We start from the raw sequence: 70,919 nt of genomic DNA on the forward strand, positions 1-70,919 counted from the left end.
GAATAATTTCTTTGATTTCATCATACATTTCTTCAATTTCTTCGTCATCTGCAAAGCTAGTTGGCATATAAACTTGTACTACTGTAGTAAGCATGGGCTTCATGTCTATCTTGGCCACAATAATGCGTTCACTATGCTGTTCATAGTAGCTTACCTGCACTCCTATTTTTTTATTCATTATTAAACCTACTCCTGCATTACCCCTATTTGATTTTGTATTTATAATTCTGTATTCGCCTGACCAAAAGTCTTGTTCCTCCTGCCATCGAACTTCACTAATTCCCACTATATCTAACTTTAACCTATCCATTCCCCTTTTTAAATTTTCAAACCTACCTGCCCGATTAAGGGATCTGACTTTCCACGCTCCGATCCATAGAACACCAGTTTTCTTTCTCCTGATGACGACGTCCTCTTGAGTAGTCCCCGCCCGGAGATCCGAATGGGGGACAATTTTACCTCCGGAATATTTTACCCAAGAGGACGCCATTATCATTTAACCATACAGTAAAGCTGCATGCCCTCGGGAAAAATTACGGCCGTAGTTTCCCCTTGCTTTCAGCCGTTCACAGTACCAGCACAGCAAGGCCGGTTTGGTTAGTGTTGCAAGGCCAGATCAGTCAGTCATCCAGACTGTTGCCCCTGCAACTACTGGAAAGGCTGCTTCCCCTCTTCAGGAACCACACGTTTGTCTGGCCCCTCAACAGATACCCCTCCATTGTGGTTGCACCTACAGTACGGCTATCTGTATCGCTGAGTACATAGGTATCCCAAAAATACTGTAATCATTGGCGGGCACTTAAGTCAGCCAATAATGAATTGAGATAATTACACTTTTGTTAATGGTGGGCGTTATAAGGCATCCTGTAAAAAACTACTAAATGCCTTCTGTGAAAACTATCTAGAGTACATAGTTTAGGACCCCATTCATAATGGAAATATATTGGATTTAATGGTAGCAAACAGACCTGACATCTTTGAGGATGTCCACACTGGTATCAGTGACCACGAGGCAGTTATAGCTACAATAATTACCAAAGTACAGAGGACAACTAAAACAAGTAGAAAGATTTATATGTTCACTAAACTAAATAAAGAGGAACCAGTGTCATATCTCAATGAGGAACTTGAAACCTTAAGCTCAGGAGTCACAGCTGAATCCTGTCAACTCAAAAAAACTCTTGATGCAACAATTTGTAGGGATTTTAAATGGAACGCTCACAAATGTACTGGACTCGCATTCAAGAGGACTGGGGTTTACTCCACATGCAGCCATCCTGACTTGGGTTTTCCGTCATTGTCCCTTGTCAATATGGCGTTTACTGGGATATTTCCTTTGATTACGTCATGGATGACTTCCTGCCCTATTCTCACCTTATCCCTTCCTATTTTGTTAATGTTTTATATCTATATATTTTTCTGTAATGTTTCTGACATGTCTGATACTACTGTACTAAATGTTCTATGGATGAATAAATAAAATCCATTCAGTCACAGGAGAAGTAGATGGCGGGATGTGGTTCATGGGCAGAATACTACGGAAATGCAATTAGTTTACAAAGGAGATGGATTACAAAACACTTGTGCGACTCATCCTCTAATATTGTTCAAGTTGTTGGAACCATATCAAATTGGTAAAAGAAGATATTAAAAGTATGCAAAGGGCATCACTTATGGTCACAGTTTCGTTTGGGGTAGTGCCTTGGAGATGCTGAAAGAAATGAGCTGGCAAACTCTTTCAGGTGAACGCAAACTATACCATGAAAGCCTATTTAGAGCTTTTCTTTTGGGTCAGGCAAGAAGACGAATGTCAGTTGTGGGCAAACTTGTTAACAAAATCATCTCTTTTTTTTATATAATTGTAATTTTATTTCCTTGCTCCCTTTCTTCTTCTGCCTCCGTTCAGCAAATCCAAACTCCATGACGGTTCATAGGAAGACGACGTACTACAGAGAAACATTGGAAACTGCGACTAATGTATCAAATAGTGCGGCAGAAACTCGGGTTAAAACTACTCTATCAGTCACCTTGCTGGTAAATTGCATTTTCTCTTAATTTTTACGGCTTCTGTCAGACAGCGATGTAGGCCTATTCATACTTTTCATAACATGTTGATGAATTCAGTTTTAAGTCTCACAAGAATCAGGATATAGATTTGCACAAGTTCTTTAATCTTCTACGCTTTGTGTGAGACCCGTAATTATTGTAGTTACTTGCGCTGTCGAAGTTGGTGTTTACTTTTTACTGTGACCTTGAAACTAATCTCCGTACACCGAGATAACTAATAGGACGATAATGAAACGCAATAAAGCTCTTTTTAAACGAATGGTATACTGCTGTTCATCTCACTCACAATTGAACAATGATTCGTTCGTTTGCAGCTTGCACGTTTTAGCAAACCCCTTACGAATAATTCTGAATGATATTTTTAAATGCTGTCAATTGAGAATGATGAATACGTCTAATGAAAAGTGAGAGATAACAGGGTCCAAGGTTCAATTCTTCTAAACCGTTTACAGTAGTCTAAAGACAGCCTGAGGCAGACGCCGCGTCAGTAAAATGATCATTGCTTCTTGAGATTCGGCCGAGATGTACACCAATGGGATGGATTTTTATTTGGGTAAATACTAAATAAGCAACTTTCCATGTTGGCAACACTTCATTGTCATGGCGTGTGTATATCCAGACGTTTGGGGAGAAAGGTAGCAGGCGGCATTGTTTAGAGTGAGCAAAATTAAGCAATTTAAGATCAGCATTATTGTGACGTGTATATGTTTGTGGTGAATGGAGTTGTTAAGTAACAATATGAACAGCTGTTACAGAATATTTTACTAAATGTTTATTTGTGTGTTGTAGGATAGTTATTCGTTACGGATCGACACTACGATATGTACAATTTGCGGACACTTTCTCTGTTCCTCAGTTCATTTCTCACATTAAACTAGTCTACGTAACTACCGTCAGTTTCTTTTAATTGTTATAATGGCTATTTGAAACAGCAGTGGCCAAAGATACGACAGCTTTGTGTTTGTTTAATATTTGAGCAGTTTGCTGTCCGTTAATATTCCTTATTGACACTCATCATGCCCCAGTCCTCCGGACCATATAGGAAAATAGTACAATTTTGAAACTAATGACATATGGGATGCATGTACGTGCGAATTGGGTTTTCAAAGACTAACCAGGAAGTTAAAAAACCTCGTTACTGCCCAGCGTACAACTGGCGCTCTGAGACACTGGGTAATACCAAAACAATAACATAGCATATTGTGCTGTTGCAGTCAGTGAGAAAGACGTAGACATGTATTTTGTACGCGAATCCAAACTGACATGTCACGTTTGAAGTGTGTTTTCCACAACATGTCTGTTCAGTGTAGTAGACGCACAATGTGTGTCTGGTTTCAGAATTTATCAGTTGTAAGAAATCATGTTTTATACTTCGAGCAAATACGGAGTGTTGTACTCTGTGCTAGTATACTTTCATGTGCTTTGAGTGAAATGGCAAAGGAATGATCCTTCTCTTGAAAAGTATTTGTGGTTTGCGATTGCAAATTAAGAGGATGTTGTGCTTGTCACAGACTGTTGCAGTACAAGTGCACAAGAATTGTGCTTTTATGTCTTTTCTAGAACAGTAGTGGAAATTGACATTTCCTTCAAAATCAGTAATGTTTGTCAGTTACCGGAATAATAATAATAATCCAATGTATCCATTTTGTCTTTAAGTTCTCTCTCTGACATCTGACCCCCTGTGACAAAGTATTTTTATGGTGGAAGTGATTGAGTCAAATTTCATGCATTTGATTCGATTTATTTAGTTCCCCCGTATCTCATCAAACATGCTCTTACATGGATAACAGGACATGAAAAATTTACAATTATGTACCTGCTAATAAAATATTCTTATGTATAAATCACAAAACAAGGATAATGTAATGTAGTCAAATTAAATCATGTGGTGCTGAGGGAATTAGATTAGGAAATGAGACACTTAAAGTAGTAGATGAGTTTTGCTGTTTGGGCAGCAAAATAACTGATGATGGTCAAAGTGGAGAGGATGTAAAATGTAGACTGGCAGTGACAAGGAAAGTGTTGCTGAAGAAGAGAATTTTGTAACATCCAGTATAGATTTAAGCATCAGGAAGTCTTTGTGTGGAGTGTAGCCATGTATGGAAGTGAAACATGGACGATAAGCAGTTTAGACAAGAAGAGAATAGAAGCATTTGAAATGTGGTGCTACAGAACAATTCTGAAGATTAGATGGGTAGATTATGTAACTGATGAGGAGGAACTGAATAGAATTGGGGAGAAGAGGAATTTATGGCACAACTTGACTAGAAGAAGGGATCAGTTGGTAGGACATGTTCTGAGGCATCAAGGGATCACCAATTTAGTATTGGAGGGATGTGTGCAAGGTAAACATCGTAGAGGGAGACCAAGAGATGAATACAGTAAGCAGATTCAGAAGGATTTAGGTTGCAGTAGTTACTTGGAGATGATGAGGCTTGCAGCATGGAGACCTGCATCAAACCAGTCTTTTGACTAAGGAACACAACAACAACTTGTGTAACATGAAACCATACTCGTAACAATAGTCATAATATACTGTAATAGGATAAAAATGAATACAGTTTGTTTTCCCAATTAGCACTTGGGCCACTATGATGAAGGAAATAAGCCGCTGTATTTTGAATGCTGATGATTCAAGTATTCGTATAAAAACTCTTGCTAATTAGCATTTTTTGAATTTGTGGAATTTTGATGGTCTTTTGATTTTCCTTAGTAGTTTATGAAACAGAATTTTAGGCTGATAGAGATAGATTGCTTTTCTGTAAATTTCTGTATGAAAATCATTTTTGTTTCTTGTTTTATAGTTGTGGACTTGACTGTATAACACAAAATGTTACTGGTGTGCCTTGCGAAAACATATACCTTACATGAATGTGGATACATGATAGGGTCATGATTTTTATTTCATTTAAAAAAATTATGTGATTCTCTATGTGTCGTCCCTTTTATTATTCTTATTGCTCTCTTTTGAAGCATAAATGTGTGTTTCACCAGATTGGTATTCTTCCAAAATATGGTGTCATAACATAATATCCTAGGTATGAGAGCAAAGTACGAACATAACACTGGATTCTAAGAACATATCAATGCAGACTTAATTTTTCTGTATGTTTCTGCAGCATTAATTTTTCATTGAGCGATACTGCTTCAAATTTAGTATTGGGGGGGGGGGGGGGGGTGCTGTGTCTTACAAGGTCCAAGCTGTACTGTGAGATTGGTTCCTAGTTCATTTGTTAGGTGTCTGAAGTTTATCTAAGGTTTTTTTTTTTTTCCCACACTTTTTTGCTATCCCTAAACCATATGTTTGTTTTCTTCTGCAGCTACTGTGACTCTCTCACGTAGGTCAGCTTCATTCATAGCTGTAGCAAACGTACTGGTGCCATCAGGCCAAACTGTTAAGCACTCTGAGGCAGATTGCTGTTTACAGAATTGCTTTTTGTAGAGAAATATGATGTACTTAGCTCATCTAGGAGGTGGTATTCAGTCCCTAGTTTTTCGTGTTGAAGTACAGATGCAAAGAAAAACATTTCTGCATCTCTTCAGTACTGAGGTTTACTACAAAAAAATCAGAACACTTTAAATGAACTGAGGACATGGGAACTGTACCAACAATAACAACAACCTGTGGCCAATAGACCTGTTAAAGCAATAATGAGACTGCGATCCCAGAGGACATCATAGTTATAATCTTCCAACGATCATTACTGTGCATATTGTTCTCTGTTGGTGAAGATGTTCATGTAACAAGCAAATCTTTCTTCTTCTTAGGCAGTATGTGAGTTGTTCTAGGAAACTCTGACTGTTCCTTACATCATGAGCTAGGCTCTCCAGAAGCCGATGGCCTACTTGCATCACTGTTTCCAGTGATGAAGGATTGTTTACCTCTGGGAGTACTTTTCCCTCGTGTGTCCACTGTCATATCTTGCTTGAAAGTAAATTAGGAATGGCAGTTAACCCTTTATGGGATGTTACACCTGTGCTCGAATTGCTATAGGGGTCTTAACAGGCCACCTAATATGGATCAGACTCCTATTGTAGCTGATCAATTTGGTAATGGATGCTACTGAGTTTTGCAGCTGGCATCAACATGTAGACTGTCGCTGGCCATCTTGGGGTTTATAAGACAACTTCTTCTTCAACTCATTCATTCATTCACTCTGTTCTGCTGGCAGCTTGTTATTAAAGAAGCCCACTGAGTAGTGAACACCTTTGTGTACAATCCTTACGAAATACAGTCAGAGTGCGTGTCACGTTTCCATCTAGTGTTCACTGAATGAGTGTTGCAGTTTCTTCTGAATGAGTCAATATTGTCAACAATAAAACCCGTAGTGGAATATACACTCCTGGAAATGGAAAGAAGAACACATTGACACCGGTGTGTCAGACCCACCGTACTTGCTCCGGACACTGCGAGAGGGCTGTACAAGCAATGATCACACGCACGGCACAGCGGACTCACCAGGAACCACGGTGTTGGCCGTCGAATGGCGCTAGCTGCGCAGCATTTGTGCACCGCCACCGTCAGTGTCAGCCAGTTTGCCGTGGCATACGGAGCTCCATCGCAGTCTTTAACACTGGTAGCATGCCGCGACAGCGTGGACGTAAACTGTATGTGCAGTTGACGGACTTTGAGCGAGGGCGTATAGTGGGCATGCGGGAGGCCGGGTGGACGTACCGCCGAACTGCTCAACACGTGGGGCGTGAGGTCTCCACAGTACATCGATGTTGTCGCCAGTGGTCGGCGGAAGGTGCACGTGCCCATCGACCTGGGACCGGACCGCAGCGACGCACAGATGCACGCCAAGACCGTAGGATCCTACGCAGTGCCGTAGGGGACCGCACCGCCACTTCCCAGCAAATTAGGGACACTGTTGCTCCTGGGGTATCGGCGAGGACCATTCGCAACCGTCTCCATGAAGCTGGGCTACGGTCCCGCACACCGTTAGGCCGTCTTCCGCTCACGCCCCAACATCGTGCAGCCCGCCTCCAGTGGTGTCGCGACAGGCGTGAATGGAGGGACGAATGGAGACGTGTCGTCTTCAGCGATGAGAGTCGCTTCTGCCTTGGTGCCAATGATGGTCGTATGCGTGTTTGGCGCCGTGCAGGTGAGCGCCACAATCAGGACTGCATACGACCGAGGCACACAGGGCCGACACCCGGCATCATGGTGTGGGGAGCGATCTCCTACACTGGCCGTACACCACTGGTGATCGTCGAGGGGACACTGAATAGTGCACGGTACATCCAAACCGTCATCGAACCCATCGTTCTACCATTCCTAGACCGGCAAGGGAACTTGCTGTTCCAACAGGACAATGCACGTCCGCATGTATCCCGTGCCACCCAACGTGCTCTAGAAGGTGTAAGGCAACTACCCTGGCCAGCAAGTTCTCCGGATCTGTCCCCCATTGAGCATGTTTGGGACTGGATGAAGCGTCGTCTCACGTGGTCTGCACGTCCAGCACGAACGCTGGTCCAACTCAGGCGCCAGGTGGAAATGGCATGGCAAGCCGTTCCACAGGACTACATCCAGCATCTCTACGATCGTCTCCATGGGAGAATAGCAGCCTGCATTGCTGCGAAAGGTGGATATACACTGTACTAGTGCCGACATTGTGCATGCTCTGTTGCCTGTGTCTATGTGCCTGTGGTTCTGTCAGTGTGATCATGTGATGTATCTGACCCCAGGAATGTGTCAATAAAGTTTCCCCTTCCTGGGACAATGAATTCACGGTGTTCTTATTTCAATTTCCAGGAGTGTATTTACACCGTGAGCCGAGTTAGAATTCTGAGACACTTGAGCAATGGTCTACTGGAAGTTCGCGAACTGTTTGATTGCCCTTTTTGGGTATAAGAATATTGTTAGCGAGTGTTGTAGTTTCCCAGGATGTAACACCATATGAGACAATAGAGTGAAAGAAACCAGTGTAAACAAGCTGTTGTGTTTCATTGGCAGAAACATGGGAGACAGACCTTATAGTGAAGGTAGCGGCAATTGGTTTCAGCACCAGATTTGGAACTTGATATTTCCAAGAAAAAAGACGCAAAGGAATTAAAGTAGTGGTCATTAAACTTTTTTGCTTTAGAGCCAGTGTAGCAGGGTGACACGTTGCACTGCATATGGGAGGGGGGATTGGTACCTTAAACGGGTATTCAATTTTCAGCAAACCATGGCTATTGATAGAAGTTTAGCAGTTATTCGATTTGAATCTACATATTATAAGGTATCACACTGAATATTTTTCAGCGAAAAAGAAAATAATATATTGGTACTAAACATATTTTTCTGAAAGTTTACATGGTGTCCAGTTTTTCCTACCTAAGGGGATAACATGGCCAGTGCCATCGCAATATGATTATGTGTTTGTCTTTGTGAATTCCGGGCACATTTTCTAGGCATCTTCATGCCCTAGTATTGGGAAGGATAACAAGTGGCTGCAGTATACAGTTTATAACCAGAATATTTTATTAGGCCCTGTATAACAGAACAGATACACTTTTAAGTTATATAATGCAATTAATTCAAAATTGTCACAAAGGGGCAGAATGGTGGATGATAACTTTGTATATAAAAGGGATTAGAAGTCAGTTTTATCTGTTGTATTAAACGAGTTTTTCTTAACTAACTGTTATTGGGGTAGATACCTGACATGTAGTGTTGCCACTTTTCACGGTCAAATGCCATATTGGCATTAGTGATCCACAGAAGAAACCATCAACATGGAAAAAAATAAGAAGGAACTACGTTTATAGGCCAAAAGACATTGTTTAAACATTGATATTGCAAAAAATTATTACTCTCCCTGCATGTGAGGGAACAAGAATAATATAAATGACTTATTTACATCAGACGACTAAAAACAAAACAGTTTGTACTAAAAAGTAACAGAACAAGCTTCCATTATCAATATCACTGATAGCAGTGCCGATGTTTGTTAGAACTAATTTGACCGCTTCTCGGCAAGCAGCAGTGCTGTTCAGAGCAAAAAATATGCACTGGCCACTTTTCCAGTCCTCGACACTTTACCACACTTTCCCCTACCGATTTAACATTATTTGGTAACCTACATAAATTTGTTTATTGTTATAATTAATAACAGTAACTGCCATATGGGGAATGATCGCAAATTTTTACTAAATGTTTCGAATATCATTTTTCTTTTACTCACTGTATTTTAACAGCCTTAATTTGATTTGAGATTACTTGCTACAGACATATACCACGTTTGAAGGTGACCATCTCTATAACACACATTTATGAATCCATATTTGACGTTTATACCATAGCAGCTGATCGGTGCTAGTTGAGCGTTCTCGTGAGTTGCCAGCTTTGGAAGATGAACAAAATATTCCGACTCTCACTCCAGTTAACTGCGCAGAAGCCGTGCTGGGCACCACTCTGTCCCTGATGTAAGTGCCCAATTTTATGTAGCTCATGGCTGAATTCACCAGCTTTAATTAAAATGAAGCACATATTAAAATATTACTCTCTCTGTAAGTATTTTTGTTTGTTACTCAGCAAGAAAAATACCCTCTTGGGGAGCTCTTGACATTCGTTGATGTTTTTGGATTGTGCCATTTGTGCTAGAAGCATATCATTAAAAAATATGTCTGAGAAACACACACACACACACACACACACACACACACACACACACACGTCAGGCTGCAAGTGGCCTGCAGTTTGATGACCACTGAAGTAGAGGCATTAGCTTCCAGTGGGCATTGATTTACAGGGTTATTCTAAATGATGGACCCATTTTCAAAAATTCGTATATATTCAAGTACAAATCCAAACTGAACAGGCTTTATACCAATGAAAAGAAGAAGTTTCAGAGTTTCTGGCAGGTGGCGGCGGGCGAGCGGTGATGGTTTCAGAAGCAGCCGGTAGAGTTTGCGTGGCAATAGGGCCGTCATTCCATTTCACTGTCAATTGTCAGTGAGATGGCAACTGTGGAGCACAAGATTTTCTGCGTTCTCGAGTTTGCAAAAAGTGAGTAGCAGATTGCAGTGCAGTGGTCATTTCGTACCAATTTCGATATTTGACCAGCAACTCGCTAAAGCATTTGCCGTTGGTTTAAGCAATTTAAACAGACAGGGAGTGTGTATAAAGAAAAAGCACAGTCTGTCCGTGTGTGTGTCAGATTCAAGAAAGTTTTGTGCGCAGTCCCTGTAAGTCTACCAATAGAGCCATTTGAGAACTTGGAATACCTCAACCAACTGTATGGAAAGTTCTGAAAAGGCGTTTGCTGTACAAGCCCTGCCGATAACAATTTGTGCAGGCTCTCAACCCTAATGACAGAGAGAAGTGTCTCGCATTTTGTGGTTGTGTGCCAGCAAAGATGGAGGATGACGCATTTCTACAGTGTGTAATTTTTAGCGATGAAGTAGTGACGTTCCACCTTAGTGGAAAAGTCGAGAGACGCAATGTTTGCATATGGGGCTTGGAAAATCCACATTCACCATTGCAACACAAAAGAGACTCACCGAAGATCAATGTGTTCTGTATCGTATCCCGTACAAAGGTTTATGGACCATTTTTCCTTGTGTAAAGAACTGTAATGGTAATCACGTATGTGGACATGTTGGAACTGTGGCTGTTCCCTCAAGTAATGGAAGCTTCCCAGGTCTTCATTTTCCAACAGGATGGAGCTCCGCCCCATTGGCACCGTGATGTACGAGGCTTTTTGAATGACTCCGTTCCTCAGTGCAGGGGACTTGAGGACCTGGCTCTGCACTTCTGGCCACCGAGATCTCCTGAACTGACACCCTGCTACTATTTCTTACAGGGTTATGTGAAGGAAGCTGTTTATGTCCCACCCCTACTGACAACTCTGAATGATCTGCAGAACCGGATCACTGCTGCTGTGCACTCGGTAACAGCAGATACGTTTTCGCGTGTGTGGGACGAGTTTGGCTACAGCGTCGATGTTTGCCGTCAGCCGACGGTGGCTACATTGAACATTTATAACATTACCACATTTCTAATTATTAAATAATTATTAAAAACTAATTAATTACAAATTATTAAATTGATATAAAAGATTATGAAAGAACTTTGAAACTTCTTTTTTCCATTGGTATAAAGCTTGTTCATTTTGGATTTGTACTTGAATAAATATGTAGTTTTGAAAATGAGTCCAGCACTTAGAATAACTCTGTATATCAATGGGACAAGTTGAAAAGTTATTGCAGACTGGGCTTGAACCCGGGTCTCCTACTTACTAGGCAGATGGGCTGACCACTACACCATCCAGACACACTGGTCACCACAACTGCACGGACTACCCTAGCACGACTCCCATTTCACTCAAATTCTTGACTTATACAGCACACTGTGGATGTAGTGTCCCCTGGTCATTAGCCCCATTACTCTCGGCATCTTGCCAATCACGTAACAATTTGAGCTTAGTGTGTGACTTCACTGAACACTTACAGGAATAGGCAAGACGCCACGAGTAAAGGCTAATGAGCAGCAGTGTGTGGTAAAGTTGAGAATTTGAGTCTCTTGTGAGATTGCTGGGATAGTCAGTGCAGTTGTGGTGACCACTATGTCCAGATGGCGTAGTGATCAGAGCATCTGCGTAATAAGCAGGAGACCTGGGTTCAAATCCCGGTCCAGCACAAATTTTCAACTTGCCCCACTGATATAAATCGCTGTCCACTGGGAGCTAATGTCTTTAATTCCTTTGTGTTGTGATTCATAGTGGATGCAGGATCAAAGTGGTGTCTGTCTCTTCGGACATGTCGGAAAGAACTGACAGCCATGTATACGTGACTTCCAAGAAAGCCTTCTATCTACCCACAATCGTAATAGGTTAAAATAGTTGATTTCTATGACAGTTCGTCCACCTTTTGAAAATAAAATTTCAGTTTTACAAGAGTTCGATGTCAGAAACTGTATGCATTAAAGTTTGTCACAGTTAAGTGTTAATGTAACAATATCATGAAAAGGAAAGTTGCTACTCGCCATATAGTGGAGATGCTGAGTCAGAGACAGGCACAACAAAAAGACTGTCACAAATAAAACTTACGGCCATTAAGGCCTTCACACACACACTCAAACGCAAATGAAACTCTCCCCCTCCCCCTCCCCCCCTTCCTCCCTCTCTCCCTGTGTGTGTGTGTGTGTGTGTGTGTGTGTGTGTGTGTGTGTGTGTGTAGTCTATTGTTGATGAAGCCTTAGTGGCCAGAAGCTTTATTTGTGACAGTCTTTTTGTTGTGCCTATCTGCGACTCAGCATCTCCACTATATGGTGAGTAGCAACTTTCCTTTTCATAATATTGTTACATTCCATCCTGGATTTCCCATTGCTTGATTAAGTGTTAATGTGTTCTCTGAATGTGACATGCCAGTGTTACTGACTCCCTATTAACTACAGAATTTGTATTACGTTCCACATCTTTCACACTAAGACATGTCATCTGCAAAGAGTACACTCTTATGTAACATGTACACCTACCAAAATGTCTTTGATAGCAACAAATTCTCCACAATAGTTCAAGAGCGTTTCCTCACGGTTGTGCCTGAGGGCTTACCAGTGACACTATCTGCATAGGAGGTGCACGCAACCCGCGGGCAGTGTCTGCGCCCACCCAGTACCATGGCGCAGTCGGTGTGAGCCACGGGGCAATCGTCGGCAGTAGTGCCATGATGGATGTCAGCAACTCCAGCACTGGCAGCGCGATCGACATGAAGATGGAGCCGTCTAGCCCCACGGAACGCGAGCTGCGCTACCCGTTCTCCCGGAGTAGCAGTGCGGGCTCCATACACACATTATCGTCCTCCAACCACAATTCTGGTGAGTAGACACTTAGTTTTCTCATACCTGGTTGGCTGAAACTCAAAGTCTCTGTTGTAGAGATGGCCTGATCTCTAGTTTAGCGTGAGGTATAATTATGTTTGAAAAGTGATGGATAGTTAAGTCTGATGGTGTGCTTTCAGATCTTCAGCTGATCTGCTGGTAATGACAGCTCTGCTGGACACCAAAAGCACATCATTAAAATATTTTTACATTGTGTGCAACATAACATATTGAACATTTGTTCCGGAAAGGCATTCTTATTTTAAACAATTTGGATTTTGGAAAGAAAAACCTAACTTAAACAACTATATTCAACACGATAGAGTTATTAAGAATCAATAAATTGAAAATTATGGTCAAAGTTAAGTAAATACTATAGGTGTGCAGTGCTTTAGATCAAATGTTTGCAATGAATCATTATGTCAAGTTGAAGGCAGCCAATTGGAGGATGGTATGGGATAACTAGTGACAAGCTCCTACAGGGGCAATGTGTGTTTCCTGGATGTCCTTTCATTTTGACACTATGGTTATTTAATGACAGTGTGAAATATGAATCTTGCTTGTGCTGAGTAACTAATCTATAATATAACCCAAGATCTAGTTCAGGCTGGGAGGCAATAGTTAGGTTGTGAATTGGCAATGTATGTGAATGCGAAAAAAGTGTGAATGGGAAATCGTGATTGTGGTGGGGTATTTGGTAACATTTTTGCTTTGTTTAATACCATCTTTTTCACTGTTCAGCAAACTAATTTTTTTATTTTTTTCCCCATTTGTTGACACTTTCTTATTTGCCCACTGGTTTTCTATATTTCCAGTTCCTCACAGTTTTTTCTGCTACTCATCAATCTTTGCAGTACAGTTAAGGGCTATATCTTTTCTATAATTTTCTGGCCATTCTTTCAGTGTTCAATTTGTCTGTGCAGAGAAAACAATCACCTTGCTCTGACCTTTCTTCTCTCAAGTGAACCAGTTAGAGTCATCTCTAGTGTTTTCAGTAATCTCATAATGCACACTGGCTCCTGTACTTCAGTTCATAAATTCCTGTTGCAAACATCCTTTCACCATAGCCAAACAACTACTCCACATACTTTTCCTTATTTCTACCTAACCTTTGGTATTGCTCCAAGAGGTGGAGACCTCAGTATTTCACCATTCAGCCAATCCCTCCTTAAATTCCAGACTTAAAATTTGTAGCCCTTATGCACCTTGTTCTTGACCATTACTTTGCCTTTGCCAGCAAACACACCCACCATGATTGTTAATGACTAAAGTACTTAAACATATATGTATCTCCAAAAATATTACAGCTAAAATAGTAAAACTTGAGACTATTATGTAAAACATAAAGCTTGATATTCTGTGCAGTTTTTGTTTGAAAATGCGCATTGACGTACATTTTGTGGTGATACGAATTATTAATTACCATTGTTTCTGTAATGTACCATTTCTTGTAAACTAATCCAGCAATAAAACTGAAATTTAACAGTTTACATCTGCATTAGACGATAATAAAACATGTGGAACAGATTTTTGCTGAAGGTCATAGTTGCTTTGAAAAGATTTTATTTAAATTTCTGACAACATTGCTGTACCTCTAGTGACTAATGCTGTCCATATCCATAATCTTTGTTCTCTTCCTGGAGTCATCTCTTCCCCTGCCGTCTTTGCCTACCCAACTTTTGCATTTATTATACTGCTGCCTGAGCTTTGTCCAGTTATACTTCATAGATGCTTCCGAGTATCTTAAGTATGAATCCATCTGCATGGAACCTAGTCTCTGCAGGCACTTAGTCCTGCATACATTTCCACTATTAAACACTAAACTGGCATCACATGGGAACTGTTTTCATAACAACAGAGGACACTGTCGTCATACAATCCAGGGTCCTTTGACCCACAGTTGCCACATGCACATGAAACTTTAATCATATGGATAAGTATTTCTAAGTCAGTTAACCTAAATCCACTGGGGAACTCATCTTTGGCACTGTACACAGTGTCATCAGTTCCTTCACTTATTTTCTTCTTCGATGAACTCTGTGACTTTGTCGAAAATTGTTCTTCACATTTAAGAGCAGCGTGTGCAAACTGTTATTTAAATTTCCTGTATGAAATTCAACATTTCCTCATTTTTTTTTGAATATAGTTCTACAATTATGACCCATTTAGAGCAAAACAGGTTGATATATGCAAAACTAACAACTGAAAAAAGTTTGTAGCATGTACTGTTAAAAAACACACATTGTAAACAAAGGAACAAGTAAAGATTTCTCACCACTGTCTAGACTCTCCTGTAATTCGTTTAGATTGTGTGAACGAAAAATTAAAACACACAAAAATTTATAGCTTGGTGATGGTGTGGATCCCTGTGTACAAAGATGGGGTGTAACAGACGCAGATGCCCAGACAGACATTTTTAAAACATGTTTCTAGCCAGAATCCAATTATATGAAACTTTGCAGTGTTATTCTTAAAGAATCAGTCTAATAAATTAAAAAAAATAATTGCAATTTTGCCTTCTATGTGGCCTTAAAATCATCTGCTTAAACTAGAGCAAAATGCCTCGCATTACCTAAAGAAGCTATCCAGCTGTTTAGTCATATACTTGAGCTATTTGGCAGTTTTACTCTTAAGAGAAGTAGATAACCATGTACCAAATATGACTTAATTCTGAAATGGTCAGCTTAGGCTTCACCAAAATATCAGTGAACTTACACATTGTGGCCCTGACACAGTTTACAGAAGAATGGAAAACTGGTAGAAGCCGACTGCATCATAGATCAACTTGAGTTGCAGAGAAATGTTGGATCACACGAGGGAATACTGAATTGCAGAGTAAATGATGACTAACTGAAACCCTCAGCTGCCGACAGGTGTTGTTGATATACCTCGATGTAGACAGCTGAAAATGTGCGCCCCGACCGGGACTCGAACCCGGGATCTCCTGCTTACATGGCAGACGCTCTATCCTTCTGAGCCACCGAGGACACAGATGAATAGCGCGACTGGAGGGACTTATCCCTTGCACGCTTCCCGTGAGACTCACATTCCCAACTGTCCGCAATTCCACATATGTAAAGCACCTTATAGACATTTACTCATCTACTCATTACTCGCGCACGCTTTGGCGATTCCCGTAAGAGTTTGGGCAACCTGTGCGCATTCGCACAGACGAAGGTCAATGGCAGGGTAGCCTTTAACTATATATATGAAGACAGTAACTGTTCTTGAAAGAATAAATGATGAATAACTGAAACCCTCAGCTGCCGACAGGTGTTGTTGATATACCTCGATGTGGACAGCTGAAAATGTGCGCCCTGCCCGGGACTCGAACCCGGGATCTCCTGCTTATATGGCAGAGGCTCTATCCATCTGAGCCACCGAGGACACAGATGAATAGCGTGACTGCAGGGACTTATCCCTTGCACGCTTCCCGCGAGACTCACATTCCCAGCTGTCCACAATTCTACATATGTAAAGTACCATATAGATATTTGCCCATCTACTCATTACTCGCGCACGCTTTGGCGATTCCTGTAAGAGTTTGGGCAACCTGTGCGCATTTGCTGAGGGTTTCAGTTGGCTCTTCTGCTAACACAAAAATAAGTACACAAACAAAAGGTACAGAGCTTTGCCAGCTTTTGGAAGGAAAGCCATATCCCCATACACACAATCCTTCTATCCATCCCAAGAACCAACCAGGAAGAAGTGCCCCTGTTGTCACCAAATACCACCCAGAACTGGAATGACTGAACAATGTCCTTTGTTAGGGCTTTTGATATGTCATCATGCCCTGAAATGAGGGACATCCTACCCAAGATACATCCGTCCCCTCCAAAGTGGTGTTCCGCCATCCACCCAACCTCCACAACATCCTAGTCCATCGATGTGCCACTCAAACCCCCAGTCCCCTGCCATACGGATCATACCCTTGCGGAAGACCCAGATGCAAGACCTGCTCAATCCACCCACCCAGCACCACCTGCCCCAGTCCCATCATAGGCTGGCTACCTGTTCACCTAGAATAATGAAATTTGGCAAGAAGCGAAGTTACGCAGTACAAGTAAAGGGTAAAAAAATCCAAAAATTGTTAAATTCTAAAATTGTATCATGTAAAAATATCTTTTTGCCGTTGGAACTTAGATTACAGTCACCATCCAGCAGAAGTTTAATAGAAAAAATTACTGCATGCAAACTAAAAATGCAAGTTGTAGTCATGTTTTGGTAAGTAAATAAAAATATTTAATTAAATTTTTGCTCTACTGTAAGCTCTTTGCTTTCCACGTTTTGGGAAGTAGAAGTATGGACCAAAGCAAGAAAAAATGTCCAGTAGACATTTGCTCTAAAATGCATACCGTAAAAGTTATAAGCAATTGTTCATTAGAAGAGTTGTGTTTCCAAGTAGCGAAGAGGAGCACATGCTCATAGCTCTTAATGTATGAATTTTAGAGCACACATGTTTACTGGACTTTTTTCTTGTTTTGGTCCACATTACCATTTCCCAAAATATGGAAAGCAAAGAGCTTTCAATAGAAGAGATTTACTTCACAGTATCGAAGACGAAAAATTGCTTAAGGTATGCAATTTTGACCCTGTGTTTACTGAGACTTTTTGCTTCTAATATCATATACTTTCAACTGTATGCGTTTACGCCATTAATTATGATACACCCTGTATAAACTGAAGTCTGCTGCTATCTTATTTTTGTATGTCTGAGGTACTCTCAGGAATGACTATGAAGATTTTAATGTGGCTTTGGAGTTTCGAGGACCAACATGTTGCTAGTATCAATATCAACAACAGGCAAAAATTGTTGAGAGTCTCGATTTTTAAGGATGGTTGACCTATCTGTATTCAGAATTAAGTTTGAATGGAACCCTCGGAGCTCGAGTTCTATGCTCATTTGGCCAGTTTGTACTTCATTTGTGTATCGGCAGTAATACCCATTTCACCTCCAGAAGGTAATCACTGCCCTGCAAGTCTCTCTCATTATGTATTAATATAATAGAGGGAAACATTCCACGTGGCAAAAATGTATCTAAAAACAAAGATGATGTGACTTACCAAACTCCCTTAAAACCCACATCCTTTCGTCTTTCCCTCACCTTCCCTCTTTCCTGATGAAGCAACCGTTTGTTGCGAAAGCTTGAATTTTGTTTGTATGTTTGTGTGTCTATCGACCTGCCAGCACTTTCGTTTGGTAAGTCACATTATCTTTGTTTTCATTATGTATTAGCTTTTTTTTACCCCCTTTGATGCAACAGACAATATAAAATGTAAGATGTTGAAGCAGTAAAAGCTATGGTGTGTGTGTGTGTGTGTGTGTGTGTGTGTGTGTGTGTGTGTGTGTGTGTGTGTGTGTGTGTTTTGTCTCTTTGTCAGGCCTTATTAGTACAGAAAGGCGTGGAGACAATAGACAATACACATGATGATAAGATATATGCCACAGAACAGATGGCTGAGGGCTAATATCTGCTCATCCCGGTCCTTTGCTTTTTGTTCTGTTAAAAATGTGGTGATCATATCACAGTCTTACAACTGCCAGTTTGTTTCCTTGTATCTTTGACACGGTTCAATAGGTTACAGACAGTTTGACAACAAGCTTGAAGAACACAACTTTTCCTTGAATTGCCTTCCTTTAAAATGGTGTTCAGAGTTTGAAATTGACTTTTATTTAGAATTCAGCATCAATGTAATTTTCTGCTTCTCTTAAGAGAACTACCCAACAAGATCCTGATGTAACACCAGATCAGACTGCAAAATAGAATAACTTCCTTCTCTGTATCACCCTCATAAAAGTCACATGCAAGAATGGAAAAGGAAGAGCTTTACAATCTGAAGCAGAAGGCACCTAGCAAACTAAGAGTATTCCAGAGTTTTCGTGGTATATGTGAACAACTCAGCTCTCAAAGAAATGGAAAAAAAAGATAGAGGTTCAGGATTTGATGAGATACAACAAGAGTTCCTCATCAGTTGTGGAAACAAAACTCATAAGTGGCTTGCAAGCTTTGTCTATATTATGCTGTCGACTAACCTTCCAAAAACCTCCAAAAGAACAAAAAATCCTAGTTATACTGAAACCTGGCAAACCAGTGAGTAAAGCTGTTTGCTATCATCCAGTCACCCTCTTAAGCTGCTGCTACAAACTATTAGAAAGGCTTGTTCTTAACAGAATCTGTCCATAAGATGTGTGAAGTTACTTCTGTTGAACAAGCAGGATTCGGACCTAACAAATGCTGTACAGACCAAGTACTTAACTTCCGCAAACACACATAAGCTGGATTTCAAAGAACTCTTAAAACATCAGTGACTCTTGTTGATCTTACAGCTGTCTACAATACAGTCGGGAACCAAGGACTCCTGTACAAACTCACCAAACTATAATTAGTTTCATAAACAACATATTACCTGAGGGGTACTTCCAACTGATCCTCTTCAGTTGATTAAGCAGACACAAGAAACTTTTGTCTTCCCTGAGGTTCAGTATTGGGACCAGTGCTATTAAACTTGCATACATCTGATCTCCATGAAATAATCAAGGAAGTTCATTTATACAACAATCTGTCTTTGGCCTACCTTGAAGCTGATGTAGAGATACTCCCTGAAGATCCAAGTACAATGCATGATTGCCTCAAAAGTGGAGATTGGCACTAAACCCAACAAAGACTGAAATTAGCTGCTTTCATCTTAAGAGTGGCCAATGCCAAGGTAAATGTCACTTTTAATGGTTAAAGCTAAATGTCACCTTTAATGGTCACGTCCTCCACCACCAAGATTTCCCAAAATATTTAGAAGTAACTCTTGTCCTACAAGAAACACAGAAAACACTGCAGCATCGTACAGAAGGTGAGTGGTACCTCATGGAGTGCGGGAGCTACAGCTTTAGACTGTTCTTCCTGAGGACTTAGTCTACTCTCCTGCCAAATACTGTTCGCCGGTGTGGCTTAACAGTTTACATGTGAGAAAAGTCTATGTTCAGTTAAATGTAGCGATGAGTGCAATAATAGGCTGCATCATATTTACTCTTCTTCCCTGGTTAACACCTCATGTGGCCACAAGATATTCAGATACAGACTGCCCTTTTCATGGAATATAAAAAAATTAATTAAAATTCACCAGCTTCCAATCCACTCTTGACATGCCTGCACTTAGAATCAGCCTCTTAAAATCCTGGCAGTTACCTATGATATTGGCAGAATTGCTGCAAAGAATGGATTTTCAACATGAGCAGGAAGTGGTCAGAAACTTGGGTTAGCATTGCTCATGTGGAATATCAGACCTTGTGAGACTTGGTACGAGACCAACTGGCATGGAATTACCGTGACATGTTTGGAAGTTAATTAACAGGATTTGTACATGCTGTGGTGCCTGTGTGAAAGTCTCCATTGATGTGTCTTGATCTTCTCAGTGTGACTGTGGAAGTGAACATCAGATGACAATGCACTTTCAACAAATTGTAGCAGATTAGCTTACCCTGGAAATATAGATTTGTTACAGTGGAAGCACTCCAACAGATTAAAAACTTAGGTATTAATTTGTAGATTTATTGTTTTAGTTATATTTATTTTGTAAAATTATACAGTTCATCTAAGATAGTTGCAGATCAGTATTTATTGCCACATGCTAAGTACGCAGTCAATTACATTAATATGACCACTGCCCATGTTTGATGTCAAAGAGCAATATCCACTCACAGATGGCAGGTCACTAGCAGTGGAAGGTATAAAAAGCTCGTTGGGGGGGAATGCGGAAAAAGTGTGCAGTCATTGTTGTAATGTTGTGATGGGGTGATTTGTTTGACATCCAAAAGGCATGATCATTGGCTTTTGGACTAAGGGTGGGAGGATTTCCAAAATGGCTAAGTTTGTCAACTCTCTGTATAGGGACACGGTTAAAGTGTACTGTACTTGATAAAATGGCACTATCCAAAATGGGCACTGCGGCAACTATGGTGCACCGAGGGCCATAGAACACAAGGGTGAATGATGGCTGTGGACATGTGTTCGGATGAATAGACATCAAAGTGTTTAGTAACAGACTGTCCAGATGAACTGAGGGGCTACCAGCGTGTTTCCTCAATGACCGTTCAGTCAATGTTGCTGCATATATCCGCCTCCGCAGCAGTCACCTGATTTGTGCACCTGTGCTGACCTCTGTTCTTCAGCGGCAAAGGCCGAATGAAAATAATCTTTCTGGCCTTTTATTATCCTACATGAGCAAATTTTTTTAATAGAATTATTTTATAGAATTTTAACACACAGCGTATTTATGCGACCAGGAACTTACCTTCAGTCCTCAGGTTTCATGCTAATTAATATTGATTCAGCTAAAATTGTACCTTTATGAGGAAGTTGTTCCACTGATCAGTCTTTATCTGTGCCTAGCTGCCATTAGTGTGTGTTATCAGAAAGCACAATTGCTACCCGTCCACGGGTCTGATAATATAACAGCTGGCGAAGCACGAAGTAGCTACTCTGCTCCTCCAGCGGCAGATAGCGAAGTGTGTGGTGGCGAGCACGGGATGGAGACCGGAGAGAGTGGATTGCACTATCAGCCGTTTATAGGGGATGCTTGGCTCCACTGGCGGCACAATGGGAACGGGCGTCGCGGGTCTGACGAACCGTGGCTGCACTGGATAGGCGAGAGTGGGTGGAGGAAGCAGTCTGAGGGTATTTCACTCATTACTGTGTGTGTGTGTGTGTGTGTGTGTGTGTGTGTGTGTGTGTGTGTGTGTGTGTTTTGATACCTGTGCTATGCGATCCTATTCCAGGTGCAGTGGGTGGTTGTAAAGTCTGAATTGTTGTCATGGTCTTCAGTATGAAGATGCAGCTTTCAATGCTAGTCTGTCCTGTACAAGCCTCATCATTTCTGGATAACTACTTGACTGTTTGGAATGACAAAGTGTCACCTAATACTTCATTCGTTTCGCTTAAATTTATGTCAGAGTTTCTGATATGGTACTAGTCAGTGCTTGTTTCAATGAACTGTAAAGAACATTCACAAAAATACTGTAGAAGAAGTCCAATATAGCTGTGTTAACCTTTCCACTACCTCTTTCTACATAAATGTGATGCTGCAAGCAATCTCCGAAAATTATAATAAATTAGTATCTAATCATGCTATTCGAGCATCTCTTGCATTTTCAAGTGACACTTTACCTCAATGCTTGTTTCTTCAGTCAGTTCATAAGAGCAGATTTCCTTTTTCTTGTTTCCTCCTCCCCCCCCCCCCCCCCCCAAAAAAAAAAAAAGAAGAAGAAAGGAGCAGTTTACATATTAGATATTTTCCTCTTTTAAATCCCAACGTTTGTTAAAATAATAAGATCTGATTAATAGAAACCATACTTACACAAAAACTCAATTTTATTTATCATTATTTACAAGTTAAATAGTTCACTAATTAAAAAATTAAAATCCATCTGTCAAGTATAACCTCAAATCAAATAAAGTGATATCAGTTGGAGCTTCATACATTCTTGTAATTGTGCTATTTCTTCACAGTTTGCAGTACAAGTATGTTCTACTTGTAACAGAAGTCAGATTGAACCTTGTTGCACTAACAGCTCATTTTCTTTGATTTCGTCAGTTGAATCCTTGTCTTAAGAAAGGGTCATACTGCAACCTACATCCATCTGAATCTGCTTATGGTACTCGAGGATGCCCCCCCCACCCACCTCTTACAGTTTATCCCGCCTATACTTCCATTGCTAAATTATACATCAGTGTGTTTCCTTGATGGCTCAGGATTTATCAACCAGCCATTATTTTGGTCCAGCAGTGCCATAAATTTCTTTTCTCTCCAGTTTGATTCAGTATATCTTCATTAGTTATGTGATTGACCCAAACAATCTTTAGCATTCTTCGGTAGAGTCACATTTCAAAAGCTCCTGTTCTGTTCTCATCCGAACTGTTTATCATCCACATTTCACTTACGTGCAAAGCTATATTCCAAAGAAATACCGTCCAAAAAGTCATCATAGCACTTGAATTGATATTTGATGGTAAACTTAGCAATACTTCCCAGTTGGTAAATATGTATGGGAATTGTTGTAAACTCCTTCCCCGTCAGTAGGCTCACACAAAAGAGAAAGAAAACTTGCTGGCTTTTGCCCTCAGCCACACCACATTTTGTGCTACAGTTTGGCTGTCCGCAGCTTGTGGTCTAGTGACTTGCAGTGCTGCCTCTGGATCACGGGGTCCCAGGTTCGATTCCCGGCCGGGTTGGGGATTTTTCTCTGCCCGGGGACTGGGCATTTGTGTTTTCCTCATCATTTCATCATCATCATCATCATCATCATCATCATCATTGTGGTGTCACCGCCAGACACCACACTTGCTAGGTGGTAGCTTTTAAATCGGCCGCGGTCCGCTAGTATACGACGGACCCGCGTGTCGCCACTGTCAGTGATGGCAGACCGAGTGCCGCCACACGGCAGGTCTAGAGAGGCGTACTAGCACTCGCCCCAGTTGTACAGCTGACTTAGCCAGAGATGGATCACTGACAACTACGCTCTCATTTGCCGAGACGATAGTTAGCATAGCCTTCAGCTACGTCATTTGCTACGACCTAGCAAGGTGCCATAGCATTTGATATTGAGATTATAACATGTACCGTCAAGAGCGATGTACACCAATTGTGGATTAAAGTTAAGTATTATATCAACTACGTACTTTATTTGCTACTATTAATTCCCTTAACTGTTCCAGACCTCACGCCAGTCAGCGTGCAATTAAACGCGTGCATTTCGGCCTCCTCTAGCAACACAGTGTTGGCTCTTCTGCCAACACTTTAATCATCATCATCGTTCATGACAGTAGCTATAATGAATTGTGTAAAACTTGGACTGTGTAATAATTGGGACTTTGTACGGGTGCTGATGACTGCGCAGTTGAGGGCCCTACAAACCAGTTGTCATCACAGTTGGGCAGTGGGCGTTCATACTGGGGACAGCTTGGTCGTCATACCAACATATGAGGTTGTGCGGTGATGGCAGCAGAGTTCATGAATGGCATGGCTTCTGACGGGGTGTGGTAGGACTGTGGCAGGACAGCAGTAGGAAGTGCTGGGTTGGTACATAGTTTAGAACTGTTAGTGATCAATTTGTTAAAAACAGGAAGTGATGTGTGCGGTGTGAGACTTGTTCGAAGTGTTTTCGCTGGGGGAAATGCAGTGGGGAAGCCAGTGGGCATTCTGGTGAGATCTTCTCCTGGGACTGCAGGTTATGTAGCAAGAATAAGCTGATAGAGGAGCAGGAGTGTAAGATCTGTGCCCTTCAGGTGCAGTTGAAAAACACACAGGAGCTAGATAGGATGAGGAGGGAGAAGGGGGTTGGGGAATGGGAGCTGGCTGTTGGCAAGAGATCTGCTAGGAGAAGAAGATTTTCATGTAGTTTACTATTGGTGTTTGCAATAGATATGACCAACTGTCAGAGTCTAGTGGAGAGGAATCTCTAGAAGCTGTAGATATAGGGAGTATGCAGCAGACCTCAGCAGTTACGGTGGCTAGAACAGTTGCCAAGCCGAAGAGAAAGAAGAAGGTTCTGCTGTTAGGTAGTTCTCATGGCAGAGGTGGAGGCCAGCAGTTGCAGGAAGTGCTGGGGAGTGAGTACCAGGTCACCAGCATTGTGAAGCCTAATGCAGGATTGGCTCAGGTGACTGTTAACATAGGGGGGTTATGTAGGGATTTTGCTAAAGAGGATCAGGTAGTGATTGTGGGTGGGGCTGGTAATAGTATTGATAGGGATGGGGAGTATGACATAGATGGTGATCTGGAAAAGATAGCCACTCAGACTGGCAACACGAATGTGCATTTCGCGGAAATGTTTCAGCGTCACGATCTGCCTCATCTTAATACAGCCGTCAGGCGTAATAACATGAGACTTGGGGTTGCACTGATGACAGAAAGCAGTGGTGTCGGTGGAGTCTATCAGCAGGACGGGTTTCACTAGACGTGGCCTGCACCTCAACAGGTATGGGAAGGGGAGGTTGGCAAAGCTTATAGGTGACAGCATAGGTGGGGGTGGTGGGATCACTCATGGGAAAATTCCTGCAGTAGTGGGTGTTAGAGCTGCACCTTATTTTAGATTTAAGTAAGCTGATAAGTATTCCTACTTGAGGAAAGTCTCTCTAACAAAGGAACCACTTTTGACAAAGCTTAGGTATCCGAGTAATGAGGGAATTAGTATATTTCATCAAAATATACAAGGTATTAGAGATAAAGTTAGTGAACTGCTTATAGATGTTGACTCTGAAATTATTGGTATATCCGAACACTTCTTAAATAAGGAGACAATTCAGAGGCTTCCTTTACCAGGATACAGGTTGGCTGGCAGCTTTTCTAGGAGCTCTTTGCGGTGTGGGGGAGTAGCCATGTATGTGAAAAACGGCATCCCATTTGAGTCAATTGATGTTTCAAAGTACTGCACTGAAAAGGTGTTTGAATGTTGTGCGGGTGTGGTTAAATTTAATGGAGCTAAACTTCTAACTGTTGTTATTCGTAGATCCCCAGATGCCGATTTCACAACATTTTTGCTAAAGCTGGAGGAGGTTCTTGGTTCACTTTATAGGAAATACAAAAAGTTAGTTATATGTGGTGACTTCAATATTAATTGTATAAGTGATTGTGCAAGGAAAAGAATGCTGGTAGACCTCCTTAATTCATATAATCTTATGCAAACCGTATTCTTTCCAATGAGAGTGCAAGGGAACAGTAGAACAACCATAGACAACATTTTTGTTCATTCCTCATTACTAGAAGGGCATTCTGTTAGCAAAAAGGTGAATGGCCTTTCAGATCATGATGCACAAATTTTAACTCTAAAAGATTTTTGTGCTGCAACACATGTTAAATATAGTTATCAACTGTGTAGGAAAGCTGATCCTGTTGCTGTAGAGACCTTTGCAAGCCTTATCAAGGAACAAGAGTGGCAAGATGTTTATAGTGCTGATACAGTAGACGATAAATATAATGCTTTTCTCAAGACTTTTCTCGTGCTCTTTGAAAGTTGCTTTCCGTTAGAACATTTAAAACAGGGTACTAGCACAAACAGGCAGCCTGGGTGGCTGACTAGAGGGATAAGAATATCTTGTAGAACAAAGTGCTTTCGTCGTTCGTCTAAGCCTCGCGCCTCAGTAGTATGTTTACATTTTGCGTTGTGCAGCTGTAGCGCTTATAAGCTAAGTACTGACAAACTTATTTGTGCTCTGTAATACAGTTATTAAATTTAATAGATTTCAGCAGTGTTGCGTGCCGTTTGTGGTGGAATAACGACTTAATAAACTTTTGTAATCGTTCGCTCGCTGTGTTTTATAGAGTTTTCAGTGTGCTGAAGTGGTTTAGTAAATTTCGTGCTTTAGTTTTCAACTGACGTTTATTATTCTTTCTAGTGAAATATTTCAGCAAAATTTTCATTCAGTGTTTTATCTTCGCTTAGTGTTACAGTGGTCGTTTTAATTTTTTGGTTTTAGCTAATAATTTTGTGAACTTTTGCTGGTATTGGTATCGGCTGTGTTGTAGTGGTATTAATACAAGTAGCTGCTTTCTTAGTAGGCAGAGAATTTCGAGACCATTATTGTTAGTTCTTAAATAGTTCTACTGGTGTAACTGAAATTTGGTAACGTAGACGTATAGCTTTTTTCAGTAACTGTAAAATTTTACCATAAGTGAAAAGTGTGGGCTCTGTTGTAGGTTTGTGAGTAGTGGATTACGGTGTGGGATTTGTTCAAAGTATTTTTATTGGGGGCAATGCAGTGGGGAAGCCAGTGGTCATTTTAGGGAGATCCTCTCCTGGGTATGTAGAATCTGTAGTAAAAACAAGTTAATAGAGGAGCAGGAGCATAAGATCTGTGCCCTTCAGGTGCAGTTACAATGCGCAAAGGAGGAACTAGATAGGTTGAGGAGGGTGAAGGGTGGTGGGGAGTGGGAACTGGCAGTTGGCAAGAAGGTAGCTAGGAAGAGGAGGTATTCAGACAGTTTTACTTTGCATACATGCAATAGATACGACCAACTGTCAGAGTTGAGTGGAGAGGAGCCTCGTGTAGCCGTAGATGTAGGTAACTTACAGCAGTCCTCAGCAATTAGGAGGCCTAGGTTAGTTGCAAAGTCTAGCAGAAAGAAGGTTCTGCTGCTAGGTAGTTCCCACGGTAGAGGTGTGGGCCAGCAGTTGCAGGAAGTGTTGGGGAGTGAGTACCAGGTCACCAGCATTGTGAAGCCTAGTGCAGGGTTGGCTCAGGTGACTGAAAGCTTAGGGGAGTTATGTAAGAATTTTACGAAAGAGGATCAGGTAGTGATAGTGGGTGGAGCAGGGAACAGTCTCGATAGGGGCGGGGAATATGATGTCCGTGGTGACTTGGTTAAGATAGCTACTCAAACTGGTGGCACTAATGTGCATTTCATGCAACTGTTTCAGCGTCATGATCGGCCTCACCTTAATGCGGCTGTTAGGCACGTTAATGTGGGGCTGGGGAGGGCACTGATGGCAGAGGGCTTGGATCACATTTCAGTGGTGCCAGTTGGGTCTATAAGTAGATGGGGTTTCACTAGGCATGGCCTGCACCTCAATAGGTATGGGAAGGGGAGGCTGGCTAAGCTTATAGGTGACAGTGTAGTGGGTGATGATGATGGTGGTGGTGGTGGTGGTGGTGGTGGTAGTGGTAGTGGTAGTGGTATCACTCATGGAAAAATTCCTGTAGTAGTTGGTGTTTGAGCTGCACCTTTTTTAGACTGTAGTCAGCTGATAGATATACCTTATTAAAGGAAGTGCCTGTAACTAAGGGCTCACTTCCAGAGGATGTAATGTTTCCAAGTAGAGAAGGAATTAGCATATTTCATCAAAATATAAGAGGTATTAGAGATAAAGTTTGTGAACTGCTAATAGATGTTAACTCTGAAATTATTGGTATATCAGAGCACCACTTAAATAATTTGATAATTCAGAGGCTTTCTTTACCAGGCTACAGATTAGCTGGCTGTTTCTGAAGGAGTTCCTTGCGGGGTGGGGGAGTGGCTCAGTACGTAAAAAACAGTATTTCATTTGAGTCCATACATGTATCACGACACTGCACTGAACAGATATTTGAAAGTTGTGCAGCATTAGTTGAATTTAGTGAAACTAAACTTCTAATTGCTGTTGTTTATAGGTCCCCTAACTCCGACGTCAGAGCATTTTTGCTTACGCTGGAGAGGGTTCTTGATTCACTTTGTAGGAAGTATCAGAAAGTAGTTATATGTGGTGACTTCAATATTAATTTTGTACATGATTGTGCAAGAAAAAGGATGTTGGTAGATCTCCTAAATTCATATGATCTGATGCAAACTGTGTTTTTTCCAACTAGGGTGCAGGGGAACAGTAGCACAGTCATAGACAATATTTTTATTCATTCTTCATTACTAGATGGGCATTCTGTTAGTAAAAGGGTGAATGGCCTTTCAGGCCATGATGCACAAATTTTAACACTAAAAGGTTTTTGTACTCAAACCAATGTCGTATTTAATTACAAACTATGTAGGAAAGTTATTCCAACAGCAATAGAGAGTTTTTCAAAACTTGTCAAGGAACAAGAGTGGCAAGATGTTTATAGTGCCGATAATATAGATGATAAATACAATGCTTTCCATAACACACTTCTCATGCTCTTTGAGAGTTGCTTTCCATTAGAACATTCTAAACGAGGTACTATCAGTAATGGACAGCCTGGTTGGCTGACTAGTGGGATAAGGATATCATGTAGAACAAAGTGGGAATTATATCAAAATGTTAGAAGTAGTCACAATCAAGCTACAGTAGCCCATTACAAAAAGTATTGTAAGGTGCTTAAAAATGTTATTAGCAAGGGAAAAAGTATGTGGTATGCAAATAGAATAGCTAAGTCACAGGATAAAATTAAAGCCATATGGTCAGTTGTGAAGGAAGTGTCTGGTCAGAAGCACAAGGTTGATGATTAAAGTCAGTTCGCAGTAATAATATTTCTGTTACTGATGAATCAGATATATGTACAGTATTTAACAACCATTTTCTGAGCACTGCTGGTAAATTAAATAAAAATTTAGTTTCTACAGGAAATCATATAAATTTCTTAGCAAATGCCTTTCCGAGGTTGACGTCTGAAATACTCTGTGATACAGACAAGATGGAGATTGAGTCTATAATTAAATCACTGAAGACTAAGGACTCTCATGGTTATGATGGAGTGTCTAATAGAATATTAAAGTACTGTGCTGCACATGTTAGCCCTGTATTTAGCCATATTTGTAATTTTTCCTTTAGGAATGGTCAGTTTCCTGAGCGATTAAAGTACTCAGTAGTAAAGCTGCTTTATAAAAAGGGAGAAAGGGATAATGTAGATTATTTTAGACCTATATCTATGCCATCTGTGTTTGCAAAAGTTATCGAAAATGCTGTGTATGTAAGGTTAATTGATCATTTTATATCACACGATTTGCTATCAAATGTACAGTGCGGCTTTAGAAGTAATTTGGCAACGGAAAATGCTATATTCTCTTTTCTCTGTGAGGTTTTGGACGGATTAAATAAAAGGTTGCGAATGCTAGGTGTTTTCTTTGATTTAACGAAGGCTTTTGACTGTGTTGACCACAAAATATTACTGCAGAAGTTGGACCATTATGGAGTAAGGGGAGTAACTTACAATTGGTTTGCCTCTTACTTTAAGAACAGAAAGCAGAAGGTAATTCTCCGCAATATTGAGAGTGGTAGTGATGTTCAGTCACAATGGGGCACTGTTAAGTGGGGCGTTCCCCAAGGGTCGGTGCTGGGGCCACTGCTGTTTCTTATTTATATAAATGATATGCCTTCTAGTATTACAGGTGATTCAAAAATATTTCTGTTTGCTGATGACACCAGCTTGGTAGTTGAGGATCTTGTGTGTAATATTGAAACAGTATCAAATAATGTAGTTCATGAAATAAGTTCATGGCTTGTGGAAAACAATTTGATGCTAAATCACAGTAAGACTCAGTTTTTACAGTTTCTAACTCACAATTCAACAAGAACCGATATTTTGATCAGACAGAATGGGCATATTATAAGCGAGATGGAACAGTTCAAGTTCCTAGGCGTTCGGTTAGATAGTAAGCTGTTGCGGAAAGCCCATGTCCAGGATCTTGTTCAGAAACTAAATGCTGCTGTATTTACCATTAGAACAGTATCTGAAATAAGTGACAGTTCAACACGAAAAGTAGTCTACTTCGCATATTTTCATACGCTTATGTCATATGGTATTATTTTTTGGGTTAATTCTTCTGATTCAAAAAGGGTATTTTTGGCCCAAAAACGGGCTGTTCGAGCTATATGTGGTGTAAGTTCGAGAACCTCTTGTCGACCCCTATTCAGTAGTCTGGGAATTCTGACATTGCCCTCACAGTATATATTTTCTTTAATGTTGTTTGTTGTTAGCAATATTAGCCTATCCCAAGAGTTAGCAGCTTTCACTCAGTTAATACTAGGCAGAAATCAAATCTTTATGTGGAATGCACGTCCTTGACTCTTGTGCAGAAAGGAGTGCAGTATTCTGCTGCATCCATTTTCAATAAGCTACCACAAGAACTCAAAAATCTTAGCAGTAGCCCAAAGTCTTTTAAGTGTAAACTGAAGAGTTTCCTCAAGGCTCACTTCTTCTATTCTGTCGAGGAGCTCCTGAAAGAGCTAAAAAATTAAGCAAATTCCAGTGTTACATGGTTGCTTTTCTTTATTCAAACTTACGACTTGTCGCCTGAATATGTTTTTTATATTTCATTTTATCTGTTTCTACTATCGTGTTATAATTTCATGTATTGACTTGTTCCATGACCATGGAGATTTCTCCTTAATTTGGTCCTACAGAACAATAAATAAATAAATAAATAAATAAAATCTTGTCTTCTCTACAGACGAGGAAGACGACAGTGATGGTGGAGGCACAGGCAGCAGCAGGGGGAGCAGCATGGGGAACGCACTGAGCTACAAGGAGCGCCGCCGGGAGGCCCACACCCAGGTACTTAGCGAGAGGATTTGGTAACTTGCTAAAGACAGGTGCTCGGTGGTAGTACCGACTTGTTGGAAATGTGCAGGCTACGGTTCCATGTATCACACCCTGCAGCTGATCACCTTGGTGGGCTGTCATCTGCAAGTAATTGTTAAAATTGTTCTGATCTATTAGAGCCTGATCTATTAGAGCATTAATATCAAGAACAATTTTTAAAATGGTGTCGTAGCGTAGTGTTTAAGTTACTGGGGTGGAGTGGTGAAGGTTATGTAGTTGAGTCCTATTGAGTCTACCTCTTTTTTGAAAAGACTGTGGTCATTATTTTTATTAAGTTACTTGGTTCAAATACAATTTTTCCCCCTTTCTAATCCTTTGTCAGATTTTATTAATTCTGTATTTGCTCTCATTTTTACTTCTGTGCATTCTTTTTCAACTAGTAAACTGCCACATTTTTACAGAATTGAACTCCCTTGTGTAAAACAGCTTCAAACGCCTGATTGTTTCACCAAGGAGTTAATGGGTTAAATATTGGACTTCAAGCACATAAGCAAGAAAATATTTAGGAAAGGTATCAAATTATGCTTGTAAAGTTTGTCGGAAGTTGCTGAATGCCCTCATTTTCATTTGAGTAAAGTTCAGGTATTTGTGTGCGATAAGTTAAGCTGTCTCAAGCCAAGCAGAAAGTGTATAATGGTAATACTTGTCTCATTGTGTTAAACTTTTAACATTAAATCATACTACTTAATGAGTAGGTGATGGCAGCATTTTAAATTTTTGAGTTTGGTCAATATTATCAGAGTGTAAGTGCCCCAGAACAACTGGAAAATCTGGGAAAAACCCAGGAATTTTTTCATCCAGGAAGACTCCGGAAGTCTTTTAGAATTTCAGCAATTTTTCATTGTTTTAGTTCCCAGTTAAATTTTTGTAATTTTGACTGATACTAACTGATACTCTAACAAAGAATTTTACTTTAGCACACTATTGCAGAATAAGACTGTAGCGATAAAACATAAATGAAAGAAAAACACCAAAATAAAACTTCAGTTGCAATGAAAACGCACTATTTATAGTAACAAAATATAGTGGACACACAAGTGTCTGCTAACAGCAAAATGTGTTAAAAGGTTTAAAGACAAACACTGCAATACTTTGTATCAACAAAATGCTTTCAATGAGCGTGATGTCATAACTGTTTAGGTTTATAGCAGATCACGGGAAAATATTGCGAATGGTGGTTTGAAAAGCGTTACCTTCAAAGTAAATTTCCTTTTACACAAGGTGAATTATGGTACATGTGAGAATGTGCGCTGAATTTCTTAAATCGTGGAGTGTTTGACTCTCATCCGATACCTAATACTTTGAGGACAGGCACTTAGAAAAATTTCGGGTCCAGAGGACCAGCCATTTATCGCGTTATTTAAAATTTTAGTGGTACATTTGTGTTTGATATATCTTAAAAGGATAACGTACACTGAAAAAGGCCAACCTTACAGGTTAGTTTTTCATATTTCTGTTAGCTCTTTCGTAGATAACAAATTATGCAATAATATTGGCAAGAAGTACAATTATCCTTAAAAAAGTGCGGGTGAATTCTTCGGCAATTTCACATGTAATTGGCTTTTCTATATAAAGTTGACGTGCTTGACGGAACATGTATTCGGTCAGGTAACCCACAAAATATTCGCTGCACAGCACTGAAATGTATAAGCCTGCTTGTAAGAAATATTCAGCTGCTGCAATTCAACCTGTACCCTTAGGGTCGTACCTAACCCTAATACCCCCCCCTCCCCGCCACACACACACACACACACACACATTAACTTTCCCTAACTTTTTCTAATTGTGTGTTCAAAATTCTTTTGTTCACACTACTTTAACAGTCATGTTGCCATTGGTCGACTACATGACGTGTCCCATACTTGGAATGTCTGCGGAGATCACATGACATGAGCTATGATTGACTGACAAAAGTGCATCACAGTCTCAATTTCAGTGCTTTTAAAGCTATTGTGCTGTATTTGGTGGATTTTTTCCCCTAAAGTGTCAGAAAGTTCTATGCCAGTCTATAAAATCCTTACCATTCAAAGGATTGATGAATTTTACGGCTCCAAGGGAAGTATATTGTCAGTCAACATGGAAAAAATGTATTTTCATCCAGGGTATAGTGTATTTTCAACCAGGAAAAGGTGTATTTGAAACTGGGAAATCCGGAAAAAGTGTGAAATAGAATGCTCAAAGTCCTGTGGTCTTTACATGTAAACCGCTTTGTTCTTCTGTGGAATTATTATCGTGATCCTTAAGACAATTAACTTACGTGTGTTGGCTTCGTATCGGTTGCAGGCAGAGCAGAAGAGGCGGGACGCCATCAAGAAGGGTTACGATGCGCTGCAGTCGCTGGTTCCGACGTGCCAGCAGCCCGAGACGTCCGGCTACAAGTTGAGCAAGGCCACCGTCCTCCAGAAGTCCATCGACTACATAGAGGTACTACTCAGACCCAACATGCCTGTGGACTGTGTAGAGCTGATGGCAGTAGAGGGAAACATTCCACGTGGGAAAAATATATCTAAAAACAAATGTGATGAGACTTACCAAACAAAAGCGCTGGCAGGTCGATAGACACACAAACATACACCCAAAATTCAAGCTTTCGCAACAAACGGTTGCTTCATCAGGAAAGAGGAAAGGAGAGGGAAAGACGAAAGGATGTGGGTTTTAAGGGAGAGGGTAAGGAGTCATTCCAATCCCAGGAGCGGAAAGACTTACCTTAGGAGGGAAAAAAGGACAGGTATACACTCGCGCGCGCGCGCGCGCGCGCGCGCGCGCGCGCGCGCGCACACACACACACACACATCCATCCGCACATACACAGACACAAGCAGACATTTGTAAAGGCCAAATGTGCTGAGATGGTCCCCCCCGCAGTATCCTTTATCCTTTCTTTCAGGAATGCTAGTTCTGCTAGGTTTGCAGGAGAGCTTCTGTAAAGTTTGGAAGGTAGGAGACGAGATACTGGCAGAAGTAAAGCTGTGAGGACAGGGCGTGAGTCATGCTTCCGTAGCTCAGATGGTAGAGCACTTGCCCGCGAAAGGCAAAGGTCCCGAGTTCGAGTCTTGGTTCTGTACACAGTTTTAATCTGCCAGGAAGTTTCAATTTGCACTTTGTTGGACCTTGTAGAAATTCCAGTGAGAAATTTGTTAAGAAAACTATGAAATTAATTTTAGTAACATCTGAGATGACATTATTATGTTGTATGTGAACACATTTTATTTATGAGAGACTCAGTGTGTGACTCCGTGCGAGTACTTGTATTTCACATTCGGGATTTTAGTTCCGTCGGCTCGCCTTAATAATGACTGAGAAATTTCCCCACTTCTCAAAATTTTTTATGTGCAGCTTTCAGGCCAGTATTTATGTTGAAGTTGAGCAAAATATATTTGTATGTATGGTTTGTGAAACCTAAGTTTAATCATAATTTCAGTACCAACAATAAATGTGATGTAGGTTAACCTTGTTGTCAATGATCTGTAAAAGCTACAGTATTGTTGACATCTATAGGTTGTGAGAAAAGTATGACAAACAGTGCATTCTGTGTGGCTATGCTTAATAGTAAGTTTTCATTTTATATTAACAGAGAGCAAGATTTCTGAGTGGAATAATGCAAGTAATTTTCTCTTACCCTACACTTTAAGTGACTTTGGAGTTATCAACCTGTACCTTCTAGGGAAATGGGTAGTCAGACGTATAGATAGGAAATTGGCTGCAGACATATTATGAGGATAGGGTTCTGACATTGACCTGAAGGTGTAGTGAGATACAACAGAAAAGTATTTCAGGGGTATCTAACAGTGGGAATTGGTGCCAACATTGTGTTACCTGGTAGAACATGACTCACGTTCATAATAGTCTATTCTAAATGAAAATACCCATCATAATTATGACAGAATAGTTGAGGCTTTGTTTTATATATACATACTCACACATGCGTGTCAATGGAAGTACAAATTGTTATCAGTATTTTGAACCGCACATTATATTGATAAATATGCCAATTCTGTGCAGTGTGTACATGACAATAGGAAAAACAATTTTTAACTGACACTCCTTTGAGTAATTTTATTTCTTTTGTTTTTGTGTAAACTAAAATAATATGACATTTATATCAAAAGGGAAATAGGCTAGAACTTACCTTCATGTGGCAGAATGCTTAGATTCATAAAAATGCAGTCTGATTTCTTTACAAGTTATAAATAACCTTTTGCTCCCTGTACTTTACCCCTACTATCTTCAGATTTCAAATAGCGTATTCCAAAACTTATTCTAAATCCACTAATGCTATAAATAAAGGTTAGCCTTTCTCGAAGCTGTTTTCTAAGGTACATCATATGATCAGTGTTGTCTTGTGTGTTCTTACATGTCTCTGGAACTCAAATTGATCTCATCACCAGTTTTATGTTTCTTCTGTAAATATTTGTGGCAGTAATTTGAGGTTACTGTTAATACAGGATGACACAGAAAAATGGAAACTTTTGGAACACCTAATGAAAAATAGAAAAAAATGTGCCAAAATTTTTTACTGACAACTGAACTACTACAACGTACTTTGTAAGAGACAGTAATCAAGTATTAATGTCTGAAAATTGCATCCTATGGATGTTATCCTCCTGTACATATGCAGTATTTCAATCTGCTGCTGAGCAGGGTAGTATAGTGGTTAGCACACTGGAATCCCATTCAGGAAGCTGACAGTTGAAACTTGTGTCCTGCCATCATGATTTGGGTTTTCCACGATTTCCCTAATTCGCTTAAGGCAAGTGCTGAGATGGTTCCTTCAAAAGAGCGTGGCTGCTTTCCTTCTTCATCCTTCCATAATCCGACCTTGTGCTCTGTCTCTAATGACCTAGTTGTTGACAGGATGTTAAACACTTACCTCCTCCTCCCTGCTCCTTCAATCTGCACTTGAGGTTCCTCATTGATTGCTGCACCATGTCAGCTGGGAACCACAAATTTCAAATTGAATTCTTTGTTTTGGTTCATCCATTGTTCTTGGCCAGGTTCTGTAGATCCTATAAATGTGGTAATCTGGAGGACAAGAGAATGCCATGGAGTCTTGAGATGACATGGTTACCAAACAATTCTTGCACAGCTGCCATTGATTGCCTAGGAGTTTGTTATGTCCACCATCTTGTAAAATCCAGGTTTCAGTAATTTGTGGATTACTGTTCGATGCAGGCACAGCAGAAGATTGAAACATCTCAGCATAACAATCTGTAGTGTTTGGAGGGCGTTCATGTACTCCATTATGGTTGCTATCTGCCCAGTAATGGTAGTTGTGCTTATTCACATAACCTATGAGATGAAAATGGGCCCCGTCGACATTCACAGCTTGTGTGGAAACCCATTGCCCTTATTTACACCTGTCATAATTTGCTGACAGAATTCCAATCATAACTGGTAATTGTTGTCCTTCAGTAGTTACACAATGTTGCTTGTAAGGATGAAATTTCAGTCGTAATGGAGAATTCAGTGAACACTCCCTCATGGCACTCTGCTAACAGCTGCTTGTTTATGAACTGAATGCCGTTGGCTCCGTAAGATTGAAACACATAGAGTATGAGCTCTTCTCGGTCATTCTGTCAATTCTTTTTTAGAGCAGATTAAGTCTCTTCAAAATTTTTAATCGACATTTTTATCGTGTTTTTCGAGGGAACCTCACTGTCCACCTTGTATTAACACTTTGAAAACCGGCCATTTAGAACAACATTGGGCCAGGAAACTCAGCTCGTATGCTTTCATTTGAAGTGTTACTGGCACATATGTAATTGATGTATCTTGAAGAGACATACCAAAACAGGACCAAGCTTAAGATTTATTTTTCATGTTCACTTTAGTTCTTTGACAGATTACAAATTTTAAAACAATACTGACAGAAAGTATAATTATCACCCCAAGAAAAAAGTGTGAGTTGATTTATTGAGCAATTCCTTCCTCTTGGAACTTCCAAATTTCTTACTCTCTCAACAGACCTGATTTATTTGTTGCAGAATTACAGCAAACTGCGAAACCTAATGAGCACACACACAAAATTACTTCAGGGTGACCGTGTTGGCTCAGCCATTTGTGACAGCAGCTGTTAAGTTCACTAATGTTTGTTTCGAAATAATTCTAGAAATTGACTACAGTTGGCATCACCAGTCAAGATCGTGAGACGTCCGTACATTGTTTTCGTATGAAATGAGTCCAATTTTCGAGTAATTGGTGGCTCACACATTGAGAAAATTTGGGCCCGGCCTATACTCATGTGCAGTCTACTTGGCACAGAGTTGCAGTCCGAGATATGTTCTGGTTCAGTCTTGGACTCTTAAGGTGTTGGATTTGATTGTAAAAATAAAATGCTGTAACTGGAGACTGCATTTTACAAGAAAACATACCCACATGATGTCACATTGTTTCCTCCCTTGTTGCAGTTCCTGCTGCAGCAGAAGAAGAAGCAAGAGGAGGAGCGGAACAGCCTGCGCAAGGAGGTGACGGCTCTGCGCATCATGCAGGCCAACTACGAGCAGATCGTGAAGGCGCAGCAGAGCCAGCCAGGGCAGGCTGTGCAGCGCGTCTCGGACGAGACCAAGTTCCGCGTGGTGAGTGTGTGCCGCGGTTCCCTCAAGGGTTGATGAAATTTGTAAAAAGTCCCGCTTTCATACGTGTATGGCAGTGAATGGCATAAGTGCATATTGAGTTTGTTTTCTGTCGCATAATTTGGATAGGTAGCCTACTACTGTTTATTTGTAGCATTGTCCAGGGCACTGAAAAAATTTCATGCTCTTAGTAATGAAAAATTTAAATAATTGATCACATACTGTGGTGTGTGTACTGTAAGACCTTCAGTACACACACCATCAGATTATTTGACTTGTCGCTCTAACGAAGTAGGCGAGTGTCAGCAATATGTCTCGTGGTCTTATCGTGGCGTGTTTTATCTTCTGCCGTTAGGTCAGACGATAGAAATGCCACTTGCACATGTAGAGTAGCAGATTGCTGGTGACCAACTTTAAACAGAACTTGATTAATTTTCACACACATTTATTAAAATAATAACAAGCATAAAAATTACTTAACTTGGTTCTTGATGCTATTTACAATTGACAATCTGAAGTTCCTTTGGTATTGGTACATTAATCTTATTCTTACATATATCTCTGATACTTGACAAAAGTGTCTATACATTTATCTTCATGGCTATGTACAGGAATATGGTAATCTTATTAGGCGCAGACTGAAACTTGACTATAGACTGGTACAGACAAATGTAGAACTCATACAGACTGGTACAGACTAATGCAGACTGGTACAGACTAATGCAGACTGGTACAGACTAATGCAGACTGGTACAGACTAATGCAGACTGACTAATCGGAGGTCTGTACACTCGTTATAATACCTCGCGCGTTCATGTATCACTGCGCGAGTGTGATCCGCGAGGAGAAAAGGTTCTACGTTAGCAGCAATCTCATTGGCTGCGTTACTTATTAATACGCGGATCGGCGGAAGCAGAATTTGGTCCATTTCTATGGCAGCGCCATCTCATAGGGCGGAGACGGACGAGCGCTGCGCCTGCGCTGTTGAGCTTAGCGGGGCGTGCTCTAGTGGGAAAGTTGTGTACGCGCTGACTACGCGGAACTATGTACACAACACGTACCTAAGGAATAATTTGTATGTGAGAAACTAAGGTGGACAGTGGAAAGTTTTTAAAGATACAGTAATGTGCGATAACCACTAATGCAGACACTAACCCAGTAACGTGTAGATGAAAGATAGCACCATTATTTTAACATTTTTCCACCTCATCTGTTCACATATCCAATAATTTACCCCAAACTATTAAAATAACTGTTGAATTTGTAATAAAAAAATGAAAAACCTTATAACTTCAGGCTGTAATAATAAAAATTGTCTTTAATCTCCAGTTTCAGGCTGTGATGGATCAACTCTTCCAGTCATTCAGCAACATCTCAGTGTCAAATTTCACTGAACTGTCAGCTTGTGTCTTCAGCTGGTTGGAGGAACATTGTAAGCCACAGGTGGGTGATAGTTGTTTATTAATATACAAAATAAAAATTCGCAAGTCAATATCTGCCATCTTTGGTAACTGTAATAGTTGAGTAGTATTGCATTTCGTGCAACTGTTTCAGCATCATGATCAGCCTCATCTTAATGCGGCTGTTAGGCGCGTTAACATGGGGCTGGAGAAGGCACTGATGGTAGAGGGCATGGGTCACATTGCAGTGTGCCTGTTGAGTTTCACTAGGCGTAGCCTGCACCTCAATAGGTATGGGAAGGGGAGGCTGGCAAATCTTGTAGGTGACAGTGTAGGGGTGGGGGTGGGATCGCTCATGGAAGAATTCCTGTAGTAGTTGGTGTTAGAGCTGCACCTTTTTTGGTTTGAGGTCAGCTGATAGGTATACCAGCTTAAAGGAAGTTTCTTAAAGGGCTCACCTTCAGACAACGTCAAGTTTCCAGGTAGAGAAGGAATTAGCATATTTCATCAAAATATGAGAGGTATTAGAGATAAAAGCTAGCGAACTGCTTATAGATGTTGACTGAAATTATTGGTATATTGGAGAACCACTTTAATAGTTTGACAGTTCAGAGGCTTCCTTTAGCAGGATACAGACTAGCTGTCTGTTTTTCGAGGGGTTCCTTGTGGAGTGGGGGAGTGGCCATGTATATTCCATTTGAGTCCATAGACGTATCATGGCACTGCACTGAACAGGTATTGGAATGTTTTGCAGAAGCAGCTGAGTTTAGTGAAACTAAACTACTAATTGTTGTTGTTTATAGATCCCCAAACTCTGACTTAAGAGCATTTCTGCTCAAGCTAGAGGGGGTTCTTGATTCACTTTATAGGAAGTACCAGAAATTAGTTATATGTGGTTACTTCAATATTAATTTCTTATATGATTGTGCTACAAAAAGGATGTTGATAGATCTCCTAAATTCATATGATCTGATGCAGATTGTGTTTTTTCCAACTAGGGTGCAAGGGAACAGTAGCACAGACATAGACAATATTTTTATTCATTCTTCATTAGTAGATAGGCATTCTGTTAGTAAAAGGGTGAATGGCCTTTGCCATTTATAGGATTTATAAGTTTTACAGCTCCGAGCGAAAGTGTATCGCCACTTGTTGTTGTTGTTGTTGTTGTTGTTGTTGTTGTGGTCTTCAGTCATGAGACTGGTTTGATGCAGCTCTTCATGCTACTCTATCCTGTGCAAGCTTCTTCATCTCCCAGTACCTACTCACTTAACAATGATAAAATGTACATTCGCCAGGGAAACACTGTATTTTCACCTGGGAAAGAGTGCATTTTTAACTGTGAAATTTGGGAAAAATTGTTGAAACATTATTTTTTTTTTCTTGTTCGCGTACGCACCCTGGCATTGCACGGCATGCTGCATGCACCTACGAGAACATGCTGAAAAGTAAAGCTCTGAATTTTTTATTCTGTTCTCAATATTGACTGAGGTATTACATGTCGTGCATATTATTCAATCGACTTTCCCACTTTGCTGATGCAAGTTGCAACCTGTGGCCTAGAAGGCTTTGTATTGTAGTGTGTAACATGGTGGTGTGTAATGTAATGATGTCAGTGAGTTTCTAACCACAGAAAATGTGCATCCAATTGAAGTTCGGTTGTTTGATCTTGTAATGGAGGAAACAGTGGTGCTAATGTAATATTACACGCCATTTAGGCAAATGACACTTCAGACTCCATATTTATGACAAAGAATGGTGTTTGTGACAAAATAGTAAAGTAGTATTAGGTAGGAAATATAGTATTAGGTAGGAAATATGTTGTGAAACACGTACTGTGCACAATTGTTTTGTTTCACGTATGTGCAGAGTTGAACAGAGAAATGTGAGGTTCAAGTAATCAGCAAGGAGCGACGGCGGGTAAATGTCTTCTGCTGTGCGTGGAGACTTTTATGCTTTGACATCACAGCTTGGTGGTGTCTTGACTCCTCTCCAAGAATGTAAAAAGCAACAAACAAAGGAAGCTCAAAAAAGAAATAATTTACTTTTTGTTGGGCCTTCAAGGCGGACATTATATTTAATTTAATTATGAAGTAATTGTGGTCTGTGCACCCTTTGAAGCAAATAAAAGATAGTCAGTGATGAAACATTGAGGTCATTTAGTAATTAGAGTAGATATTGTTTTCCCTTCCACCAATAACAGCTGCAGAGCAGAAGAGTTTGTCTTTGCAGGGCTGCGCATGGTTCTATGGAGTTATTCCTTGCAGAACCTTCACATAATGAAGATAACAAACAGCGACTGAGTTACATTAGAGATAAATTAATCCACAATACATAGGGTGACAGATCAATGTTTGTGTTCTGATTCAGCTCCAAACACATAAGAAGATGGCCAAAAATACTTCAATAACATTGTGTGTGTCAGAGGTTGTAGTGGATGACTGTGCATACAGCAGCCAACGAGACTCCTCAGAATCCGGTTGATGAACTCTTCATAAAAAATTGTCAGATAACACAGACACAGTTCTAAGGGAAGTGTGGCATATCACAAGAGCATGTTCAGACCATCATTGTAGAACTGCGGTACAGAAAACAGTGCACGGGTGGTTCCTCGAATGATCATTCCTGACCTGAGACGGAGGAGATTGGACATTTGTCTACAATTTTTTTTTTCATGTGAGCGTGAGGGTGGTGGATTCTTTAACAGCATTATGATGGGTGATGAAAGCTGGGTTCACTATGTTGATCCAAAAAACAAGAGAGCAGCAGTGGAGTTCCACCGCAAAGGATCACAGACACTATTCAAGACCGTGACATCGGACGGCAAAGTCATGATCACAGTGTTCTGGGATGTTTGAGGTGTGCCATACTTGGAATTCGTGCCTAAAGGCACCACTGTAAACTCTACAAGGTACTGAGAGACTCTCAGAAAAGTGAAAGCACGGTTTCAAAGAGTTTATGTCTATACATGGAGCAGACCACACACGAGCATTGCGACATCTGTTACAGTCCGATATCTTGGGTTCATTGTCATTGATCATCCTCTTTACCATTCTGACTGGGCCCCATCCGATTTTCATCCGCTTCCAAATCGTAAAGAACACCTTTGAGGACTTCACTTTGATAGTGATGAAGCGGTGCAAGCAAAGGTGAGGTCGTGGCTCCGTCAACAAAGTCAGACACTCTACGGTGACGGTATCAGCAAACTGATCTCTCCGTGGCAGAAACATGTTTGTCTCCAGGGTGACTGTGTTGAGAAATAAATGTGTAGACAAGAAGAATAAAGATGAATAATGTTAATAAAGTTAATTTTATTTGAAAAGCTTTAAGAATTTTCACATAAAATTTGGAGGCATTATTTTTCACCATGTCCTCATAGAACTGTTCGATACAATGAACATCTGAGAATGAGGAACTGATTTTGGGGAAGGGGGAAGATATGTGAGCTGGCTGGTTGGTACTTCTCATCTCACAGCATTCCCACACTGGAATTCTTAGCAGTCTGGAGCAGCAGGGCCTCACCATTGGTGACAGTTCCTTCATTTGACTTGGTTTTCTTGTTTAGTCAGCTTCTCCAGGAGACCCTACCGGAGCTGTAAGATTTTACAGCTTTGCCTTTTGAGGGTGTTAGAAGGTGCCTTCCACTTTGTCAGCGTTCTGAATCTCATCTTGTATTCTGAGATGCCTATTTACCCAATTGTCAACCTAAGGCTGATACTCGCACAGCTTTCTATGATGTCGTTCTGCCGATCAACACCGGAATACTTTATTGCCCTGACTAAGCTGTGGTGCAACATCATATTTCTCTGCACCGCATTTTGCTTTCTAATGCCGGTGACATCTTCAGAGGATGTAAAGAATTCATTTGTAGATTTCCAACAAGCTGAACTGATTGAACATAACCGTGCTGTGGTCAGGTCGTGACATTATTCGTTCGCGACCAAAGATTGCAGTGTTTTCTCACCTCCCACCTAACTGTCATAATACTTGCAGTGGATCATGATGCAGTTTGTAATTCCTGTGTGATGGTCTGGATAGATGACTGCTTATTTCACATTACGGCCCTCTTCAACTGTCGGCGGTCTCTGTCAGTCAACAGGTGAGGTCGGCCTGTACACTTTTGTGCTGTATGTGTACCTTCACGTTTCCACTTGACTATCACATCGGAAGCAGTGGACTTAGGGATGTTTAGGAGTGTGGAAATCTCACATACGGATGCATGACACAAATGACACCCAATCGCCTGACCACATTTGAAGTCCATGATTTCCGAGAAGCACCCTATTCTGCTCTCTCACGACTACTGATGTCGCTGATATGGAGTACCCGGCGGTAGGTGTCAGCACAATGCACCTAATATGAAAGACATATGTTTTTGGAGACGTCCAGATACTTTTGAGCTATAGTATAATTTTGGATGCAGGACTTTGTTCATATTTATTTTCATGTATCCTGTTACTCTTGTCTTACAGAAGTAACAGCCAGTGATAAGTTCCTCTTCTTCAGAAACGCTTTCCTTGCCATTGCCAGTCTACATCTTATATCCTCTCTACTTCGACATAGACATAGACGTTTATAAAATTGCATTGTAGACACACACAGCAGCTGTGTCCAGGGTGCAGAAACTGTTTGGGATCATGTTTCTTAATTTGGACACTGTACAAGGTCTGTTCAAAAAATTCCGAAACAGTCTTAATTTTGTGCCAATGTTATGTTGGAACGAAATGCAGTTGACGTCCCTGCACGTGCTTGTGTTTAATGCGTAACTGCCGGAAGTTTCATTGTTGTATGTCAGTTAGTTATTGTCCAGTGCTGGATTGAGAAGAACGTTATGTTGCACAGTTTGTGAATTTTGAGATGGCAAAGTTTGAGGAGCATTTTATCTGCATTAAATTTTGTGTGAAACTCAAGAAAGCCTTTACATAGACATACAAAATGATGCAGGAAGCCTACGGTGAGGAGTGCTTAAACCGTACTTAGTGTTACGATTGGTTGACATGGTTTAAAAATGGCCAGGCAGAAGTTAGAGATGATCCTTGTTGAGGACAATCTTAGACGTCTACCAACAATGCTCATGTCACGAATGTCAACGAAATTGTGTGCGCCAATCAAAGACTGATTGATTGAGAAATTGCAGAACAATGTAACATTTCAGTTGGATAGTGGCATGAACTCCTGACACAGCATTGTGGAATGCACCAGTTGCCGCCAACTTCGTCCCATGGCTCGTGAATCAAGACCAGAAAGAGTTTTGCCTCACGGTTTGTGAAGAGCTTTTGGATCAAACAAATGAGAACGAGATGTTCCTTAAGAGAATCATAACTGGTGATGAGATTTGGATCTACAGTTACAATGTTGAGACCAAGGTTCAGTCTTCACAATGGGTTGGGAAAGGTTCTCCGAGACCAAAAGAAGCTCATCAGGTCAGGACAACTGTCAAAGCCATGCTGATAGTTTTCTTTGACTCTGCAGGATTAGTTCATCATGAAATTGTGCCACAGGGCCAAACTGTTACCAGTGGTACTCACAAGAAAACAGTCTGAAATGTGATGATACAATTCGTGGCTCCTGCATCAAGATAACACATCTGCACATTCATCCTGGTTGGTGCATGACTATTGCACAAAAAACGAAATCACTGTGCGCTGTGTTTCATCCTCCGCACTATCCAGACCTGGTCCCTGCAAACATTGCACCCCACCCCCCAAAGTTGAAAACCCCGTTGAAGAGACGAAGATTTGCAATGACGGATGAGATAAAAGAAATTTGTAATCTAGCAAGAAGTTTCGGAAGGGGAAGCAATGTTGGGAGTGGTGTATCAGCCATGGAGGAGAGTATTTCGAAGAAGGGAACCATGCACAACATGTAAATGGTAACCATAAAAAAATTTTGTGGACAAAGTTCCGGAATTTTTTGAACATACCTCGTACTTCCACATTTATACAATATGTGTGTTTCTTTGTATGACTGTTCCATATTTAAAAGGTGTTTCCACAAATACATCGAAATGAAATCTTTATGATACTTAACTGCAAAAACAGCTTTTTTTGTTTTTATTTTCATTTCTAATAGAAAATTGGCAAAAGGAATACCTGGGGAATGCCAGGTTTCTCAGCTAGAAAATCAAAAGTAGAAACCATAGAAAAATCCGTCCACACAGTGTGATAATTTCATTTTATTTTGTTGTCACAAGTGAGATTCATATTCCAGACAAAATGATTAATGACATTTCAACATCACAAGTGCTGTATATGAGTCTGTAAGTTAGTGGCATGAAGATGAAGCTGTTCAGTGGCCTCCATCTTGACTCTGAGGCACATTGGCAACATCTGCTTTATATTACGAACAAGCACAGTTTGTGGACAGTCCTTTTCAAAGTTTAGCAAAATCTTTTGTTATCCTGAGGGTGCTGGAAAAGATGAGAGGACATAGTATCGAGGAATTCCTTATGTGTTGATACCCAGAAGTGCCGCTCTTTCCATTGGACGTATGTACACAGCAGAGCAGACATGGTAGTCTGATGATCCTTTCTCTACAACGTCTTCCTGTGCTAATTTATTTAATTTATTTTGCATTGGAATAAGTTGCTGTCAACAGCTGTAGGTATACACAACGTGATCAAAATATCCGGAGCCCCCAAAAACCTACTTTTTCATATTAGGTGCATTGTGCTGCCACCTACTGCCAGATACTCCATATTATCAGTGATATCGGTAGTCATTAGACGTTGTGAGAGAGCAGAATGGGGCGTTCCGAGGAACTCGTGGACTTAGAACGTTCTCAGGTGATTGGGTGTCACTTGTGTCATACATCTAAGCAGGATTTCCACATTCCTAAACATCCCTAGGTCCACTGTATTTGATGTGACAGTCAAGTGGAAACGCGAAGGAACATGTACAGCACAAAAGCGTACAGGCCAACCTTGTCTGTTGAGTGACAGAGACCGCTGACAGTTGAAGAGGATCGTAATGTGTAATAGGCAGACATCTATCCAGACCATCACTCAGTAATTCCAAACTGCATCAAGATCCCCTGCAAGTACTATGACAGTTACGCAGGAGGTGAGAAAACTTGGATTTCATGGTCAACCGACTGCTCATAAGCCATCATCAAGCTGGTAAATGTCAAACAGCACCTCACTTGGTGTAAGGAGCGTAAACATCGGATGATTGAATGGTGGAAAAATGTTGTGTGGAGTGACAAATCACGGTACACGATGTGGCGATCCGATCGCAGGGTGTCGGTATGGCGAATGCCCGGTGAACGTCATCTGCCATCATGTGTAGTGCCAACAGTAAATTTCGAAGATGGTGGTGTTACGGTGTGGTCACATTTTTCATGGAGGTGGCTTCCACCCCATGTTGTTTTGCATGGTACTATCACAGCACAGGCCTACATTGATATTTTAAGCAGCTTCTTCCCACTGTTGAAGAGCAATTCGGGGATGGCAATTGCATCTTTCAATATGATTGAGCACCTGTTCATAATGCAAGGCCTGTGGCATAGTGGTTTCATGATAATAACATCCCTGTAATGGACTGGCCTGCACAGAGTCCTGACCTGAATCCTACAGAACACGTTTGGGAGTTTTTGGAATGCCGACTTCATGCCAGGCTCACCTCTCCTCAGTGCAGCACTCCTTGAAGAATGGACTGCCATTCCGCAAGAAACCTTCCAGCACCTGATTGAATGTATGCCTGCGAGAGTGGGAGCTGTCATCAAGGCTAAGGGTGGGCCAACACAATACTGAATTACAGCATTACCGACGGAGGGCACCGTGAACTTGTAAGTCATTTTCAGCCAGGTGTCCAGATACTTTTGATCACATAGTGTAGCAGTTCCTCATTAATTAGCAGTCGGTTCAGGTGCATTGAAGTGGTTCTGTTATTTGAATGTGTTGATTGTTTCTCCCTATGGCCATGTCTGTGACTCTCTCTCTCTCTCTCTCTCTCTCTCTCTCTCTCTCTCTCTCTCTCTCTCTCCTATTTCTCGACAGTAGAAAATTTAACTTCCTGGCAGATTAAAAATGTGTGCCAGACTGAGACTCGAACTAAGGACCTTTGCCTTTTGCGGGCAAGTGCTCTACCATCTGAGCTACCCAAGCATGACTCATGACCCGTCCTCACTTCTGCTAGTATCTCGTCTCTTACCTTCCAAACTTTACAGAAGCTCTCCTGCGAACCCTACAGAACTAGCACTCCTGAAAGAAAGGATATTGCAGAGACTTGGCCTAGCCACAGCCTGAGGGATGTTTACAGAATGAGATTTTCACTCTGCAGTGGAGTGTGCGCTGATATGAAACTTCCTGGCACATTAAAACTGTGTGCTCAGTTGCCCACAAAAGGCAAAGGTCCCGAGTTCAAGTCTCGGTCCAGCACACAGTTTTAATCTGCCAGGAAGTTTCATATCAGCACACACTCCGCTGCATAGTGAAAATCTCATTCTGGAATAGAAAATGTGGTGCTCCTCTTTGAACTTTCTTGATGTGCTTTGTTAATCCAATGTTCTATGAATCCCACACCATGCAGTGGTACTGCAAAAGAAATGTAGATATAAAAGAATAGTGTAGTCAGTATCTTTAGTGGATCTGTTTCATCCCTTAAGTGTTCTTCCAATAAAACATATTCCTTAGTTCATCTTCCCCATAACATTTTCTTTGTGTTCTTTCCAATTTAAGTTGTTCGTAAGTGTCATTCCTAGGTGTTTAGTTGAATTTACGGGCTTTAGATCCGATTGATTTATTGTGTAACCAATGTTTAACAGATTTCTTTTAGCAGTTGTGTGGATGACCTTGTACTTTCCATTATTTATGTTCAGTTGCCAATTTTTGCACCACACAGGTATCTTAAATTGTTAATTCTTTGTTGCTCTGAGATAAATAATTTTATTGTTTAAAATTCAGTGAACATTGGAAATATTTGAAATTTGAGGAGTCATACAAGAAACGTTCTTGAAGTTGATTAACAAATAATTTAGTGAAAATGTGGTATACTTGATGCTCCTGAGGGACGATTCCATCTGTTTCTGTTTTACTTAAAAAAAAAAAAAAAATACATTATAACTGCTTCCTGTATGATTTATCAAATTACAAATCTCTCCCATATGCTTACTGGATTCTAAACAGTAAAATATTTGTTTATCTTTGTTATCAATGAGCACAACACAATGTCTTAGCATGCAGACTTTTAAGAACTTTTAAGGTTTCTGGAAACTGGTAGTTTTTAAATGTGGATAAACTTTATGTACCATACTTATAGTTGATAGCTGTGTTTAAGATATAAGCCATTAAATAGCAGTGTTTGCTAAAAAAGGTTTGTATGCAGCTCATAATTAAAGGCTCTGAAGCGGAACTGCCCCAAAATACAGAGTGATTGTAATTAAACTTTCACTAATTGGACCAGTGTAGTCAGAAAACTATTTACCTTATTGGTACCCAATTTTGGAGGAATGACGTTCAGAGTGTGCACTGTAGGATTTGCATGTTATAGTTTGAGCCACGAATGATGGCGGTCGAGTTTAGGATTGTTCTGCGCTCCTGTGTCACACATACTCCGGCAGCCAATGAGCATTGAGTAGTGTTCTGAATGCTCTGCTCTGAATGCCACAGCTAATGTGAGCATTAAACGTGATTGATTGTAGCGAGTTGTTTAGTAAATTTATTTCATTTTTTGGGAGTTGTGATTGCTGATGGTGGTGGTATGATAAATTCTGCATAAGCAAGTGAGAGACATAATTTGCGGGATTTCAAGAGGAAAGCATGTGCATACTGCAACTGGGGGCTTGAATTGTCAGCAATGCCATTCCTGTCCATGCCTCGACATACACCAACTGCCATCATTCGTGGATCGGATTATAGTAGTGTTAGCGTGTCATGACTTGCTATTATGTGCTGGTAATACACTCCTGGAAATTGAAATAAGAACACCGTGAATTCATTGTCCCAGGAAGGGGAAACCTTATTGACACATTCCTGGGGTCAGATACATCACATGATCACACTGACAGAACCACAGGCACATAGACACAGGCAACAGAGCATGCACAATGTCGGCACTAGTACAGTGTATATCCACCTTTCGCAGCAATGCAGGCTGCTATTCTCCCATGGAGATGATCGTAGAGATGCTGGATGTAGTCCTGTGGAACGGCTTGCCATGCCATTTCCACCTGGCGCCTCAGTTGGACCAGCGTTCGTGCTGGACGTGCAGACCGCGTGAGACGACGCTTCATCCAGTCCCAAACATGCTCAATGGGGGACAGATCCGGAGATCTTGCTGGCCAGGGTAGTTGACTTACACCTTCTAGAGCACGTTGGGTGGCACGGGATACATGCGGACATGCACTGTCCTGTTGGAACAGCAAGTTCCCTTGCCGGTCTAGGAATGGTAGAACGATGGGTTCGATGACGGTTTGGATGTACCGTGCACTATTCAGTGTCCCCTCGACGATCACCAGTGGTGTACGGCCAGTGTAGGAGATCGCTCCCCACACCATGATGCCGGGTGTTGGCCCTGTGTGCCTCGGTCGTATGCAGTCCTGATTGTGGCGCTCACCTGCACGGCGCCAAACACGCATACGACCATCATTGGCACCAAGGCAGAAGCGACTCTCATCGCTGAAGACGACACGTCTCCATTCGTCCCTCCATTCACGCCTGTCGCGACACCACTGGAGGCGGGCTGCACGGTGTTGGGGCGTGAGCGGAAGACGGCCTAACGGTGTGCGGGACCGTAGCCCAGCTTCATGGAGACGGTTGCGAATGGTCCTCGCCGATACCCCAGGAGCAACAGTGTCCCTAATTTGCTGGGAAGTGGCGGTGCTGTCCCCTATGGCACTGCGTAGGATCCTACGGTCTTGGCGTGCATCCGTGCGTCGCTGCGGTCCGATCCCAGGTCGACGGGCACGTGCACCTTCCGCCGACCACTGGCGACAACATCGATGTATTGTGGAGACCTCACGCCCCACGTGTTGAGCAATTCGGCGGTACGTCCACCCGGCCTCCCGCATGCCCACTATACGCCCTCGCTCAAAGTCCGTCAACTGCACATACGGTTCACGTCCACGCTGTCGCGGCATGCTACCAGTGTTAAAGACTGCGATGGAGCTCCGTATGCCACGGCAAACTGGCTGACACTGACGGCGGCGGTGCACAAATGCTGCGCAGCTAGCGCCATTCGACGGCCAACACCGCGGTTCCTGGTGTGTCCGCTGTGCCGTGCGTGTGATCATTGCTTGTACAGCCCTCTCGCAGTGTCCGGAGCAAGTATGGTGGTTCTGACACACCGGTGTCAATGTGTTCTTTTTTCCATTTCCAGGAGTGTATTTCTCTTTTCCTGTTCTGTTCTTCTTCCGATCGTTAGTATCCTCTTCTCTTCTCTACTCCACTGGTGACACACTATCCTTTTCCTGTATCCTTCTCAGTCGTCAATCTGTGGCATATTGGCCAGTGTGTACTTGCTCGTCCAATTTTCCTTTCCTTCCATGTTGATCCCCAATTGGAAATCATACTTTTGTATTTCAGTAACCCACTTGGTTCGTGTATGTCCTCTTGTCATTCCTATTGTGTGCCATGCGTATTTATACCGTGTAACACTCTTGCTCTCATTGTTCCCTAATATTTATACAACATTTAGGTGTAATAGCAGTTTACTCCAAACTAACACCTTTGTTTCAATATATTCAAAATTATTCAAAAGCAGGAAGTGGAATATATTTTGCACTTGCTGTTTCGGATCAATGCCTTTAATGATTATTGATTGTAGTCATTCCTTTAGTGGGCTGGATTGTTATTAATTTGCACACAACCTGTAGAAGTGTGGAATTTTAAATAAATATCAACAGCCAAATACTGTAATTCTTCCATTAATTCACATTTTTCTTGCCTACATAACATTAAAAGCACATCTATGCATTCTGCTTGTTCAGCCACAATCTCATGCACTCTAACTCCCTGAAGTGCTTCCCATCATACAGCTGTTCTGCAACTACCTCTCCTGCCCAAAATTCAGGACACAAATTGAATCAAAGACATAATGTTACATGCAAGAGATGTGTGATGCAAATGATTTGAAGTAAAATAACACTTCTTGTTTTTAAGTTTTTTGTGTACTTGTTATAATAATTTGAGATTATGAAATAATTTCGTGAAATAAATTAATTGGTCTGAAGTATTCATGTTGTGTATAGACAGTTGAAAAGGTAATTTGAAAACATTACTAATAACTGTTTTTAGATATGACAGGACAATATATACAATCATTGTTTAAGCTTAATCTGCTCCAAGAGTAAATATGTGATGAGTCGTCTTAATGTTACAAACAAAACTGACAAATTGGACTTGTTGATATTGCACAGTGACATACAATGAAGAGACTGATACCCCTTGAAAGAAACTGCCATACTGCAGTTGCATTACATCCTTCACAAGTGCACATGTAGATAAGTGGTGATGATTCTGTGTGGTGACATACAATGAAGAGACTGATACCCCTTGAAAGAAACTGCCATACTGCAGGGTCATTCCATGTAAATGAGGAATCATTATTAAAAAAATAATTTTTCTGTGGGAATATTTTCCCCTGTTACTTACGTAGGTTGGGAATTGAATTTTGTTGGCAAGATTGATTTTTCCCTCCAAAACCTATTGTTTACATGTGAGAGCCATTGTTTTGAAGATTATATTGTTGAATTTGTTCGTGCAGAAGATTTGATCAATTTCAAGGTAAGAAAAAAAATCATGAAGTTTATAATAATTCTTTATGGTTTATACATCACTTTAAAGTGCATAACTTCTTCTTTTTGGTATATTTTTAGAAGCAAACAATTTAAGCATGATAAATGCAAAAACATTTATATAAGCTAACCCAGAATGTGTAACATGAGTTACCAAATGCCAATTTTTTAAGATTTTCACAAAATACGTTAAAGTACAGAAACTTATATTCCATGCTGTCCTTCACATACGTGTACCTGATAATTTGGTATCTCAAATAAATTTCCTCCTGGAAGCCTTCTCCTGGTATAGGATATTTAATTCGTGTAATGTGAGTTACCTTTATTTGTGTAACGTGAGTTACTATAATTTTTGTAGGATTAGTTATAATTTTGAGCAGTCACATTGGTTCTGAATTACATACAACACAACTAACAGTATATTTCAACAAGTTTAATGTATATTTATCTCCATATGCCACATAAAATCCCATAGGGAATAGCTATTTCTACTTTATAACAATTTGCAGTTTTTGCAGAATGCCTTTAAGTGCGGCTGAAAAGATGAGACGAAGAAGGCAGAAATTGAAAGATGAAGGCAGATATGAAGAGTATAAAATCAAACACAAGGAAACTATGAAAAAATTCAGGAAAAAGAAGCAGGAACAGGAAAAATGTTTGAGTAAAAGAGAACAAGAAAAGATTGCTGCAAACGGGAAATGGAATGTTAGAGAAAGGGTTGCCAAGTACAGGAAGCAGCTGAAGGAAGCATCTTCGGCTACACCAAGTAGTTCTGCCTCTCCACCATATAAAAATACGTCTTCATTGGGAAAAGCCATATCAAAAGTGAAATGCGTACTTCCAGCATCACCTAGAAAACAAAAATGTGTTATTAGGAGATTGTATCATACATATGTTGAACCTTTAGAAGTAGAAAGAGTCTCTAAACAAAAAATAAGTGATGAAGTAATAAGTGCAGTGAGCAAATTCTATGAAAGGGATGACATTAGCAGACAGGCCCCTGGATGCAAAGACATTGTGACTGTAAAAGATGAGAAAGGTAAGAGTAAGTTGCAAGTGCCACACTTGATGTTTTCTTTGAAAGAAGCCCATGCAATGTTTTGTGAAGAAAATGGCAAAGTGATTGGTAAAAGTAAATTCACAAAATTAAGACCCAAACATGTAATGCTTGCAGATAAACTTCCACACGTGGGTCTCTGCAGATATCACGAGAATTTCATCTGTGCTATTAACTCTCTTCATAGCATAGTACCTCAAATACCTAAGTACACCAGTAATTGGCCAGAATTTTTTCTATGTGAAGTGCCTACAGCTGATTGTTGGTTGGGAAAGTGCATAAAATGTAAAGATTTATTGGCAGCTAAACTTCTAGATTTATGTACTGGTGTACAAGAGTACGGCGTGAAATGGTATGTGTGGTAAGAGAGTGATGGCAGAATTTTGAAAGCAGAGGAAGAAGGTACACTACAGAATCTTATTGATCATATTCTTACCATAGGACCTAAATTTTTGGACCACTGCTACTTTAAGAGAGAACAGTCAAAGAACTATCAGAGTGATAAGGAATCACTATCTTCCGTGATGCTAACTGCTATGATGCAAATCGATTTTTCTGAAAAATTTTACATGTGTAAATCAAGATGAAATTCAAAGTGCACATTGGCAGCACAATCAAATTAGTATTTTTACTGCCATGATTTGGCATTCAGGTACTTCTCACCCCTACGTGTTGGTATCTGATAATCTGGAACACACAAAAAACACTGTTGTTCCCTATGTTGATGTACTTCTTGAAGAACTACCAAAAAATATTAGCGAAGTTACAATCTGGTCAGATGGTCCTGCTTCCCAGTTTAAAAACATATATATTGCAGAGGCTATAAAAGTTCTAAGTAAGAGTCATGCCAAAAGAATTCCATGGAAGTACTTTGCAACTTCTCATGGGAAGGGGCCAGTGGATGGAATTGGTGGGGCTGCCAAACGTCAAGTTTGGTCTTCTGTGAAAAGCCGGAAATTTGTTGTAAACAGTGCAACAGACTTTGTAAAAGCTTTGTTGGATTCTTCTTCTAATGTGACAGCAGTTCTTATGGGTGAAGAAGACTTTAGACAAAGAAGCAAAAAAATTCATCTCTCAGCCCTAATCAAGAACTGCAAGCCTTTCTTGAACATTCCTAAAATTAATCACTTGGAACTCTATAATAATGAAGTTGTGGGACACACCACTTCATCAGCTGCAGAGGAAAATACAAAAAATAAAAAAAAAACACTAGATGTACAAGTAGATGACTGGGTGGTGGTAAAATATGACAATTCATATTTTTCTGGTAATGTTACTAAAATTGAAAATGGTGAGCTTAAAGTTGATGTTATGATGAAAGATGGCTAAATTTTGGAAGTGGCCTGAAATTAAAGATGAGATATACTACACTAAAGACAAGGTTGTCAGAAAAGTGAACCCTCCAAGTGTTGTAAATTCCCGTGGTTATTTCAAGTTTGACTGTGATCTGTGACAATGTAACGTGAGTTACCGTATGCTGTGACGCGAGTTACATGTTCATTATGTTTTAATCTTTATTTTATTGGAGATTAAATGTTTGGAACTTTGTTAAAATACTTATCAGATCTTCTGGTATTGTGTGTAAAACTTACAAGAAACATTCACATAAAACAGAGCAGACTTTTGTATTTTCTTTATCATATGCAAAAGGCATTTCTTGGAAATGTAACGTGAGTTACCAACAATAATTATAAGATTTGGTTTTATGAATGTAATAATGTAACAATTATTGTGATAAACGTTTATAGAGCATTCTGTATAAACTATGTTTGAGGTATAAAAATATTTAATAGAAACATTTCCTTCTGTTAATTGTCCAAAACTAATGTGAGTTACCATGGAATGACCGTGCAGTTGCATTACATCCTTCGCAAGTGCACATGTAGATAAGTGGTGATGATTCTGTAACCTTGTCACTCATTGCAGACGATGCTTTATTGGTGTTGCAGACGCTGCACGATGTGGTGCTGGGTGTCTTGCAGCAGCTCAACTCGCAGTTGGCTCTCCAGGGTGGTGGCGCCAGAGTCTGAGGTCTCCAATACCGCTGCCAGCTCGAACCGTGTCACGTGCCTGTCCCGTCCAGGGGCGGCCTGGGAGGAGAGGAGCACCGTGCCCGTAACACTTCCTTGCTGTGGTGTCCGTAGGGTGTCCGCTTCCCTCCGGCTCGTCTGGCGGTCTCGCGTGGAGTAGCAGCCGTGGTGTGGAGTGCTCTCGTCATGTTCCACACCTTGCTGTGGCCGGAATCTCTTGTTGACATCAGTCTCTGCCACTGGGGAAAAAAGTACTGGAAGGGGAGAGGGAGGGTAGCAGTGTTGTAGCAACTAGCATCACCAGAGAGCTGGCACAGTGTCTACCGATACAGTGGTGTCTCGTAGTTTATGGTGCAGCACTGCTCCAGAGGAAGTAATTTTTATGCGGTTACTTTGCTCATTCTGCGATCATTAGTATCAAGTCTTGAGGCATACACAGGTCCTCAATCTTTGTACTCTCCGTTTCTCGCAATATATCAGGTGAGATATAGTACTTGTACAGTCTGCTACAGTTAGCAGTGTTAACAAAAGGTAAACAAGTAGACACTAAAATTACTCCCAGTCTTGTGCTGACTTAGACTCACTCCCTCTCGTGTCCCTCTCCCACACTTGTTCCTCTCCCCTCCCTCCCTCCCACCCCATCCCTCCCTCCCACCCCATTTCTCCCCTCCAAGGACATTGCCATTTTCTTCTCCCAGCCTTGTCCTGTGAGCTAATGACCACATAGTAAATGAGATGTGAAAATCTAACTTCCTCCTTTTTTTGCAGTATGAACTTAATGAATGAAACTTTCGCTCTGCAGTAGAGTGTGTGCTGATACCAAACTTCCTGGCAGATTAAAACCGTGTGCCGGACCGAGACTCGAACTCGGGACCTTTGCCTTTCGCACGCAAGTGCTCTACCGACTGAGCTGCCCAAGCACGACTTACGACCCATCCTCACTGCTTTAATTCTGCCAATATCTCTTCTCCTACCTTCCAAACTTCACAGAAGCTCTTCTGCTTGCAGGAGCTCATTTGGTAGAGCACATACCTGCGAAAGGCAAAGGTCCCGAGTTCGTCTCAGTCCGGGACGCAGTTTTAATCTGCCGGGAAGTTTCATATCTGTACTGAATGAGTTAGTGAAGTTGTAGGAAACCATATTCACATTTGGAATGAGAGTAGTTCAGATCCTCATCTGGCCATCTGTATTTAAAGTGTTTCCCATGATTTTTTCAATTGCTTAATTCAGTTGCTTCCCCATCATTCGTCACCCTGAGCTTGCATTCTGTCCAGGATGTCAAATCATAAACTTCCTTCTATTGAAATATTTGGACACAGAAGAAGCCATATGCAGAATCCAGGATACAAAAGGTAGCACTGACAGACAATTCTTTTCTGACAAATATGTATTAGTCTCACAGCCCTTACAGTCCTTACACATTACTGGCAGTTTGTGACAACGAATCACACCAGGGTAATTCAGTGTTTGCCACTGAAAACTGTGAACTGTTGACTTTTTTTCTCCATGTCAGGGAGCAGTGCTGTAAGTCGCACACGGCCATATGTTTATGAAGCAAATGACGAGTGAAAGTTATTTGTAAACAATCTGACTGTAATGTTGTGTATACAAATTTTGAACTGTATTTGATCAGTTTTCCTGAGATTACGTAATGATCAAAGCCATTTGGTCTCTGCAGTGATTTTTGCCTCCCTGTCCTCTTTTCCCCTCTCGTGAGATATCACGACACTCCATTGTTTAAAGATATGTAGGGACTAGTTGTGTCAAGTGTACAATAAAAGAAATTACCACTTTTACAGACTGATAATGTTACCCTTTCAGTATGTGTGAATTGCAACTGGACTTTGTACCTATGAGAATGCACCAGCATTTGAAGATTGGGAACCTGTGTCTTTGGTCAGTGGCAGTGTAAACCGATCAGCAGCGAGTTGAGAACAGTTTCTTGATGTTTCAGGGTAATGTGTCCATTTTTGCATTTAATGGTAACATTGACCTCTGCATATATGTTCAGTTGTGGTTGTAGCCCATTGCAGATTTTGAGCTATTCTGTGTGTTCATTAAGTTTGTTTACAAGTACTAAATACTGTGATTGGCTGGCACACTAAAAGTGTTTGTATTAACTAGAGTGTCCACATACAAGATCTTATATTTTAATACAGATTGTAGTTACAAAGTTGTTGGCTGTGTCCTTGTTGAAAATATGAAGTTCCTTTTAACTTGGGATTAAGCAAGCCATTTTCAAAGGAAGTAGTGCAAAGTGTAAATTGAAAAAAAGAAAAAAAAAATTTGAACAATCTTTATTTTTGTGTGTGACATTGTTAAATTGTATGATTGATGCAATGAAGGGTTTTGTTGTTGTATACCAATCTAAATTTTGAAAGAAACTGTTTTTTTAATGCAGTGGTTATATTTTTCTCAAATATTTTTTTCAGTGGATAAATATATTATTAGTTTAAAAAAACAACAGTTTTGTTAAATAAATCATGTTTAGCTGATTTTAGTGATTTGAGGTTGTTAGTTATGTTCCTTAGATTTGCTTCATTGTTATTTGCTCTAAAATTAGAAACAGAGTTTCGTGTGTGTGTGTGTGTGTGTGTGTGTGTGTGTGTGTGTGTGAGAGAGAGAGAGAGAGAGAGAGAGAGAGAGAGAGAGATGCCATGCTTGTATTGATGATGGGAATGTGTTCAGTATTTTCCCAGAATGTTAAAAATGACTTAGTGCACATTCAAGTAAATTAAATAGTTGATTAGCTTTGGAGGTAAAAGAAGTGATGCTGCAGTACATTTGAAAGCAGTTCTATGTTTACATTTGTTCAGAGACTCCTTTTTTTTTAGTTCGTTTATGTGGTAGAATATTCTGTTGCAAATGCAGAGCGACAGGTTTGCATTCTGTTATATTTCAGTGGAGTGGTTTTGTAAACTGTTTTAAATATAGAAATGAGACACACTAATTGTAATATGTCTCCTAATAAAAACTGCGCGTTGTCTTATGAAGGTGGCCGTAGCTTTCATCCTGAGGAGTAATCTGTTATAAGTACATTTCATATTTGTAGTATGGAGTATACTTCAAAACCATTGTAATGTTGGTGATTACTTGTGAATAGACATTATCTCTTGAGGTAATTCACAATTTCTGCAGGAAATCGGTATACAATATGGCACATATAGAAAGAAAGGTCTCCAAAATGGACAGCTGTAATAATCGAAAGATGAAAAAAATCCATCCCCGTCAGCAATAGATGGGTGTGAAAAAAATGCACATTTATGTCCTAGATACCTGCATTTGACAATAGTTAAGAGTAGATTAAAAAAGATGCAAGTATTCAGGGAATCCCAAAGACTGGGAGAGTTTTCCAACATGACAATGCACCTTCACACACTGGTGCCCTACCATTCAGCCTATAGTCTCGACCTCACAACCAGTGAGCATTTTAGGTTGTGCATGACATCCTGACCAAGATACCAGGGGGCTCTGTACAGTGGAGGAAGCATTATCCGCCCACCAAAGCCCTATACATAAAGAGGTCAGCACGAAACGTCTGACAGATTCGATGTGCATAGGCCTCCTGGCCATATGAGCATCCAATTTTTCATGTCGGGAGGTTGGTTTGGTATGACCGCTCGACAGTCAATACCACCAGCTCTTTAACCAACAAACTGTGCCGTGTGTAGTGATTTCGTAACAACAATGTGACAAAACCTAATCTTCTGTCAGTGCACGCAGGATTAAATGCATTTTAAATGTGGCTAACATGACAAGGTGTATGAAAGTTTGACAACAAGTTTTTCGGGAGAAGTTTCAAGATTGCAGGTTTTAGTGGGACATGTGCGGAGAGTATAACAATAGGGATGCAATAAATGAAGTCCGATATGTGTGGAAATGACTGGATTTTAGATTCCATTAACAATGTGTATTGGAAATAAAACAAAAAATTTTGAAATACGGACAATCAACTGACTTTTATTCGTAATATGTACTTGCTTAATTTTTAGATCTGCTAAAAAATCCAGCTGGTTTCCAAGTTTTCTTCTGTGAGGAGCAAAGTGTAGTTTACAGTTCTAACAGTTGTGAAATGCTTCATTTCTTATGTAGCTGTTGCTGTATTTATTAGAAGTGCGCCACCACCATTTGTAGTCTTTCCTCTTCAAATTTGAAATCAGTTTCTTAAATTTATAGGGGACATATTTTATGTTACATAGAAAAATAAATTTAGGCCCTAAGAACCATAAGGGCCAAATGCCCAGACAGTTTCGAGGAAAACAGATGTTTGTGAAAATCAAATTTGTAGACAATTCACCAATCTCATAAGTCTGAATTGCCTATGAATAGATAATGTACCCATTTCAAGTTATAAAATATTTATTGATATGTAGGATTATATTATACACAAAATTTCTGGAAATAGGCTAGTGACAATAGTATCTTTTGACAATTGTAAAGTTTGTAATTAATGTGAAACGAGGAGGAGAACACACAGAACAGGAACTAAATTCACCACATATCCAATTCTAACTTACACCAACACTTCACGGTCCTTGTCATAATTTTCATTAAGCACATTTGTGACTTGATGTTCACTTAAAACTGCTGATATACCTCTGATTACGAAGAGCTGCTGCTGCTGCTGCTACTACTACTATGTACGTGATGTAGTAAATAAATCATGCTGGCAACACTAGATAACAATTGAACAGTGCAGTGCAACAATATTATGCTTTGTGCTTTGGGCCCGTATGGAAGCAAATATCCAAGAAATCGGTGAGGAAGCTTTTCGTGAGTGTTCATATAAACAGTGTGCGCCTACAGATGTTGTGAAAACTGTTTTACCATAAAATAAACAGATTTCAGGAGCAAGTGTACATAATACAATCTCAAAACCAATGACTGTGTGCCTTAGGCCCTTATTGTTCTCAGCGTCTCTGTAAATTTTACGTGAACATCATTTGTTTTGTTTTAATTTAGCACGATGTATTTCCTCAGATACCTATAAAACAAATCGCAGGTTTCAGGAATCATTTTAGCTAGTAATTTTAGGGATACAACTGTGCTGATTTTGAGTCATCGTAACTTCTACCAGTGTCTAGAAACTGTAATGTAGTTAATGGCCTCCTCGCAATTGACACCTTCTCTCATGAGCGAATTATTTTTAATCTAATATGATTTTATGACATTCAGTGGCTCCAAAAAGCATGTTGCATCCATTCTTAAATGATTCCGAAAATCATTGACTCCCAACTCTTTAACAACAGAGTGTGGGGTCAATTTCATCCTTTGCATTATTCATTTGTTTGCCTACAGCTTTCTTTTGGCTCTTTTTGGCCTTGTAAGCTCTAAAGCAGCCAAGGGAAATCCCAGTTTTTGTGTCTGTGTACCTTTGCACTGAAAGTCAATTCCAACAAACAAAAACTCACTCCTGTTGTGAGTTGGGCAAACTTGCAACTGTTGCAAAATATTGAGAACAGTTTTAAACTCTGTAAACATGTAACTTACCAAACGAAAGCGTTGGTATGTTGATAGACACACAAACACACACACAAAATTCGAGCTTTCGCAACCCACGGTTGCTTCATCAGGAAAGAGGGAAGGAGAGGGAAAGACAAAAGGATGCGGGTTTTAAGGGAGAGGGTAAGGAGTCATTCCAATCCCGGGAGTGGAAAGACTTACCTTAGGGTGAAAAAGGACAGGTATACACACACACACACACACACACACACACACACACACACATCCATCCGCACATATACAGACACAGACAGACATATGTAAAGGCAAAGAGTGTGGGCAGAGATGTCAGTTGAGGCGGAAGAACAGAGGCAGAGATGTTGAATGACAGGTGAGGTAAGAGTGGCGGCAACTTGAAATTAGCGAAGGTTGAGGCCTGGTGGGTAACGGGAAGAGAGGATATATCGAAGGGCAAGTAACCATCTCCGGAGTTCTGATAGGTTGGTGTTAGTGGGAAGTATCCAAATAACAACACTAGATACAAAGTTTGCCAAGGTAACCCCACACCTGATGTCCAGGCGGAGCTTCAAGGAATCCTCAGAACCTTAGGCCCCCTACAAAACCTTTCACCTGACTCCATCAACCTCCTGACCCCACCGACACCCCACACCCCTACCTTCTACCTACTTCCTAAAATTCACAAACTCAATCATCCCGGCCGCCCCACTGATGCTGGTTACCAAGCCCCCACCGAACGTATCTCTGCCTACGTAGATCAACACCTTCAACCCATTACATGCAGTCTCCCATCCTTCATGAAAGACACCAACCACTTTCTCGAACGCCTGGGATCCTTACCCAATCTGTTACCCCCGGAAACCATCCTTGTAACCATTGATGCCACTTCCTTATACACAAATATTCCGCACGTCCAGGACCTCACTGCGATGGAGCACTTCCTTTCACGCCGATCACCTGCCACCCTACCTAAAACCTCTTTCCTCATTACCTTAGCCAGCTTCATCCTGACTCACAACTTCTTCACTTTTGAAGGCCAGACATACCAACAATTAAAGGGAACAGCCATGGGTACCAGGATGGCCCCCTCGTACGCCAACCTATTTATGGGTCGCTTAGAGGAAGCCTTCTTGGTTACCCAGGCCTGCCAACCCAAAGTTTGGTACAGATTTATTGATGACATCTTCATGATCTGGACTCACAGTAAAGAAGAACCCCAGAATTTCCTCTCCAACCTCAACTCCTTTGCTTCCATCAGATTCACCTGGTCCTACTCTAAATCCCATGCCACTTTCCTTCACGTTGACCTCCATCTGTCCAATGGCCAGCTTCACACGTTCGTCAACATCAAACCCACCAACAAGCAACAGTACCTCCATTATGACAGCTGCCACCCATTCCACATCAAACGGTCCCTTCCCTACAGCCTAGGTCTTCGTGGCAGACGTATCTGCTCCAGTCCTGAATCCCTGAACCATTACACCAACAACCTGAAAACAGCTTTCGCATGCTGCAACTACCCTCCCGACCTGGTACAGAAGCAAATAACCAGAGCCACTTCCTCATCCCCTCAAACCCACAACCTCCCACAGAAGAACCCCAAAAGTGCCCCACTTGTGACAGGATACTTTCTGGGACTGGATCAGACTCTGAATGTGGCTTTCCAGCAGGGATACGACTTCCTCAAATCCTGCCCTGAAATGAGATCCATCCTTCATGAAATCCACCCCACTCCAAAGAGTGTCTTTCCGTTGTCCACCTAACCTTCGTAACCTCTTGGTTCATCCCTATGAAATCCCCAAACCAGTTTCCCTACCCTCTGGCTCCTACCCTTGTAAGCGCCCCCCCCCCCCCCCCCCAGTGCAAAACCTGTCCCATGCACCCTCCCACCACCACCTACTCCAGTCCTGTAACCCGGAAGGTGTACATGATCAAAGGCAGAGCCACGTGTGAAAGCAGCCACGTGATTTACCAACTGATCTGCCTACACTGTGAAATCTTCTATGTGGGAATGACCAGCACCAAACTGTCCATTCGCATGAACGGACACGGGCAGACAGTGTTTGTTGGTAATTAGGATCACCCTGTGGCTAAATATGCCTTGGTGCACGGCCAGCACATCTTGGCACAGTGTTACACCGTCCGGGTTATTTGGATACTTCCCACTAACACCAACCTATCAGAACTCCGGAGATGGGAACTTGCCCTTCAATATATCCTCTCTTTCTGTTACCCACCAGGCCTCAACCTCCGCTAATTTCAAGTTGCCGCCTCTCTTACCTCACCTGTTATTCAACAACATCTTTGCCTCTGTACTTCCGGCTCGACTGACATCTCTGCCCACACTCTTTGCCTTTACATATGTCTGTCTGTGTCTGTATATGTGCGGATGAATGTGTGTGTGTGTGCGTGTGTGTGTGTGTGTGTGTGTGTGTGTGTGTGTGTGTGTATATATATATATATATATATATATATATATACACCTGTCCTTTTTCCCCCTAAGGTAAGTCTTTCCGCTCCCGGGATTGGAATGACTCCTTACCCTCTCCCTTAAAACCCGCATCCTTTTGTCTTTCCCTCTCCTTCCCTCTTTCCTGATGAAGCAACCGTGGGTTGCGAAAGCTTGAATTTTGTGTGTGTGTTTGTTTGTGTGTGTATGAACATACCAACACTTTCGTTTGGTAAGTTATCTCATCTTTGTTTTTAGATATATTTTTCCCACGTGGAATGTTTCCCTCTATTATATATATAGTGTGTGTGTTTGTGTGGTTTTTTTTTATTGTGTCTATCCACCAGCGCTTTCCCGTTTGGTAAGTCACAGAATCTTTGTTTTTAATGGAGAGAAAATGGATTGTGACTGTGCAGATGCATTAGTTTGGTGTATAGTAAGTCTTGGAGTGATTGTTCATCAAGGAAGAAAAAAGTGGTCCAGAAAGTTTATGTTGCGAAGAGAAACATGGAGCTTATAATGTTGTAACATCAGTGAATGTTGGATGAGCAATTCACAACTAGCAATATGACCTGGACGGCACTGTCAGTTGGGATGTGAGTAGGATGCCACGAAATAGGTCAGCCACTCAGATGTTCTATTAATTTGAAGTGACCTCTCCAAGCAGAATATAAATATGTGTGGAGCAAGCATTCGGTTACGCAGAATGAGAATTCTGTCTACAATATTTTCTGCAGCTCTAGTCAGGTGATTTTGGGATGGCGCATTTTAGTCTGTGTACACTTGCGTATTTTGAGTGTTATTGCTTCGCTACTACAGATAAATCACGTTCAGAAGTACCATGAAACTTTGGATATGAGTTGTACAGACATCTTAGGAATATGATATCGGGAGCTGAAGTTGCCTTAAAAATGTGAAAAGCAATGGTATTGTGCTTTTCTGCCTCAGCATCATAGCTCAGATTCCACATTATATACAATTTTTCCTTAATAGAATAAGAAGTGACAGCAAACAATACTTATTTTTTACATTTTCTATTGCACTTAGCCATATTCTTGGGTCTCAGGTCTAATTAATAACGTTACAATGACACTATAGATGATGCCAATTTGTTACAAAAAAACAACGCATTTGGAACTACGAAATTGTTACAGTAATTATGGTATGCGATTTGCACCACCTAATAGTCCCATGTTGTTTTCAATTTTTCTATATTTTAATCTGCTTTTTATAGATAAGTCAAATATCTGTAGCCTTATTTTGCTATCTCATCAGAAAAGTAAAACCGTACACTATACACGAAAAAATGAAATAATATATCTTCCACGGATGTTGGATAGGATGTAGGGACCTTATAGCATATCCTGCTAGCTCATTGGACTTAAACCCCCAGGATATTTACCTGTGGGGGCATCCGAAAAGCGTTTTGAATGCTGAACCAGTTCCTGATGCGCAGACCTTTCAATAGTGTTCATGACACCTGTGTGTTTGGAGAGAGGCAATCCATGATACAACGTGTGAATGTGTGCACTGCATCGCGTGGAAGCTACTTTGAACATGTATTGTGATGTGAATGCGAAGCAACTCTGTGCTGTGTAATGGGACGATTTGTTGTCAGTCCACACACACATCCATTTACGGACACATAGTTCTTTTTTCTCCTCTTCCAGTCATCCGTGCAGTTTGTCGGTTGTATTAATGTTCACACTGTGTGCACTCTAGGCCATACCATCGATGACACGAATAGCACATAAATAAGACTCTTTGGCAGCAATATGAGTTTAGTCCTCCAAACACAGATATAATAATTGGAGATGAACAGCTGTGATAGAGGCAGCCGTGCTTGAATGAGGCCACTTAAAAATGAAATTTGATTCCTTAACACTTTAGACCATAATGACAATGATTACTACGTTGGTCAATGATATAAGCTGGCATTTTTGTCCAAAACACTTCAACCACAAGCTAATACACTATGTGATCAAAAGTATCCAGACACCCCAGAAACATATGTTTTTCATATTAGGTTCAATATGCTGCCACCTGCTGCCAGGTACTCCATATTAGCGCCCTCAGTAGTCATTAGACATCGTGAGAGAGCAGAATGGGGCGCTCTGCGGAACCCACAGACTTCGAATGTGGTCAGGTGATTGGGTGCCACTTGTGTTATACATCTGTATGTGACATTTCCACACTCGTAAACATCCCTAGGTCCACTATTTCCGATGTGATAGTGAAGTGGAAATGTGAAGGGACACGTACAGCACAAAAGCGTACAGGCCAACCTCATCTGTTGACTAACAGACACACCTCGCTTGGTGTAAGGAGCATAAACATTGTAGAATTGAAGAGTGGAAACATGTTGTGTGGATTGACGAATCATGGTACACAATGTGGCGATTTGATGGCAGGGTGTGGGTATGGCGAATGCCCAGTGAACGTCATCTGCAAGCGTGTGTAGTGCCAACTTTAAAATTTTGAGGCAGTGGTGTTATGGTGTGGTCATGTTTTTCGTGGAGGGGACTTGCACCCCTTGTTGTTTTGCATGGCACTATCACAGCACAGGCCTACATTGATGTTTTAAGCAGCTTCTTGCTTCCCACTGTTGAAGAGCAATTTGGGGATGGCGATTGTGTCTTTCAACACAATCGAGCACCTATTCATAGTGCACGGCCTGTGGCGTAGCCGTTACACGACAATAACGTCCCTGTAATGGACTGGCCTGCACAGAGTCCTGACCTGAATCCTATAGAATACCTTTGGGATGTTTTGGAACGTCGACTTCATGCTGGGCCTCACTGAGCGACATCGATACCTGTCCTCAGTGCAGCACTCCCTGAAGAATGGGCTGCCATTCTGCAAGAAAGCTTCCAGCACCTGATTGAACATATGCTTGCGTGAGTGGAAGCTGTCATCAAGGCTGAAGGTGGGCCAATACTGTATTCAATTCCAATGTTATTGATGGAGGGCACCATGAACTTGTAAGTCATTTTCAGCCAGGTGTCCGGATACTTCTGATCACATCGTGTATTTTGGGCAGCTAACATGGTTGACATTGGCTATAAGTTTGTGACATCATGACAGCTTCCCTTATTATACTTGCATGGCCCTGCCACAGGGAGGTATATCTTTGACACACTTGCCTTCCTCACTTTATTGTGAACATTAGTATTGTGTGCACACCATTATTCTGTACACACAATTGTTTGCAACAAAAGTTGTGTTAACCTCTCTCACTAAATTTCAGCTTCATTCCAGGAGCCACCCACTCCACAATTCCCGCGGTGGTAACCCCTAATGGACAATAGATTCTATTTTGACGTAACGGGTGTACTTTGTGACATAGTGTTATTTTCGACAATAGAGTCATTCCACGATCACTGTATTTTTGAACAATTAGGACAATTAGAATGATTTGCGTGATGATGTCTTCCACCCTTAGCAGGCTATGGCTGATGAAAAATGTGAAAGTGAATTTTGCTGTGTCATACTGTCGACAAAGAGTGATGAATGTGTGCACAAACAATGTGTAATGTATTTTGACCTCCTTGGTGATGAGACAGATCTTGCATCACGTCAGCAAGACAGTATTTGGACAGTTAATTTGGTCTCCATGACAATACCTAATGTGCTTTTACCGGTCTGCCCACATAGGGAATGATCCAGACGAATGCATTCATAATCAAATGCAGGGCACAGCCAGCTGGGCCATGTGAGAAGACTAAGTTTTCCACCCACGCAGCACGTGGTCCATGGGATCTTATCTACTGTCAATCTCAGAGTGGAAATTCCAGCATGTCCCCAATGGGACTTTTGTGGAAAATTATATATAAACTACCAATTTTCCAGTTGTTCCAAATGGGACTCTCTGCAACATGGTTCACGACAAATGAATTTGTACTGTACAGTTATAGAATTGCCAATGCACTTCAGTCCATGGCCCTACTAAGCAACACAAGGGATTATGCCCACCAAATTAATGTCATACAAGCACTCCCAGCTGAAGGTGAGTTTGACACTGCAACCCCACTGACTTGCTATGACGCCAGAACTACAGCTACGATAAGTAATATTTGGCAAAAAACTGGGCAGTGGGGCAACATCTGACCAGGAGAGGTCTGAAGCAGTGGAAGTGACTTTTTGAAACCATATGTATGGTGGTGTTGGTTAAAATCCCAGGTATCACACACTGCAACCACTCACCGCGGTAGGCCCTTATTTGTAAGTATGAACAAAAATTTTGGAATTTTGCATGACAATAGTGTTAAAATGCACCATTGTATAGACTGTGTGTGTTGTGTAATGGATAGCATAAGGCCTTCATGTACAGAAGGTTGTGGGTTTCAATCTCATCAAGTTCTTCAATTTTTTTAGCTTTAAATCTTTATCGAAATGACCTAGATAATTGTTTTTCTTCTATTATTGGTTTAAATATAATTTTTTATTTATATATCTTTGTCAGATCATTTAAATCACCATATGAACTTTTTTGTTTGTTCTCATTTTGATTCATATCATTCTTTTTTCACTCAGAATTTTTCTGAAAGTGAACTTCATATTCTTTATGCATTATAATAGCTACATATTTCAAAATGCTTATGTATCGATTAAAAAAACAAAAGATGAAATAATTTAGTTACATTGATTGTGCAGTGATGCCAAAATGTATTGCAAGTAGAGCATTTTTTTGTAATGGTAATTGTCATACAAACACTTAAAAAACAGCCAAGTTCCTGTTGCACTATGTACAAAATAACACCGAAGAAGATTTGAATGAAGGAAGGCTTTATAAGCAAAACAAAATCCGAGTTAAATGAGGAATAAAATTAATGAATGCTGTAACATGGATGATAAAACAAAAGAAATTAAATCGAAAGTAATGCACAAAATTAATTGAAATCACACGAACAAAGATTTCAAGCGGGAAAAAGTGACAGGAAGAGAAATGAGAGCAAACGAGGAAATTGATGCAATGATTAAAATAATGTGACAAGGGAACATAAATAGAAAAGTACATTTAAACCAGTTAGAAGAAAAATAATGATGAAAGTAATTTTGATAAACCTTTTTTTAAAAAAGAATTTAAGTACCTGACGAGGTTTTTAAAAATGGAAGGTTTATGTCTGTCTGACAGATTCGAACTCACAGCTTCTGCATGTGAAGTACCCCATCTATTACAGCACACATCCAGTCTATATGATATTACTTTTTTAATGCTATTGAATGTCGCACAAAATACAGAAGTTTTTGTCAGTCAATTACTCACAAATGAGGGTCCCCCAGACTGAATGGCTACTGAGTTTGATACCTTCAAGTTTAAGCTACATCAACATGTAGAGGGCTTAAAAAACCTGATCCCACCACTCGGGACCTCTCCTTGTCAGTGGAGGAGACAACTCGGTGAATCAATCAACCCTGACTACCATACCAGACAGCACACTTTTAATGCTCTAGTTAATTACATTACCATCTCTGATACAGTAGGCGATGACTGTAACATGAGGAAAAACATGTTATTTCTGGATGATAGGCTCTTCACAATCAGATGACACAGCGATGACTATACAATGTACAATGTATGCCACCAGCACATTCATGGCATATCACATAAGCTGCAGCCATGAGGAGATACAGAAACCCAAGTGTTTATGTACATTCGTGAGAATGGTTGCACGAGTAACTACGCTGGGAATGGTGACAGTTAGCCAACCGCAACTGCCACACCCGTTGGTTGAGAATAACATTCCCAGCAGCAATGAAGGGCACACAGCTGTGTCGGTTTCACTCACATTTCAGCGACCAGTATAAATTATGCGTCCTGGGCTGCCACTTGCCAAGGTCAGTCTCTGTATGTGCAGAGGGCAAATTGTGTAGTACTGACAATCATGGTAGGCGACACTTCTCATTAATGTATCGTGTTTGGTTATTATTTTAATATTCACATATTTTACACTGTCTTTTGCAACATTTGATACAGCTTTCTTAATTGTACGGTAACTTTTTCCATCCAACCTCTGATATAGAGTACGACGTCCAGTTCTGAGGAATGCCCAAAACAGAATTATGTGTCTGTCTCTCCAGATCGCCTGAAACAGAATGACTAGCACAGTACAAGTGATGTCAGTAGACTGCATGTGTTAAGACCAAGCAGCAAATCAATACTTCCTTATAGGAACTGGCTTTGATGTGAACATACTATTTCTGGTGAGCAGCCACAGATGCAACATACGATGTCCGCCATCCAACTGCATGCTGGAAATGATGCGTTACACTGGTTCGCAGGAGAGCTTCTGTAAAGTTTGGAAGGTAGGAGACGAGGCATTGGTAGAAGTAAAGCTGTGAGGACGGGGCGTGAGTAGTGCTTGGGTAGCTCACATGGCAGAACACTCACCCGCAAAAGGCAGAGGTCCCAAGTTTGAGTCTTGGTCTGGCACACAGTTTTAATCAGCCAGGAAGTTTGATACATTACACTGTTTGGATCTGCAACACACACTGAGGACCTCAGTTTGCACGAGAAATTCACATAGCAATTCGTGGTCAGAGACATTTATGAAATAATCTCTGGTGCAGGTTTTCTCCACTGATTTCACACCTCTCCCTTGAACTAACACTTGGGATCCTCAGCAAACCAGCAGTGGAGAGTCGGTACGTGCTATCACTGACTGTCTTGCAGCGCACTCACATGCAGCTGCATCTACATCTACATCTACGTCCATACTCCGCAAGCCACCTGACGGTGTGTGGCGGAGGGTACCTTCAGTACCTCTGTCGGTTCTCCCTTCTATTCCAGTCTCGTATTGTTCGTGGAAAGAAGGATTGTCGGTATGCCTCTGTGTGGGCTCTAATCTCTCTGATTTTATCCTCATGGTCTCTTCGCGAGATATACGTAGGAGGGAGCAATATACTGCTTGACTCTTCGGTGAAGGTATGTTCTCGAAACTTCAACAAAAGCCCGTACCGAGCTACTGAGCGTCTCTCCTGCATAGTCTTCCACTGGAGTTTATCTATCATCTCCGTAACGCTTTCGCGATTACTAAATGATCCTGTAACGAAGCGCTCTGCTCTCCATTGGATCTTCTCTATCTCTTCTATCAACCCTATCTGGTACGGATCCCACACTGCTGAGCAGTATTCAAGCAGTGGGCGAACAAGCGTACTGTAACCTACTTCCTTTGTTTTCGGATTGCATTTCCTTAGGATTCTTCCAATGAATCTGAGTCTGGCATCTGCTTTACCGACGATCAACATTATATGATCATTCCATTTTAAATCACTCCTAATGCGTACTCCCAGATAATTTATGGTATTAACTGCTTCCAGTTGCTGACCTGCTATTTTGTAGCTAAATGATAAAGGATCTATCTTTCTGTGTATTCGCAGCACATTACACTTGTCTACATTGAGATTCAATTGCCATTCCCTGCACCATGCGTCAATTCGCTGCAGATCCTCCTGCATTTCAGTACAATTTTCCAGTGTTACAACCTCTCGGTACACCACAGCATCATCTGCAAAAAGCCTCAGTGAACTTCCGATGTCATCCACCAGGTCATTTATGTATATTGTGAATAGCAACGGTCCTATGACACTCCCCTGCGGCACACCTGAAATCACTCTTACTTCGGAAGATTTCTCTCCATTGAGAATAACATGCTGCGTCCTGTTATCTAGGAACTCCTCAATCCAATCACACAATTGGTCTGATAGTCCATATGCTCTTACTTTGTCCATTAAACGACTTTGGGGAACTGTATCGAACGCCTTGCGGAAGTCAAGAAACACGGCATCTACCTGTGAACCCGTGTCTATGGCCCTCTGAGTCTCGTGGACGAATAGCGCGAGCTGGGTTTCACATGACCGTCTTTTTCGAAACCCATGCTGATTCCTACAGAGTAGATTTCTAGTCTCCAGAAAAGTCATTATACTCGAACACAATACGTGTTCCAAAATTCTGCAACTGATCGACGTTAAAGATATAGGTCTATAGTTCTGCACATCTGTTCGACGTCCCTTCTTGAAAACGGGGATGACCTGCGCCCTTTTCCAATCCTTTGGAACGCTACGCTCTTCTAGAGACCTACGGTACACCGCTGGAAGAAGGGGGGCAAGTTCCTTCGCGTACTCTGTGTAAAATTGAACTGGTATCCCATCAGGTCCAGAGGCCTTTCCTCTTTTGAGCGATTTTAATTGTTTCTCTATCCCTCTGTCGTCTATTTCGATATCTACCATTTTGTCACCTGTGCGACAATCTAGAGAAGGAACTACAGTGCAATCTTCCTCTGTGAAACAACTTTGGAAAAAGACATTTAGTATTTC

General features: G+C 41.0%; 1 protein-coding gene across 3 annotated transcripts; it reads left to right on the forward strand.

Moving 5' to 3' along the window:
* The first annotated feature begins 2,429 nt into the window (after positions 1–2,429).
* On the forward strand, positions 2,430–57,347 carry LOC126109588 (max-like protein X). Of its 3 annotated transcripts, none has more exons than XM_049914621.1 (7): positions 2,430–2,620; positions 12,626–12,868; positions 30,755–30,858; positions 33,190–33,330; positions 37,314–37,481; positions 38,808–38,921; positions 54,614–57,347. In XM_049914621.1, the coding sequence occupies exons 1-7, from the start codon at positions 2,590–2,592 to the stop codon at positions 54,692–54,694; spliced, it is 882 nt and encodes a 293-aa protein (XP_049770578.1). In that variant the 5' UTR covers positions 2,430–2,589; the 3' UTR covers positions 54,695–57,347. The 3 variants fall into 3 exon arrangements, with proteins under 3 accessions (XP_049770578.1, XP_049770579.1, XP_049770580.1); XM_049914622.1 differs by lacking the exon at positions 2,430–2,620 and adding an exon at positions 2,658–2,724; XM_049914623.1 differs by lacking the exon at positions 2,430–2,620 and adding an exon at positions 9,365–9,477.
* Positions 57,348–70,919: the final 13,572 nt, after the last annotated feature.

This window comes from Schistocerca cancellata, chromosome 12 (assembly GCF_023864275.1).
Source record: "Schistocerca cancellata isolate TAMUIC-IGC-003103 chromosome 12, iqSchCanc2.1, whole genome shotgun sequence".
Classification (NCBI taxonomy): domain Eukaryota; kingdom Metazoa; phylum Arthropoda; class Insecta; order Orthoptera; family Acrididae; genus Schistocerca; species Schistocerca cancellata.

What these genes read in the sequence shown, in the direction of transcription:
- LOC126109588 (XM_049914621.1), top strand. Translation starts at nt 2,590, where the DNA reads ATGTACACCAATGGGATGGATTTTTATTTGG. An exon ending in TGGGATGGATTTTTATTTGG is followed by an intron (nt 2,621 to 12,625) that starts GTAAATACTAAA and finishes CTATCTGCATAG; the next exon opens with GAGGTGCACGCAACCCGCGG. An exon ending in ACGAGACCAAGTTCCGCGTG is followed by an intron (nt 37,482 to 38,807) that starts GTGAGTGTGTGC and finishes TTTAATCTCCAG; the next exon opens with TTTCAGGCTGTGATGGATCA.